Here is a 72,089-nt window from a genome sequence, read left to right as displayed (position 1 = left end):
AATATAGTAAAAGAAATAAATACCATCTTAAGTTACAGCCAATTTACCCTGTGCATTACCATCCTGCTAGACATGGTGAGTCAGCAGGAAGTGGTGGAGTCAGTATTTTATGGAAGACCTCTAAAGAACTGCTTGCATCAGAACACAGTGTTCAAAGAGTGTTTCAAGATTGTATTTTTGCCCCTGTGAGAGATAAGGGTGAATGCAAACGTTTTTTTCCATCATCAAATGGGCTGTAATAATGATACCAGACGCTTTCCCAGGCTCTTCTATTCACTGGAATTTGGTCTAAATTAAATGTTTCCAGTCATAGACATGCTCCAGTAGTACACTGAAGTGACAAACTCTGCATAAGAACTTGAGCCTAAGCATTTTCTCTCTACAGTGCCTGGCACATAATGCTATTCTGTCATGCCAGTTTCTGTCCTGGTTAATTGTGTTTTGATTTTCTAACATTCTCTCCACTGCTCCCTTGCCGGACACCACTCTGTTCTCCATCTCAAAAGCTGTGGATTTCTAGACAGTTCTTGTATACTGTTCCAGAACAGATACATCAAATAGTTAGTTACACATTGGGTATAGTAAAACCAGGTATTACAGAAATGTGAAATATTGCTATATTTTAGGATTACAGGTTTGGAAGTGGAGTGAAGAAATAAACCCATGTTTGAGTGGTATATCATAGATGAAATAAACCATGATTGAAGACAGTACAACAGAACTGAAACCACATAATCTGCATGTATGTGTATCTAAGCGCAGGATGTGTCAGGTTGCTTTTGTTCACTGCACAGAAGAGTCAACAGAACCTAAAGAAGTAAATTGAATGCAATATAATTTAGTTATAGTAAAAGGATTAATCTGGGCACACCCATCCTGATCATTAAATCCAATTTATCATAGCAGATACGGATCTATAAAAGTGAGTTTTCCAAATCAAATGTATGCACATAAGCAAAATTCCCACTGTGGGAGGACAGAATGTATTTTTCTAGGCATTGCAAAGTTCCCAGATCAATCCAATTGTCAAAGTAGGTCAATCAAGTTATAATTGACTGTAACCAGTACTCCCTTATCCTGCTAAACATTTCATCTGCATCCAAATCAGCCTTGAAGTAAATGAACCTTTTTTTCCTTTGTGTGAAAACACCTCCCAAAATTACAGGACATAATTTCCATTTGGATAGCTACAATGCAGGGGGGGAGGGGGTCAGGCAAGCCCAGTCAGGATAAGTTAAAAAAAAAAAAAAAAAAGAAAAAGGCTAACAACTCACATATAGCAAAGTCTGAGTGACAAGTCTGAGTGTCTGAGAAGTCTGAGTCAAATAATCACAGCAAGCATGACTGCAACTATGCTGGTTATGGAAGCATGCAATAGAAATGCCAGTAAGAGGTAGGTGTGTGTAACCAGGCAGCCTCATTCGCTTGACAGCAAAGGAACTCAGCATTGATGGAGTGAAGAGAAATGGACCTCCTTACATTTTAGCTCAGTGAAATATAGACCTGCTTTCTCTTTCCTTCACTGCCTGTCACTTTGCTATGTGATCACCCATAATATTAAAGAGCAGCGGAAGAGCTACATTCTCAAAGCCCACTACTAAATTTAGCTAGTGTTAACATGCCACATGCTCACAGAAAGAAAAAAGTTTATAGTGATGACAGGTGGAATTAACTACAGCAAAAAGTAAACAAACCCAGCAGCAGGCTCAGCTCTCCCTCTTGACTTCACCTCCAAAATAAGCTGCATCCACAAGGACAAAATGCCGAACCATCCACCAATCTCTGAATGTCTGTCTTCTGCTTTGCAACACGGGCAGAGAAGGAAAGAAGAGAAATAGCACAGCCACACTTAGGTGGCAATGGCAGCTGTCAGAGGGGCCAGTGCGACAGGAAAGAGCAGAGGCCTTGGCCCGTTTCCTGCAGGACGTAGCTGCACTGCTGTTGCAGAGGTAAAAAAGGCTTGCTCTGACCCACTCCAGCCTCATGGGAGGGAAAACCACAATCTCCCATAGAAGTGATCCTGCCGTTCCTACTGTTCAGGGTTTGCTCAGAGCCTTACCTGAGGTAATGTGTGCTTTCATGCCTCTGTGGTACACAACCTGCCAGTCTTTTCTCTGATGAAGAGAAGTCCTCCCCAAATCAGCTACCTTGCTCCAGCATGGGTGCCATGGTGAGGAACACTGTGTGGGCCCCAAGAGCCTTATGGTATAGCCGGGGGCCAGGGCCTTTTTCTAGCTTGCGTTTATCGCTTTGTTTGTGTCTGTTACTCCTGAAGAAATGACGAGTGCCGGATTGTCCAGCTCCCACCGGCTGCCTGCCTCGGGAAAGTGCCAGTACAAACGCATTGGTAAAGCGCTGAGTTGTTCTCATCAAGCCAGGTACAAAAATCCCTGATCAGGAGGTGCTGGGCGTCCGGGGATTACCAGCAGAGCCTGCAGGGGGCCTCTGTGAGGAGAGGCTGGGGCTGCCTTGCGTTGGACAGCGCCGGTTCCAGCTGCTTCCAGCCGGGTCTGCGACGGCTCCAGCGCACCCTGGTGGTGCCTCTGGGAAATACATCTGGCAAAGGGCAAAACGCTGCCAGACAGCAAGGGGCAAAAGTGTGAGAAGAAATATGAAGAAGAGCGCTGTAAGCGCTGAGGTCACAGAAGAAGATGGTGGAGGTGGTGCATGAAATTCTTTCTCTGGTCAAGTTTGTTTAATTTAAGCCCCACATAAGGAAACCATGTACAAGATATCCTTCACAAAATAAACCAATATTGTTTAGTATCTTTACATGTCTGAGTGCTAATGGGGCTGGCAGCTGTCATTACAACTGACTTCTTGAATCTGTAAGAACTTAGAGCTTTCTAGTGTAAAACCCTTCATAGCCATGATAGCATTGACATATAGGTAAGAAGGCAAGAAAGCATGTTTAACCAAAAGATTATGATTAGTAATTAAAACAATGCTGAAAATTATATTTAAAGGAAGCAGATTGATTGGATTGTTTTGCTTCTTAGCTTAACTTTGGATATGGAAGAGTGCCAAAGGAGAGTCATCAGTCTCTGCACTAATCTCATACACCTTTTTTACTTTCCTGGCCAAGGCCAACTCTGCACAATAGAACTTTGCCTTTAAAAACTAGAGGAGTTAATTTTCAATCTTGATAGCTGCTAAGACAAACATTCTAAAATAAGAGATGTTGCTCCTGGCTGAGCTACTGCTTTAACATATCTAATATCTGAATTACCCTATTCATCTCAATAGGGAGTTAACTCTGGGGACTAATGACGCCTTGTTAAGAGTCAGTCTCTAAATGCTTTTAGCGCATACTCATCCAGAAGATGCCCATTTTACTTTCCTCCCATTTATGCAAAAAAATTACTGCAACAGCACAGGCAAATTATCCTACCCTAGAGGGAAGAGAAGCCCAGGACAGCTGGTCAGTGTTCAAGGATCACCTTCTCCATGCCCAGGAGCAAAGCATGTCCACAAAGAGGAAAGCAGGAAAGAATGCTAGGAGACCTACCTGGATGAGCAAGGAGCTCCTGGACACACTGTCACACAAAAAGAAACTGTACAAGGAGTGGAAGAAAGTACAGCTGGAATGGGGGGCATGTAAGGAAGCTGCCCAAGCAGCAAGAGACCTGGTTAGAAAAGCTAAAGCTCAGTTAGAATTAAATCTAGACAGGGAGATCAAGGGGAACAGAAAAAAATTCTATATGTATATTAATGGTGAAAAGAAGACTAGGGAAGGTGTGGGCCCCTTCAGAAAGGAAACAGGTGAGCTGGTAACAAGTGACATGGCTGAGGTTCTCAATGACTTCTTTACCTCAGTCTTCACTGGCAAGGGCTCCAGCTGCACTCCCAGAATAATGGAAGATAATGGCAGAGACTGCAAGAAGGAATTGCCTATTGTGAGTGAAGATCAGGTTTGTGACCATCTGAAGAACCTGAAAGTGTTCAAGTCCATAGGACCTGACAGGATACATCCACAGGTGCCAAGGGAACTGGCAGATGAGGTTGCTAAACCACTCTCTATTATATTCCAAAAGTCATGGCAGTCTGAGGAGCATGTCCAGAGAAGGGCCATGAGGATGATTAGAGGGCTGGAACACCTCTCCTATGAGGACAGACTGAGAAAGTTGGGACTACTCAGTTGGAAGAAAAGAAGGCTCTGAGGAGACCTTATTGGGGCTTTCCAGTATCTTAAGGGGGCCTACAAGAAAGCTGGGGAGGGACTTTTTAGGGTGTCAGGTAATGATAGGACTAGGGGGAATGGAACAAAAATAGAAACGGGTAGATTCAGATTGGATGTTAGGAAGAAGTTGTTCACCGTGAGGGTGGTGAGACACTGGCACAGGTTGCCCGAGGAGGTGGCAGAAGCCTCATCCCTGGAGGTTTTTAAGGCCAGGCTGGATGTGGCTCTGAGCAACCTGATGTAGTGTGAGGTGTCCCTGCCCATGGCAGGAGGGCTGAAACTAGATGATCCTTGAGGTCCCTTCCAGTCCTGACAATTCTATGATTCTATGATACTAAATAGGAAAACAGCCAAATAAGCAAAGAATACAAACAACACTGCATCAACACTGCATTCATGTACCTTTTCTCTCTCTGCAATATGTCTTTCATTTGAAAAGCTAAGTACCTGTGATGCAGCATAGGAGGAAGCCAGGCTCCAATGTGTCCAGTTCATCCCCAGCATAATGGCAGGCGGTAGGTGTTTTTTCCTTTCTTTCACAAATCCACTTGACATTCAGGAGGATGGAATGAGAGTCTGAGCCAGTTTGTGTCTCTGTTTAGTGATGAGAACTCTACCTGGGGCCCTGGTCAAGGCAGCTCTAACAGGGGGCTCTCTGTCTTTCATGACAATGTAAGAAGTGGGAACCTTTTGCTCCAAACACCAAGGTATCTTTGCACAGCCATTCCAGACTCCATCCTTTGTCATCAGCAGGAATGGACTATGCTTCAAGCCCTGCCTGCAGGTCCCAATGAACAGCGTTGTTTTGTCATCTTGCAAAGAGAGAGTTTGACACATGGGTGACAGCCAGAAGCACACAGATCAGCAAGGGAAAATATTGCAGTGTCAGTGCTATAAATCCTGCTGTATATGAACTCCAGGAATGGATATATGTAAAAGTGATGAGATTTGCATTTGATAGATGAGAAGAAGGGAACAAACATTAGTCACTTACCTAATCAGCAACTGGATGTGACTGCTGTTCCAAAGATCTTTAGCTAAAAAGCCCTTTTTATTGGTGTAGGAAATGCATGTGTGTACATTAGAGAAAACAGATATCATGACAAAAAAATGGAAAAACTGGCACTTTTCTGCTGAAAGCTTCTGCAGTGTAAGTGAAAGTATCGTAGAATCACAGAATCACCCAGGTTGGAAGAGACCTCCAAGATCATCAAGTCCAACCAATCACCTAAACCTAACCTAATCAATTAGACCATGGCACTAAGTGCCTCATCCAGTCTTTTCTTAAACACCTTGAGGGATGTTGACTCCACTACCTCCCTGGGCAGCCCATTCCAATGAAAAATCACTCTTTGTGTGAAGAACTTTTTCTAAGATCAAGCCTGAACTTCCCCCTAGACAGCTTGAAACTGTGTCCTTTTGTTCTGTGGCTGGTTGCCTGAGAGAAAAGACCAACCCTCACCTGTCTACAACTTCCCTTCAGATAGTTGTATATGGCAATAAAATCTCCCCTGAGCCTCCTCTTCTCCAGGCTAAACAATCCCAGCTCCCTCAGCCTCTCCTCAGAGGGCTTGTGCTACAGACCCCTCAACAGCTTGGTTGCCCTTCTCTGGACACATTCCAGCAACTCAACATCTTTCTTGAATTGAGGGTCCCAGAACTGGATGTATATTTGTTTAACTAGCTGGGTAAGAAGGCAATATGCAATATCCCTGACATCATCATTAAAAATCTTAGCATTTCTTGAGTTTCAGATGGCATTTAGAGCATAAGGGGCAGACAGCAGCCAGTTCTTCTCCAGGCAGGATGCATGCAGGAGGAGACAGCCCTACAGAGACTAGGAAAGTCCAAGTGTTATCTTCCCCTATTCTCAAAAGCCTGCAGAGTTCATGTGGAACACCATCACCCAGTAATGACAGCTGCCACACCTTGGGGGGGCCAAGGCAGGTGGGCAGGGCTGCCTGGTGCAAGATTCCTGCTCCTGTAGACAAATACAGGAAAAAATGTTTCTATGACTGCCAGGGACAACTTAAAGAGGATTACAAAGGATAAACCCATTTTAACATTGTGTCTTGAAGACTCACACATACTGAGGAGGATTGGAGACATCTGGAAGTAGATTGGAATCTACCATTTAAGACTAGGAGACAAGTATTTGACCATGCATACCCCAATGCAATGACCATGCATATCCCAATCTTATCTGCATACTGTACACCTTATCTGCAAGTGACATCCAGTCTGGTTCAGCACCAAAACCATCATCATCACTGAAGAGGACCCCTAAATTCAACAATTCAGTGTAGAACGCTTTGCAGTCAGATGCACTTATGGGTTTCCTTCTAATACAATCAGTGGATATTATGCAGAAATTTACTGCATTTGCAGTGACTCTCAGTGGAAGAACAAGGTGATAAATTCAAGTGTTAGCATGTTCTCTTTAATTAGTTAGACAAATTGTTTGAAAAGCTTCAGGAAAATAAAGACTTTCCTGTTGCACTTCTGGATGCTATCTTCACCATTATTGTCCAGAGACTACTGTATCATTCTGTTAAAGCAACATCAAAAATTACTTTAAAAATCTGTAAGCTGAACTCAGAAGAAATCCTTTCTTCTGACCACTTCTTTTTCAGATACATCTATCAATGCCTGAAAAAAAATGGTCTTGCAATTCATCCCAAAAGCTAACAAACCTAATCTAAATGCTGCAGAGTTGGTTGCCCCACCAGGATAAAGATACGCAGGCATCCTTCATTAGAACAGCCAACCACTTGCCTTCTCTAACAGAGATATTAACATAAGCCAAAACTACCACCTATCATATCACATCCACTGTTGTATCAATAGCTCTTTCTAAAGCAACCAGAGCCATAACCCATAGGAATTACTTAAGAAAAAAAAAAAAAATATTAAAAAATCAAAGCCAAGCTCTTCAATGGTGCACCTGAAAAGCAACAGGAAGCATCAGAAATTTGAATCACAAGGCATGTGTGAAGCAGATTTCTTGCAAGACATGCTGCCTATTAAAAAGGTTATCACAGCTGTCCCAGCTGGATTATCCCAGTGGCTCTCAGATGTAAGCTCTGTCCCCAGTGGAGCATGGTGCAGCACTCATGACCTGGAACACTGTGGGAACCTCCACATCTCACGTGCAAAAAGTCTTAAAAGCAATACCAAGTGGAGGGAAAAGTGAATGTGCTGCCACCTCTCTCTGAGAACTGAATAAAACCACTCATATGCTGCATGTCTCTGTCAGAGTTTCTCTACTCAGGAGATCTCACTTCCATTTACTTTAGGTGCTATTAGCATCCCATTGACTGTCTTACTCAGCCAGCCTTCATCCAGGTGGAAATCTCCTTTAGACACTATTTAAATCCAGATTACCATCAAAGCCAGCTGCTTAGAGTTTCAGTTTATGCTGTTTATTTACTAGGTCTGCCAAAAAATATGAGGAGTTATATCTGAAATGCAGTGCTTTTGCTCACCTGTTAACAGTGTTCAGTCACTTTAAAATTTTTGTATGTGTAACATCGTTTACAAGTACTTATATAAAGATTAATACAGAGCTATACATAGAATACACTAAATTATTTCCTCTTATATTTTCTTCAGATATTATGTGCAATCAAGAAAATAATTTCAAGATAAATTGATATTTGGCAGGGGAAAAATGGTCTTGAATAATTAATTTAAAAGAAAGGATATTATTTAGAAAGAATTGCCTTCAGCCCTTCTAATTACAACCAAGCAAATACTTCATACCCCTGAAATATTTTGGTTCCATAGCAAGCCATGAGAAGGATAATTCTGCCAAGACAGTTATCTGCTGAAATCTGAGACATAATTATGGTCAGTGAAACTCTTAATCTTGAAAGACCTTAGATTTAATTCTTTACGCTATCAATCTCTCTCCCTGGATTTCCTCCATGTTACATTTGGCATGATTAACTCTAAGTGGAGAATAGGTCCACAGAATTACATGCCTTCTGAACTGGGACAAGGAAGGATTATTCAATGCCTCGTACACGAGAGACATATTCAGCTTTAGCCTTAACCTCTTGTGTGCTATGAGGCAATGTTAGAGACACAAATCCATTTCAGATGGTTTACCAAACACACAAAACAGGCAGTGGCCTGAGCAGACGCCTGAAAGCATTGCACAGTTCTACACATGTACTGCACATCGCTGCCATTAAGTCTGTACTGGATGTTGGAGCAGTTTCATCAGAAGGAGCAGGATAGGCTAAGCCAAAAAAGAGCAACTTTTCTAACCAAGTCATTGGGATCCAGCCACTGCAACAGCTGAAAGAATAGTGCAAAAGTGACTGAATGTAGCTTTGCTACCACCAATAACCCAGGCTGATATTCAAGGTAGGCCACGTTCTTAAGTAAACCAAATATAAATACAGCTTCAAAACATTACTTTTGGAGGATACTGCTGGCAGCAAGCACTGAAGACAAGAGCTGAGCTAAATTATCATGATTTGGTAACTCAAACACTGTAGCAGACTCATGGCTCCATGTGGCTGGGTACCAAAGGGAGAAAGAACTATCACATTGTTGTGAGTTACTATCTATAAACAATGAACACTATGAGAAGCAGATATGCAATAAATTATATTCCTAAACCTCATGGCTACAAACTAGAAGCCCGAAGTGGTATCTTTGATTTTGCAAAATGAGTCTAGAATGCAGGTTGATTTACATTCTCCATTCCAGATCACTCCATGAAGTGCAGACCCTACATCACTCAGAAAGTGAAACACAGCCCTTTTCAGATTTCAAACTATAAAGGTAAAAATCTGATGTTATCTCATCTGGCAAAACATTTCAGCTTTACCTGTCAGGCATGACAAAACAGGGTTTTGCAAGCCTACAGTCCTGCCTAATTAGAGTCTGATTTATAATCTAGTTCTATCACTAATGACCCTTGGAATCATCCCTGATTTTTGCATCATTTCAGAAAGTGATTTTATATTGTTTGCACAGAACCTACCAATATAAACTGCACATACAGCTAAGATGACAGGGTGTTCTCATGAGAGAGAGCTTAAGATGACAGAGAGCTTATGACAGAACATCTTGGAGCATACAAGTATATTCCAAACTGTTGCCATACGTTTGTTTTTTTTCCAAACAACAAGACAAGAAAGGAAGGGTTTCTTTCTAAGAATGATTCCCCTATAAGTGGGTAACATCCTGGCCAACCATATCTGCAAACCTGCTTTAAAACATGAACTAAATGTTAAGTTAAATTGATTGATTTGTCTCCATCTAGCTCTACTGTAATGCTAAAGCTAGAAAGGAAGTGTGTAGAGTCTCTGATAATTTTGGTGTACTCTCTCAGTATTTCTTCCCTCAGAATGAATATTACAAGAGATCTCTGTGACTGTATTCCAGTGAGCTAGGAAGTTCTGCATCCCAGCTTAAAATATTGCATGGGCAGGTGGGTCCACAATTTTGAAATTTTGTTCTAGTTGCAAAAACCTTACTGCTTTTGGGGGGAGGGGGGGGTTTGGATGGGAGTTGCAGTGTGTCTGAAATTTGCAAATGCTGAATTATCAAACGCTCTAGGTAAAAAGAGGCTCAGTATCAAGGGAATATAGCGGCTGCTACATGTGTCAGCCAGTATGAAAATACTAATTTTGGCAATTGTGCGGTAAAATAATCAATATTTAATATTACTACTAAAAAATATTGGCTAGTTACACTTTTTTGTCATTCTATGAATTCAGGCAATTCCCATATTTATTTTTGATAGGGCAAAAATAATAAAATAAATCCATTTCATTCCACATATCCATTTGAAAACCCAACATACTGCCACCTTCCTGAAAGTGTCCTGAAATCAAGGTCTTAGCTACAGCACAGGGTTAACTATTTTGCATCAGAATGACTTATTTATAGCAGGAAAGTTATGATTATTAATCTGCATAAATATGTAGAAAGCTATGTAATATATGCCTGCACTGCACTTGTGGGAGAAAAAAAAACCCCACTAAACCAAACAACTAGAAATTTCATATTCCAGTGTTATGAGTTATTAATTTTTGAGAGCAGCTATCTTCCTCTGTTAAACCCCAACCTTTTTCTCACCCCTCCCTTCAATTCCTCTAACACATGATGCCTTTCATATAAATCTTAATGGATTTATTGACAAAAATGGTTTGGACTATTGGTGAACTCCTGTTTGCAGTGGGAGACTATTATTTTGCTGGTGCTTCAGGGGCAACTCCATTGTTTGGTGTGAAAGGGGAGCAAATGCAGTGTTTATTAAAATGGATCACACAACCAAGAATCAGCCTCTGCCTCATTCACATGGATACTGATTTTTTCCATTTCTGCTACACTGAGCTTATCACAAGAGTGTGTGCCAGCAGCTGCATCTATGATATTCAGATTCCTTACCAGGGCTGATGAAATGTCTCAGTAATTCAGTGTTTGCTTTTTGCTTCCAAGTGACAAGAATAAAACGTCTGCACTCATCACTTCTAACAACTGAAATCTTGTGTTCACAAAGAAAAATTAATTTCTTCTCCTTTCTCACCCAAAATAAACCACATTAGGTGTTTTTCCTTTACAATAAATTTGAATTGACTTTAATATAAATTTCTTAATAACTTTTATTTACTTTTCCTACTAAAACACAAACTAAAACCCTAGCTGTTTGAAACTGTGTAAGCTTTTTCTTTTGGTTTCAACAAACAACTTCAAGCAGGGATATTTGATGAAGACTTAGCAATACACTAACATATTGTTAAGTACTGTACCTGTTTTAGCTTCTCTCTGCACAAATGCTAAGAAATCTGTCAGATTCTAATTTTGAAAAGGAAATACCAATATTTCCAAAGTAGTTTGGCTGAGGTTAGGTCATCAAATCAGCCAACTGATTGCTAAATGCTAACATATCCTGTAGTAAAATAACAGCAGCTCTTCTTCAAAATGGTAACCTGTCACAAGCAGGGTCTGCCAGAGATCAGTATTGGGCACAACACTGTTTAGTATCTTCAAAAGTGACCTGGATGATGAGATCAAATGTACCCTGATGAAGTTTGCTGATGACACCAACCTGAGTAGCGACATGGACACTTTAGAAGGGAGAGTCACCTTGATGATCCTTGTGGGTCCTCCCAACCTTATATTCTATGATTCTATGATCATCATTTACAAACCGCTTCAGATATGCTGTCAGTTGAGCCCTGTCAGGCCACAGCTGGATAATAGTTAATTTTCCCTGCTGAAAGCTTTGCCAGAAGACTTTTTTACAATGCTACAGGTGAATTCCAATGGCAGCCCAAGCACACAGCCAAGCAAGAAATCCTTAAAGTACAATGTTGTCCATCCTGCAAACCTAAGGTAAACACAGCTCAAAACTCTGGATGAAGGGACAAACATCTCCTGGAATTTGGTTTCCAGTTTGCCTAGTTGCTTAATATTAGTGCAAGCACAAAGGCAGCATCTCTTGACAGCAGAGATCTCTAGCAAAGGGTACAGTGTATCTGATAACTTGTCTGCCAACCATAGAGACAGGAACTTCAGGAGACCAGAGTTTGTATGCAAACACAGGAGAAGCTGATACCATGCTGCATCTCTTGAGTTTCAGGCTTATAAAGAAAAACACTCACCCACCCATCACCACAAAACTCCACAAAACCATAACAGGGTTTGAAACTGCTCATATGTATGACTCAGAATGCATTCTGGCAAACTGAAGCAGTGCCAAGGAGCAGATGACATACTCAAGCTCTGTCATTCTTCTATCTCTTGGCCAGACAGTCCCATTTCTTCTGTTGCACTAGGTCTTGTGTTCATAGGGACTGAATTTAGTAAGCTAGACTTTTATTTATCATTTCTGGGCAAGTCAGCTGAATAATTTTCAAAAACATTCCATTAACATCAGAATGAATGTAAGGCAGACAAGAGGAATAGGAAGAAAAAGGGGTTTTGGTCTTCCAGTTTTCATAAAAGCCAACAGATCATCTTAATCTCTGTCATTTACCTTCCCTCACGCTCAGATTATATAAACCCTGGCACACTTCAGTGTTTTTCCAGTACTTTCAGATGTTTTCCAAAATGCCTTTTTGCTGCTAGAAGGTTCTTCATCACTGAATGATGCTGGTGAAACAGAAGAAACGCAGGTATCAAGATAGATATGTATGATGATAAGCAAATTAGTTAAGGGCAAAAATTGCATCCAGATTCTTCAAAGGAAAAAGCTCTACATCATTGCTCCTGGTAGAAGTAGTGTTTCTACTTACTTCAAATCACAGCCTGTATAAAGGGATGTTATTTTCAAACACTTTCATTTATAAGTAGGTCCTGAGTTCAGGCTTGATGGATAATACTCTCTGTAAATAGCCACAGAAGATAAATCCTAAAAGCTCTATTTATGCTTTTGTTGAACACCTTAGAAGTGGATGCAAGCTACTAAAAAAAAAAATAATAAAAAATCCACCTTTGGCATTCCACACAATTCAGCTGCCCACACAGACAGAGAGAAATTCCATGGGAAGGAGGGGACAGAAAAAGTAAAGGAAGGTGGCTATAATATTCTAACAAGTTTAAGGTCTGTTAAAAAAAAATGAAGTCCTGTACTTGGTGCATGAGAACATGGTATCCAGTAGGTTTTTCAATAACATAGTGGTTGGCATGAACATCAGGAATGGCAGTAAGAGAAAAGCAAGTGCTGAAAGTATTTCTCCCCCAAGAAGGGCTTGCATCTTGCTCTTGATCAGGACTTTTCCAAGTTAAGCTGTACCATCCCAGCCAAGACAGCGCAAGAGGAGGTCACAGCTCCAGCAATAGTTTTTGATGATGTTTCGCACTTAAACAGAACAGAGCTATCTGCCCACTTAACAGCAGAGTTTGAAAAGTTTACTGTTGCATGACATATGGTAAGATACACAGGGATTAAACTACATACTGCTACTGAAAAGTTTGGGGCATGCCTATAAATTATAAAATGTGATTGTTCACCTATGAAACCTTGAATTTTGCATTTTCAAGTGCCAATTCTGATTTTATGCTTTGTCGTAAATCTAAGTCATTTGTTCAGCTACAAGGCATCGTGCAGATCTTGAAACATCTTTTTATGCAAGCATCCAGCACAGGGACTCCAGCTAGCCTGAAGGACTGGGGTTAAGTAACACTCATAATGAGGTTATGAAGGTTTTATAATACTTACAGCTACTCCTTCTTTGAATGCAATTATTAATGGAATTATAAAAAAAATAAAATTTAAGCTTTCAGCTCACCAGTTGCTGCAGTTGTGCAAATGACATCAGAGAGTCATCTATCATCCTTCACAGGTAGCATAAAATTTAGAAGGTAACATTAGTAAAATGTTTTAACAGCTTCAACCTATTTTACACTGCTATCCTATATAGGTATTGCCACTAAAAAGAATGCCATATCAGTCTTTCAGCTAAGTAAAATGTTTTAACAGCTTCAACCTACTTTACACTGCCATGCAACATAGGTATTGCCACTATATAGGTATTGCCATCAGTCTTTCAGCTAATATGAGGTCATACAGCTGAACCGAATATAAAAATGAAAGTCTTAATACCGGTCAGTTAAGTACTAGTCTGAGTTAGACTCAGAAGATTAACGTTTAATGGACTGTCTTGATCATGCAGATGTAACATGAGCCCAATTCAAGCTTGCTTTGCCACAGAATTTTTTTTGTAGGTTAGCTTTTTTAAGCCTGTCCTAGGGATTTGTTGTCCTGATATGAATTTCTGTTTGAAGAAACCATGTTCCTGGTCTCAGGTATAAGACTGTACTTACCCTACAAAAACCTAGGAATAATGTTACATGTTCTTGAACGATATTAATGGCACTATACATGCTTGTTCATAGAGCTGACAAAGAAAGAATGAAGATTGAGGCCTTTCTCCGAATCAGATGAGAGCAGCAAGATGAGAGCAGCATCTTCAGCTGCAATGGCAGCAAAGAAACTGGTCACTCAGTATGTTAATATAATTGCAATACAAATATTTGATGTATCTAAAATAGTGTAGAGTTAGCGAGTTGATTTAATATTTCCATGAAAGCTCTCAATGTGGTTGAGATATGATGATAGAATATCAGAAAACAAAACAAAAAAAAAAAACAAAAAAAAAAAAAAAAAAAAGAAGAAAACAGTGATAGAAAATGAGGAGATGGCAAAGAATGAAAGTTTCTTTGCCTCAGTGTTTATCATGTAGCTGTCCAGCACACAGGTCTCCTCAAAGGATTTTCTTCACTGGCCAAAACCACTGGTTGTTTAGAACACACCTGTGGAGCCACTGATACACAGCTGATGTACACAGAGTTGGTTATGAGCTTCAGTATTAATTAATTAAGATTTGCAAAGAGGGAACAGACCCCTAAGACTGACACACAACTATGTAAAAGTTAAAGATATATTCTGCCTTTTCATTTGTAGATCCTTTGTCATTGCATTTTCATCACATTTATTATCTGTGCTAGCTAGTTGTTATCAGTACATTCATGCTTCCAATTTACTCTCAGGACAAACCACTAATGAAACAAATGTCTGGGTGAGATAATACTATTAGGTGTCGTGTATGGGAAGGTAGGTAGCCAGAAGATCAATTACTGAGTTTAAAAATAGATAAAGAAAGAACAAAATATAGGAATAAGCTTTTGACAGTTTGGTGGAAAACTACTCTGTTACAGAACCTCTGTATATTCCAAAACCCTCAGTTATCTGGGAAATGCCACAAACATTCAAGTGTTAAGGTGCCAACGACAAACACAAACATAAGCCTTTCTTAAACAATAGTACACCATAGAAATCCTCCATAGAACATAGGAAATCAACAATGAAATTAGACACTTGGTGAAAATCCATGCCCACAGACTTGCATTATGCACAGAGAAACAGCAAGTGCAGACTCCATGTAAATAATGTCAAGTTTTCTCAGAATCTGTAGTATTTCTGGAAAAGTGGTGCAGCGTGACCTATGACAAAAGCAAACTAAGAGTGGCGAATACTTGCCAATTCTGAGAATTACACCAAATGGAGAAAGCAGAACTTTTTAAGGATGATTAAGCAGACTTTGTGCCAAACAAAGTATATTGCTGTATCATTGAGGGCTTCAAGACATTAAGCTGCTGTGTGTGCCCCTTGACACTGTATCAGGACAAGATATGCATAGGCTAGCTCTTAACACTGGCCTTTTTAGAAGTGTGCAAAGCCATGTTTTGTAGGAAAAGAGGACCTTGGAGGTGACAAGAGACACGGATCAGTCTACACCCAGCCTGAGTGATTTTGGCCATCTACTTTCCCCAGAGAACATGGCAAATTGGGAAATCCCAGAACCATTTGAAACTATCCTCCCAGTGAACTTATAGTTGTTCTTCAAGTGGAGTTAACAAAAGTTCATGTGAAAATATCCTGGGGGGAAGGGGGGGAAAGACATTTCAAGATTAGTAAGGCTGTTAAGCACCTCTAAAAGATTCATGAATATATTAATGAGAGATACTGAAATGGAATAGCACTGTGTTTATTACCATGAAACAGAGCATTACAGCAAAGGGTGATACTCACAAAAGATAACCATCTATCTTTTACAGGTGTGAAAGGCCTACCGTATAATTCACAGCATGGGCATTTTTTAGAGTTATGCTCAGTTTATGTACCTTTACAATGTCTTGACACATAAAAATTATATACAGCCACCTTCACTGTCATAAACAAGGCATTTATGGCACAACCAGGCAAACTTTCTTGGAAGCACTATTCTATTTCCACATATTCAATATAGCGAATGGTTATTTAATTCATACTATTTCTTTACAACCACTGCTGCTTAGACTGAGCCCTAGATAAACCAATATATTTGTGAATGAGGTAATTTTTTTGAGAGATCAAATATCAAGGAGATATTACAAAGGTATCCTATAGTTTAAGATGAAGAAAAGTCCTAGGTACCTGGTTTGTTCATCATCATCAGAGAAAAAGGTTGGTAAAGCTGTAGCAAGAGACAACAGTTAAAGCCTCTTCAGTGAGTGGGATTATGTCTTATTGATTCGTGCATTATTTCCCTATTTATATGTTCCTTCAGAAGGTATTATCAGCTAAAGAGGTATCGTCAAAGAGCTTCTATGCAGAAGCAGATTCCACATCACGTATTTGATGTGCCACAGAAATCCCCATTTCCTTATCGTTGCAGGTGCTGATCCTAACTGACAAAACAGACTCCCGTAAAAGATCAGCCTGCCTCTTCCCATGGCAAATTGGAATATCCTGCTGCTTAAGATCCCTCTAGCCCCACAATACACATCTACTCATTCCTCAGCTCTGCATTCACAGATTCACACAGCTATACACAACAACTGATGATAAGTTCTCTTTCTCACATGTAACAGAACTGTATGGGTTTAGAATAGAAGACCTTGTGCTTGCAGACAAATAGCTTCTTACTCGCACATTGTGGTATTGCAATTTTCTGTTTCCTTCCTTGGTTTGTGTAAGGTTCCCAGAATAAGGGCCTAGGCGTTGCCAAAGACTGCAGTGTTAGTGCAGCTATGGCAGACTTTGGTTAAAAAAATAAATAAATATAGAGTTTACCCTTTTGGAGAAAATTCTTTTCTCTATAATATCTTAATATAGAGATTCTGTAGAAACATTTAAGTCCAAAGGAGGGCAACTTCCTCAAGATCTACAGACAGACATGGACACTGCAGAACTTTAAAAAGGCAAGGCAGTTTAAAAGATTTAAAGCATTGTTTTCCTTTTCAGTGATTTCTAAACTATCATTAAAAAAATAATAATAAAAAATTGTTATAAAACCCTTTTGCCCTACCAATGTATGAAACTTTTTCCTTGGACAGATTCCAAATGCTCTTACAGTTGTGTGTCGCTGAGATTAACAATGATGTAAAATGAGTTGTGAATTTTATTACAAGACTGTACTGATGTATTGTCTAGGGGCAGCAGTTAAGTGAGTACTGGCAAGTACTTCTGTGTTCTAATCCCTGGTAACAAAAATTCAGAGCGCTTGAAACTAGTACTCTGGTAGAATATAAATTTTGATACCATGCACTTATTTGACCTGGAAATCAAAAGCCCAATACACAGTCCAAAGACCTTTTACACACAACTGGTCCCTCCAGTCATAGTACACTGAAGTTAGTTCTGTGCACTCAAGTTTTAGTTAGAAGAGAATCCTGCTGACATTAAAGTTCCTTTGCACAATTTGACATACTGCTTTGATTTTGAAAACTCATTTTGCTGTCATTTCATCTATTACCCCAAAACTTATCTGGGACTTAAATCTTTTGCTAAAGTCAACCAGCTGGAAAAAAGATTTCATATCTTAAGATCCACAGCCACACACAGGTCTGCCATACCAGATGGCTTAGAGAGGGCATATACATTTCTCATGCTTCTGCAATAACATTTCTCTTTCCAGACATCCACCTCCTCCTTTGCTAATATTACTAGGCAGGGAGCCAGGGAGGAGAAATAAGGACTGGTACACGCTTTAAATTCATGGTTTGCTCATTGCATGTTACTTAATAAATAAATGATGCATAAATACACTTCACACAAGAACTTTTGAAGATTCCCCATGATCTTCTGTAGTTACCAGTGTAATCTGTAAGAATGTAGCTGGTACTGGGCAAGAGCAAGGAGAGTGGGACATCACAATGATATTGCTCAAATCAGAGACATGCAGTGTTGCTACCTGCTGCATGACAGAAACACAGCTTCCATGGGGCAGCACAGAGTAACCAATATTTATTTTGTTTGCTTTGGATCATTAGCAGAGAAGTCAGCATATCCATGCACACCAGCTGTTGGGGGTTATCCAAAGGATGCTTCACTGGACACAGAACTGTAGAACTTTGAGATAAAAATGAGCCAGTCGAGGCCTTCTCAGAATAGAATTCTTACACAGCCCCTGCTTATGGCTTCTTTGGTCCAGTTTTAAAAGCCCCTGATAGCAACAAAGTACCTGGCATTCAGCTTACCTTTCCTTTTTCTTAATCTCATCTTGATTCTCCTAATTATATTACCATGTACAACACTAATTGGCATTCACACATGGCCAACTCAGCCACAGATGGTCAAATTTACTGTGTCACAAACCTAGCAGAATTTGGAATTTCTTAAATCTGCATTTGTGTTACTTAAGCATGGACTACAAATGAGAAAAAACTGCAGCATTTTCACAGGTCTTTTCCTTCTTCCAGTGGTTTGTCAGGATCTCGGTTTTCATTTGCCTGTTTCCACTTCTTCCGTCCATATCTGCAATGCAGAGAATTGCTAGCAAGCCATTTTACAGGACATGAGGCCAAGCGATGTAAACAGTGTTACATGGGCGAGCTATGTTAAAGTGCTGATAAATCAATCTCCTGATAACACCAGGGCACAGAAAATTTTTCTGAAAACTGTTACAAAATTATGTACATTATGAAAAGTGACAGGGTTTGTACAGATGGCCACTTACACTCAAATACCTTGCTACTATGTTACCAAGCCAACACCTTCCTTTCTCCCAGCACATCTCTAAGAGATACAGATTGAGGTAAGGTCTATTCCACCTACATCAGGGGACACAGAGCAATCTTTGAAAAAAATCTCTAAGCACTAACATGAAAATTGCTTTTGCCTGAGGCAAGCAGGTGGTTTGTAGGATCTCCCTAATCACTTCTTCAGCTCCCCATACTTACCTGTGAAAAGTGTCTCATCCATCAGTACAGCTGCATACAACAGGAGACCAGTGCTGTAATTCAAGGCATCTCAACCTAGACCAGCAAGGCCACGCTGGTTTTGTGCACGCTGCATCTATCTTAGCACCATGTAAATTCACAAAATCACTCATGATCTAATCCGGGTTACATAAGTTTCTGTGGACTCAGAATGAGGCTGAAGAATTACAAGACAGAAAGCCTGTGCAAGGAAAAGGTGAACAACTCAGTGCTACTGCCAAGAAAAAGGAGAAGGCCCCAAAGCATAGATTTCCATTACCTCAAATGTGTTTTTTGGTAACAAAAAAGTAACTTATTTTTTTTAAACTGAACCAAAATTAATGAAAACCATTATTAATGAATCAGGGGTTTGGCATTTACCCAATACAATCTGTAAGTGCACTGGAAAGGCTTTATCCATCCCAGTGCTGACTACTCATACTTAGGCTACTTGTACAAAGCCAAGCAGCTGCTGTGTCCTTACAGTCACTGAAAAGCTGTAAGGTAATCTAATGCCCTGGGGGGCAGGCAGGCAACTGGCATCTTCCAGAGGACTCCTGAGCTGCCCTACTCAGCAGCCACCTAAATTCATTTAGCATAGGGAGGACTAGAAGCCTATCGTCCTGTACCACAAAACTCTCCTGCAGCCCTGGCTGAGACATTACCGTGTAGCACAGGTTGCTTCAAAGGCATTTCATAAGCACATATTCATCCTGAGTATGCCATCAGTATGCTAAGATTTAGCATACTGTGTGATAAGATTTAGATGGCAGCACTTGAGGCACAGACACCACAGTGTGTCACTGTTCATGCCTCAGATGGACAATGCCCTGTGGGGACGGTGCTCTCCACACACCCTCACTCGGGGCGCAGAGGCTGCCCTGTGATGGACAGGGCCAGTTCTGGCTGGTTCCAGCCAGTTTTGCAGCCACCCCAGGAGAGGGCGCAGTTGAGCCAATGACGACTCTGGTGGTGCCTCTGTGGGAAAATAAGTGAGAAAGGGCAAAATGCTGCCCATCACCAAGGTGTGGAAAGTGTGAGAAGTGTGAAGTACAGCAATCTGCTTTGGGAGGGTGGGAGAGCAGTTTTGTTGCCTTTCCTGCTGACTGCACCCTCTGCAGCTAACTGAAATTAGAACTAAGATCGCACCAAAACAGGACACAAATGTGTCTTACAAATGTAACAGAGCAGCAGCCTCTATTTTACTATGTAAAACAGAGGAGGACTTAACTTCTTTCTCTCTGGCTCTGCCTGGTCCTGCTGCCTTCCACCAGAACCACCTCTGGCCATGAGGACGCTGACTATCCAGATGTCACCAGCTGGTGACATCCAAATCCCTCTCTTATATGTAAGGTCCCTGGTTTGCTACCCTTTTCCAATTTATCCATCTTTCTGAAAGTAATACATCCAACAAAGCAGACAATTGAGCATATTCCAAGATCACCAATTTAATAAGTACTCATGAATACCCAAGGAAAGAAAAATCAGTGTCCAAGCAAAGCAAGCGCTCAAACACACTGAGTCCTGTATTACACCACACATCACCACACATCACACACTACCAATAAGAAGTTTAAAATTCAGATTCAAAAGATTCTGCTTCAGTGTCTCTGAGTAGAGCTAAATAAATAATTCTGCTAACCAAACACTTTTAGCATAATCACTCTCCTCATTCTATTTGCACTGCTCTGAACTGCTTGGGAGTTGGTGAAATGGATTTGAACATACAGAAATCAAAAGATTTTTTTTCAGAAGGATTGAGAAGGCATGTAGTGTTTAAAGTAATGTAGCTAACACTCAGTAATACACCATTCATATCTTTGACATTATAATGGCTCCATATTTATTCTGCGAGCAATATTTTTAATTTATTTTTTTCATTAAAGATGCAACTGATATTATACATTATTAAAAGGGAGAAAATACTTATTTTTCCTTCATGCAAATGAGATTCCCAAATATTAAAGAAATTTGAAATTTCTTTACAGATTTCTGATTACTAGTGGTATTCATTGCCACTGAACTGAACACAAAAAGAAGAAACCAGTTTGCCTTATCGAATGTGCCCATAAATCTGCTACATTAAAATTAAATTCAGGCTGTAAAACACAAATCTATTTCTTCACAAAGAAAACCCTGGGAGGTTAAGAAACAGAATGAAACTTTTTAAAATCAAGAGGGGAAAAAAAGTGGTAATGAAATTAATAAAACCACAATAATTAGCATAAAGGCCTGTACTCTTCAACACATTAAATCTGGACAGAACTGCATGGGTTATGACGTAGCTACCATAGGTCACAAGGGAAAGTAGGATGTTTATTGGGATGATGCAAAGCCGTAGCAAACAGTTAAACCATGCAGTCACCCCAGGAAGAAAGGTGAAACTGGTGGTCCCAGTTTTGATTTTGTAGCAGAATCCCAAGATTTAAAGAACAAAAGTCATGCAAAGTTGATTTGGTCTCTTGAACTGCTCTAAGCTCACAGAATCTTGAAAGAGATGGACATGGGGAAAATGTATAAATGTGTGATTGCCGTGGAATTAGGTATTTTTAGCATTTCTGGAGTTGTCACACTTCCTTCAGAAACAGGTTCTTATTTAATATAGCGATTGCCAAACATACTGGGCTTGGATTTATCAGAGATGAGCTCACAACTCTGTTGGGGTGGGTTCTTGTGCTGTAAGTATTATAGTTAACACACTAAAATTGCCTTTTCATCAGAATCATCCACACTGTAGTGATTTTTTGCTCCTCCTCTTCCCTAGGATGTGTCTCTACACAAAAGCAATTGCAAGAGTAAAGTTTGGCTTGGCTATCTCTGAATTTGAGAGCTGCCTTGCACATGAACATTCAAGATAGCTAATATTTGCCTAATATATCTCGACAAAATGCTTTAGCAGACTCAAATTCAAACTTTTGTAAAGGTTTATTGGCGTTTGTGTCACTCTATTCCTATTTTTAAGTCCTGGCGCACTCGCTTGTTTTTCATGCACAATTCAGACACCAAAGTTGACTAATAATGGTTTCTGACTTCCAACACAGTGACACTTTCTTTTTTAGAAGATTTTAAAATGCAATCTATCATTTGTGTAGAACTGGCAACAGCATAGATATAAAGCGAAAAGAAAACGATCAGAGCACATAAACTTCATAATGTGGTTCTAGCAAGAACATTTAATTGATTTACAGTGCAGCTCAATATATAATCACTGTGCTATGAGTAAAGGTATAAGGTAGTCCATCACTTCTTAGTGGTCTTCCTCAAGAGCTTCAGTCACAAGCCTGTTAATTAGCTTGGGTCCTTCAGTGTCCACCATTCAGATTTAAATCACTTGTTTCCCATTATACACTTCAGGCCCATAAATTCACGCATCAATACTTCTATTGGCAAGGCTTCTGGAAGTCAACTTTAATTATTATAGTTGAGATCTTCCTAAGCCTTGCAAACAAAAATGATTAAAATACCACGAAGAGTAATTCAGAGATGGGTGTTAAACGCCGGAGTATGTTATGGTCAAATACCATAAAGTTTATTACCCTTAGTAGGAAAGAACATTTAAGATCAATATACTTTTTAAAATGCAAACCCCATGCTTTTCCAAGCAAACTGAGATATGAAATTAATAAATTTAAGAGCCTTTCAAGTTCTTTAAATGCTGCACTTTTCACCATATAAACCTTCTAGACTTTGCGATTCAGTTCACATGAAAACTAAGCCACACCACAGGGCTAAACCTGACAGCAACATTTGTTAATTGTGTCATATGCACAAAGTAAATGATATTTAATTATTTTTAATATTTATACATTCATTCGAATAGAATACCTCCATATAACATGAATTAATACATTACTTTATATCATGTTCTCCACATATCTGAGCACAGCTATAATACACACTGCAAAATAAGATCTACAGATTGTCAAAGTCAGCTTTAACAAATAGAAAAAAGGCAAGCAGGACAGAATTAAACAATAATATAACAGTCATCAGTCAATTCTGATTGTGATGTTACACTCCTGTGGAATATAATCAGCTGTTTCCTGGGTTTTTAAAAATACTATGATTTAAAGCTTCTTAACAATCTGGCAAAATAATTTTATAGCACTTTAAAATATTGCCTGCAGCTGAATTTGACAAGTAATGACGAAAAAACGTTCTTGATGCTATTTCAAATCATATGTTGTGCCATACAAACAACAAAATTGAGAATTTTGCTTTTAAACCTAGAGCTACATCATCATCTGTGACTTGCAACACGTAAAAGAATGAGAACAGCAATCTTGCAGGCTCACATCCAAGCTCTAAGATTCCTGTTTCTTTCACTTAACATACCCTTGTCCAGTGTTTACCTGTTACTTATTTTTTCAGTGCAAACACTAACACAATAGCAAACCCCCCTTTTTATCAGCCCTGATAAACTCAAAATCAACAACATGGAATCCTATAGCTCCAATACATACACAACAGCCTCTTTAGGGATTTGACCTTGCAAATTATCCATCAATCTAGGATTTAGGGGGGAAAAATGCTGTTAATAAGAATTTTGTTATTATATTACATAAGAGAAAGAAAATAACCAAACACTTCCAGTGGTTTATATTATGGTATAAACCTTCCAACAGTCAGAGTTAAAATTAAAACCAAAGCAAAGAGTCACTATTAAGTTACCTGACTTGGCTATCACTAGATTTCTTGCACTGTCCTGTGAAGCAGATGGTACTTGCTGCTCCTGGGGCAAGGACACTGCTTTGCCAATCACAGGATGTTAGGGGTTGGAACAGATCTTTGGAGATCATCAAATCCAACTCCCCTGCCAGAGCAGGACCATAGAATCTAGCACAGGTTGCACAGGAATGCATCCAGATGCATCAATCTGATTGTCTCCTATCCTAGACTGTTTAATATTAGGTCATAACATGCAGCTGCTAGATTAATTACATAATTTAATTTTATCACTTAAACGAAAACAGAATTTTGATTACTTAAACAAAAACTGGATTTCAATTGCAGTGAAAACAACAATTCATCCGGCCAGCACTGTGATAAAGAGAGTAAACAAAGCTTACAGATGAGAGGAAGGAAAATGCTTATTGCAAAAGCTCAGAATTATAGAGGAAGAATTGCATTAAAACACACATTGCTGGGTAGCATTTGGGAAACTCTAAGAAGAGGCAAATGGAAAGAAATAAAAACGCCACATCCTGCTATGAAGCTTAATGCAAAATTCCCATAGAGCAGATAGCTCTCTATTATGGTAGGGAAGGTTTGGGGCCAAAGGCTGAACTGTTAAACATACTTTGAAGATAACCTCAGATTTTGACATTCCAAAAGTAAATACTTCACAGTAGTAACTGCCATGAAAGGTTTGGTTACATTTTGCAAACTATGTATAATAAAGCTTTGTAAATTAATGTACAGAAGTACCTTAATTTACTCTCTCCCCTTAAACTCAATGGTAAGCTGTTGCAACAATCCTGACAGTTCCATTATAGCTACAGTGTTATCAAGCAAAACACCTAGCAGATGTAGTAAATAAAAAACACATTTCAGCAGCTGATGAACCTCCCTTACACTGTGTACTAGTGCCACTGCTTTGTCCATGTACGTATTTTGCTGGCTTCTTTCACATGTCATTGTAGTTCCTGTGCAACAAGAACTTTGAAAACCTCTGGAAATCTTAGCAAGCATAAATTTATTAACTGAGTTGTCCTGTCTGAATTGAGACTGAAGGGTAACTCCATCTTTTCACATACCACATCCTAGCAGTATGCAGTTGTCTATTTCAATAATTGCTTTGTTGAAGGACATTAAATAATAGTTGTATAGAATAAGCATCGATTTACAATATGCTGGTCAAAGACTCTAAATACAATATTAAGCTCCAGCAACACTCTCCCAGGGCAATAATTCTCAGTAAAGACTCATAGATTGATTTTGGGAGCTGTTTCTCTTTGCAGTTGAGAGCCAAGTCCACATACACTACCACCGTTCATAACGAAGAAGAACTAGGACAGCTGATGTTCTTTTTCATGTGACAGCATGGGCTCTGTTTTAGAGTTTTGAAGAAAAAGCCATATGCATAACAATTTTGACACTGCTGAAATCTATGGAACACTGACATTTCACTTGTCCTACTCAGAATCCTGAAGCCTGTAGTAGTTTGCAAATGGTTGCACATGTTGCCATCATCTCCTTCCTCCTTCAGCAAAACCATTTACTGTCTTTCACTCTAAAGGTTTATTAATTTAATCAAGGGCAAAGGATAGGTAGTATGTTCCACCAGTTAATAAAGTTTATAAAGCACATGGGGATCTACTTGGATGAGAATCATCATAGAAATGCAGGACTTAATCAGACCAAAACCAGCTGCTAATGCCAGAGAGATGTAAAACTCATTTACAAATTACAAGGGGTGGCTGAGCAAGCAGACAAAATTGAAAAGTTGTACTATGAGACAGAGGTACAAAGACTTTTAACCTAAGTTAAGGTTAGGTTTTTAAGGTTTTAAAAAGTAAGTAATGTGAACTGCACCTGAGATAAGTAGTTGAAAGGATACTCAGACACAATGGATGTGCTGATCCCAAGACTTTACAAATGAGGGAGTAGGAGGTTCCAGCAGAGGAAAAAGTGTTTAAAGAAAAATTAAACACTAAAGGTCTAACAATATTATAAGACAGGAATTACAACAGAAGTGACAAAATTAGAGAACTTTCAAAAAACACTGTAACAATGCTTGAAATAATAACCTGCAAACCATTCTGAACAGACAAATCATAGGTGTGGTTGTGTGTTCAGAATGTTCTGAACTACTAGTCACATGCAGACTTACAATAATGTATCCATACATATAACAGCACTCATCTGTCAATAAAGCACAAACACTCAAAAGGAGCATATGAATGACACTAACTTTATTGCATTGCAAGGTAACTCCACTGGTTTAGATAGGGTCACGTAACAAGTGTCATGTAACAAGTGTTATCATAGTGCCATCTAGTGCAAACGAGGCATTTGAATGAAAATGGCAGATGGTGGAATCTCAGCAACCCACAGCACCACCGTTGCCTGCCCAGGAAGGGGAAAGCCTCTCTACTGGAGCCATGGTAACTTGAGAGGACATCCCACTTCTTGCTAAGGAGTTAGGACATCTGGCTCATGCAGCAATTGAAAAATGATTTCCATTCTTGCTTTTGGGTGAATTGCCACTCAGTGCCATGCATTTAGCATTTTTAAATATCTGGATTATGCTCCACTTTTTTTCATCATAGTCACTTGCTCCTCTCTTTGTCACACAACTGAGAAGAGCTTTCTGCTGAAAAATATAAAATACTCTCCACATAAGAAAATGTAACTCTGATTTGCCTGAATGAGAAAAGGCTATGATCAGCTTAACAAGTAATTGTGACATACTTGCAACAACTTTCAGTTCATACAGACTGGTACTTGGGCTCTGGCTAACTGCGCACTTTTGGTAAAGACAGATTTGGGTCCAAAGTGAGAATGTCTGTTCACATCGTTGCCAACCAAGTTAAAAATACTCATTAAATACATAGTAGCTTCCATGTGAACCCTTGGGGAAAAGTCCAACTCTAAGGTGCAGTTCTCATACTACCTTCAGAGCAATTTTGTTCATTTAACTTCTTTCAGAAATATACAGTCTTGTACAAGTATTGTTGTCAATGCACAAAATTCCAAAAGGAAGGGCACCCAAAAATGCATGTATTGAGCAAGTACAGGAGGTGCAATTCTACAACAGCTTCTCATAGCAGGACTGTATAAGTAAACTTTACTTGCCTGCTATACCCACTGCTGCTCCCTTTTTGATGTCAGAGCTCTGTAGCCTGAGAGATACAGGCAATGAATCAAACTTGCTTTACATGAAATGAGAAAATTCCTCTTGAAATCACAAACCACAAATCAAGAGCAGTGTACTTGTCTCCTCTGCTGCCTACACACAAACACGTGCTCATACACATCCACTTCATTCTATGAGAAGTAAATGATACAATTACTATCTGCCTAACAACCACAGTGCATGAAGAAATATTTTCTTTATTGCTTTGCTTCTCTAAGTTTTTTCATGGTATGATGATTCATAACAATAATGTATGGGGTCAATATGGTTTCATTGGTTGGTCTCTGTGTCCAAAAGCCAACGTACTTGTTTGGATCTCTTTGATCCTGAACTGGACAGAGACTCATTTTAGCCTCTGCTCAAACTATACTTGAAACAATCATTCCTGGACGCTGGGAAGAAATCCAGCATTTTTTTTTCCCTAGCTCCATCCACTTAGACATTCTGTATAGAGGCCCCATATAAATCCCAAACTCTTTGTTTTGCCATTTATGGCTCCCTAGAGTCATATTACAATAGCTTTGATTAAAATACAAACCAAGTGAGTAATTGCAGGCTTTTTAATTTTACAGTGTCAGTTTGTCATTGTAATGGATATGCTGGAACATGAAAGTCTCTTAATGAATTAAAGGAAATGCATATTTAGAAGGACTTAAAACTGCCCATGACCAGCAACCCCATACACTCACACAAAAAAATATAAGAGAGGAAGAACAACTTTTCTTGTCAGTGACACAATCCCTCAATAAAGATGATGAACTGTATGTCCTCCTGACTGCAGCTCTCAAAGTGCCCTGTGGCTTCACAGAGCATCATTAAGTAGAACACATGTACTTATTTTTAACAGGCCTGTCTATCTATATGTATTCATAATGCTGGGGGGGAATAAAACAAAACAAAACAAAACAAACCACCAGTATTTTATAACACAATTGAACAGAAAACCAAAAGGAAAACAATCCTTCAATATTGTTTTCCCCCTCCAATTTGTAAGATCTCATCTTAAAAGAAGTAATACTTACATTTCAGGGATGTTTGTATCCAGGAAGCAGATGCTTGTTTTCCCCTCTGCATGTTCATCAGTGTGTGTTTCTCAAAAGACACACTGAGAAGCATATTGTAGTGAAATGCTGGAACACCATTTTGACTATGAAGATCTAATGAGTAGATCTAATCACACTTGGACTACCCCTCTAATAAGCAGGCTAAATGCAAGTATCATTAAGGAAATTGGTAATTTTTTCCTGATGCACACTCCAAACAAGTAGGAACTCTACTCTGACAAGTGTTGTAAATAGCTAAATACAAGGCTCAATATCTGTTTTATTTAAAGGACAGCACAGTAACATCATCATTAGGGATTTGCACATGTATTACAAAACTCATATGGACTGGTAGAAAGCATTTCATACAGAAGGGGCTTGCTCCTACTCCATCTCTGTTACCAGACTTTTAAAGCAACAACAAGGAAGAGCAGACTCCAACGTCACTGCTGCAGTCATGCCAGAGTATTTATGCCTCCTTGTCAATACTGCTAGCTATTCTTCTTCACATAAAGTGTAATAGATGAAACTGAATGGTAAAATAGAACACTTCTTTCTCCTTCCACTTTATGCATGAAAATTACATGAAAAAATGTGCATGTAGAGGGGTAAATGTAGAAATTAATACAGATTTTATCCCTTTTGGGCAAAGTATTTCTGAGCACTGGGAAAGGAACAGAATTTTTTTTTTTTCCTTTTAAAGAGCAAGAATAAAAAAGACCAGAAACCAGATACGGTTTCCCACATATTCCAGAGCTAACAAGGCAAAAGAAGAGCTTTCTTCATAGCCTACTGCTCCCCTTCCAGTGTCTCTTTGTGGTAAAATGACTAGTAAAGATTTCTGGGTTTGGTGGTCTCTACTTTCCATGGCAAAACAATTTCCCCAGCTGAATAAAGCAGTTGTTTACCGCAACTGTAACTCTTGCCTAGACTTCCTTGGCAATCTGCCAAGTTGCAGAGTCAGAATAACTCAATTTTTTGGGTGATTTTAGCTTCAATCCTCAGACGTGACAAGCACCTGCAATTCACAATGATTATAAAGTGGGAAGTATTCCATAACTCTTCTGTTAGAGCCCTGAGATCATCAGCTTACTCCACACAGAAGATTTTAATAGCTTTCCCCTAGCATTTATGCACCAGCCTTTTAAGAGCATTTTCCATTTGTGAGAGATGCAGCTCGAGCTGGACCTAGACAAAGAGAGGGCAGGGCTGAATGGCACTGGGTTTGGAAATGGAAAGCACACATTCGTCCTGTGCATCTTCTTTCCGTACGGCTCCTCCCACACCAACTGAACACACTCCAAGATGATGTCATTTTGCTGCTTTCTACCCACATCCCAAACCCTTTTTTGCATTTGTAGTCCTTTAATAGTGTCCACACAACTCCACTGTAGCCCCCAAATTTTACTGAAATTGTTCTTTATTCACATTGGTAACTACAAGAATATAACTCCAATTCAGCAAACACTTGTGCACCCACCTGATCTAAGTGTGCACGTGGTCCAGCTGGTTTCAGCATACAGATGCGTGCAGGGTAAGGACTAAGACTGAACACAAAGTACATTTACTGCTTGCTGCCATAATACCATACTTGGTACGGCTTTACTCATGGTGACTAAACTTAACTAGATTTTAGTTGACATAAACACCCACACCTCCTACAGCAATTACTCTGAGCAAAACTCTGCAATAAAGTGTCTGTTCACAACCACTAATTTTACAACTCCTGCAAAAATATCCTGATCTCACAATTGCTTTTATTTGGCAAACAATTTCTAATACATAAAGGAAGTAAGTATACTTTAACAAATTTATTTAAATTGTGGGGTTTTCCCCTAAAAATCAGCCCTGTTCCCAAAAGCAGTAAGTGTTTGATAAGCATAAATTGACTCTGCTTCCATTTTTTTAGCAGAGGGATGTATGTTAAGAAACAAAAATGCAAACCAATTGTTCCTCCTGCTTGCTATTCACTGCTCAAATACTGAAAGCCTCTTCATGAATAACATGAATTGATGTTCTTGTCAGTAGCAACAATATTTACAGAATGTGTTACATTAAAGAGGAAATTGAAAGTAAAGATGTGATTCCACTAAGAGAGACATTGAAATATGCAGACTAGCTCACCCTTGCAAAGTCTGCTCACCTTTTGTCAAGATGTTTTGCTTAGTATTCATAAACCTTTTGTATTTGATGTTGACTATTTAAATCAGTTATTATTTGTCAAACTGAGCCTCTGGAAACATTTGTGATATCAGAAAGAAATAAACAGCAAGTTGTTATAAAACATAACAAAAATCTAGGATTTTTCATGAACTGCAGAAAGTTTGCATCATTCAGCTAAGGATGTTCCTTTGTGGGAAACAGAGAAAAGAAGCTGAAAGTGAAATACAGAGTTAAGACAGCTAGTCTGATTCACTAAAGTTTTTCAGTGTACCTAAGGAATAACTACAGGCTCCATTAGAATAGTAGCTTAGTGCCAAATGCCATCATTAAAATTGACATAAAACTGATCATAGTACAGATTACAATGGTCCCATCAACACCACTGAGCACATAAGGAAACCTGATCTGAATAAATGTCTCTCCATGACTTTGAAGCTGGGGGAACTAGGGTGCTGAATTCTTTCCTGAAATTTGGCTAAAAGTTTGTTAGTTACTTGGAGATCAAAAAATATACCTGCAGACCAGACGTTTTACAGTCTCACAGTATCACCAAGGTTGGAAGAGACCTCAAGGATCATCAAGTCCAACCTGTCACCACAGACCCATGACTAGACCATGGCACCAAGTGCCACGTCCAATCTCCTCTTGAACACCTCCAGGGATGGTGACTCCACCACCCCCACAGCCATTGAAAGTACAACAAAAAGTCACAACTCATAAAATCCAATTTTCATTTAATCTTCTCCATACACAGAAGCACAATGCATCAAAACACACCAGAAAACCCCATCCCTAAACAGTGAGAATCTAGCTTTCCTTATACTAGTCAAATTATCTTTTTTTGAGATGCTCTTTGACCAAGGGAACAGGAGAGAGAATTCCAAAGCAAGACACTCAAGGGCAGTGTATTTTTTCAGCAATGCTCTCTCCTCTCTCAAGGAGGAACTAAACCCCTTCCTAAAGGAAGGAGGGAATCTGTCAGTTCAGGAGACTGCTGAAGAGCCTCACACAGACTCACCATACAGAAAAAGAAGCATGAAATAGGCTCTTTTTAACAAATATTTTGAAATCACAGACTTGCTGACACAGACCACAGAATTTGCACAGTAGATGTTAACCAAATACATCCCTGGGGAACCAAATGCCTCCATCCAAAATATCTAAGCCACGTAACAGAATGTAGTGAGTACACAAAATTAATTAGAAGAAGTAAACACAAACCAAAACTAACCAAACAAAAAATCCCAAAGCAAAGAACCACACCTCCTACAAAAACAAACAAACAAATCCAAACCAAACACCCAGAGAACAAAACAGAACATCTGGAGAATGAGGGAAGGTGTAGTTCTTATTTTACCTCCTTGTATTTCCTCCAAAACCTCCAAAACTATTTCAAAAGACCTCTGCAAATCTAAAAAAAAACCAACCAAAAAATAAACAACCAACCCAAAACAAACAAAAAACCCCAACACCAAAAGACAAACCAAACAAAAACCCCACGCCACCAAAACCCAAACCCAAACCATAAATCCTAATGATGCTGAATATATGCAGCAGGGGCCATGCACAAATGGAGAGATGATGCCTTTAACAGGTTTTTCTGTTACGGTTACGTTCAAAGCAAGCAATTATGCAAATAAAAAGAAGGAAAACTCTGCAGAGGAAAATATTTCTCTCTTACAAGAATGAAAATGAAAACAGTATTAATCATATGGCTCTGGAGATTTTGGTACTAAGCAGTACTAGTGACAAAAGATAAAAAACAATAATTCAAATGCATTTCAGCTGTCATACATCCATTACTACTCTTTTCTCTCAGATTTTACATGTCTCATTTCAATGAAGTGGGAAAATGGCTTATGAGGAAGGATGGAAGGCAAAGAAAGCAAATGAAATGGAATTGCAACAGGCAGGTAAAAACCACACCATGCTTCAAGCCAAGACAGCTTCTTGAATGGATTTATATTATTGCATAACTGAAGTACTGTGCCAGGATTTTGGATAGATTTGCTGAGGAGTGTATTTCCAAAGCAAAATGGAAAATGCATGGTTACCCAGAAAATATCCTAAGAAATTGTCCTAATTTGCCCATAATAATGTTACCACACTACAGACATTTTTTAAGTGAAAACACATTTTGGTTGGTTGGTTTTTCTTTGTTTGTTTTTAATATACCTCAAAACTTCATGCTTTTCAGCAGACAATTTCCAAAATTAAACCTGACATCAGCAGGCTTGTACATCTCATGGCAATACTTGGTAAAGTGGACTGATGCCTAAGATACCCTTTTGGTTGAGAAAAAGAACATTTTCTTCTAAAGAGTAAAATGATGCACAAGTCAACTGGTAGGATACTTGCAGTCAGTGCAGGAAACATGAGAGGAGCAGTAGAATAATCATCTGAAATGGAGTCAAACTACCCTTAACTAGAGGGAAAGTTAAAAGAGCATCCAGAGGTGGAGGTTCAAACCTGCTTTTGGATGGAGTCGTTGACAAATATACTCCAGTAAAAATGCTATTCTTTTCCTACCAGCTCTTCTGACAATCCTTTTATAGAATTCTACCTTTCCCCTCTTCATCTCCTCAGGCATGTTCTGTCCCAAAATCAAACCAGAAATCAGCCCCACCAGTACACCTAGAGATATGCACCAGTAGTATTCGTTCTGGACATCAAGTCTGTCCCTTGTTCACATCTCAAATTATACTCTCATTACTCTTTTGCTATCTCTTCCCTTTCATTGTATCCATACAGATACACGTGACTGTGCCTATAATCTCCTTCATACACTGCTCTTCAAGTCACACTGTACATTTGGACATCTTCTTTATCCTGCTGGCTTAAGCCCAACCCAGGAGGAGTGGGCTGGAAAAAACCTAGCCCCAGGTGGACAAAGAAACCTGACCCAGATGGGCAGAGAGACCTGGGCCCCTTCCCAGGAGGAGGGGTCCCTGGTTCAAAGTGTATTCCACTCCCACTTCTCCCCACAAGCCTATTTAAGAGGGGCTAATTTCCTACCTCACTCTCTTTCTGCTTTTGCTTTGCTGACATCCTACTGTTGTTGCTGTTAACCATATGGGGCCTGGTCCACACTATTCCAGACTCCTAAGGGAACTGCATCTAAAGAGAATCCATCTTACATACAGAGAATCCTTTGCCAGCTGCATCTGGGTTTGGAAATATATTATTTACTCCTTTTTCTTGTACCTTTGTAACCTTCCTTTTACTCAGATGGCTTTTCTATTTTCTTACCTTTTTTACTTCCAAATCAATTCAAGACTGTTCTTTCATAGTTTTACCTCTCTCTTCCCCTGCATAATTTGTTTTCCCTACCTGGAAAAGGGGTGAGGGGAGGCAACCTAAATCTGTTCCATTTGGGCTTTTGGGCTCTGGGAAAAGATTAAACCACAACATCTCTCTTTAATACACTGCTTGTTGGCCCTGACATGTATGACTTATCCAACAGAAATAGTACAATGGCCTTTCTCAAAACTTACCTGAAATCCACAGTAACCCAATCTGTAAGGTGAGGTATATTTGGAAAACAGCCTGAGTTAAAACTAGAGATTGTCCAATAACAGTTCTTGCAACAGAGAACACAACCACTAATTTAGGATTGTGTCTCTGTTTTATCAAACCCAGTATCTGCTTTACAAAAATATGATTCCCTTCCTACCAAGCTGCTGACTGCTATATTCTGTTTCTTTTCACTGAAACTTAGCACCATGCTGTGTTCTCATGTGGAGATGAAAATTGGAAAACAGGTCTACAGGTTTATTTTGTCATCTTGACAATCTGTTTTTAACTTGTGATATTTTAATCCATTTTCCATACTTTCAACATTATCAACTTCTGACAAACTTTTCTTCACCCATGAAGATAACATCCTCATAAATGACCTTATGCTATGTCTGAGGCTTGGACCATGAATTTATTTCCTTTCATCACTTTGTACTAAAATGGAAGAAAATTAACCCCCCCTGCTTTTTAATTCTCCTTAGGAATAACTGTTTCTTTTCCTGTTATCTATTCATTCTGAACTACAGGTACAGACCTATTATCACTTGCTGATGCCTTTAAGCATAACATTTCACTTCAAATGCATTCCTTAAATCAATGAAAATGAATTAAATTAGTACCTGCAGGCAGAATAAATTAAATAAAATCCACACTAATACAATTCTTACATATTTTTATCTGTGCAAAAACATCAATAGTCTGTCCCTGACACTCAAATAAAGTATTTTATTCCACTCAAATGAAATATCCCTATTTTCATTGTTTTTTCTTTGTAAAATTTAAGGTTTTAGAATTACAATATCCCAAGAGATAAGGTAATCATCTATTTTCCCCACAGTGAAAAGGAAGGCAGAGGATTCTCACTTATATTTTAAAGAATTGCACCACACAAAAAAAAAAAGTGAATCTTTTTTCTCCACCCACAGAATAAAACCAAATCAACTGTGGAAAAAGAGATCTGTGGTGTTTCACACATACATTTCTGCTATAAAAGTGGTGGTTTTAGGAACAAGAAGTTTGAACACATCCTGGTCTCTACTGAAAACATGAGTAAGGATTTGAAATTGTGATAGTAATCCATAAGAAGCAAGGCTGAGCAAACACATTTAAAATTAGATACTGAATATTCAGTAACAGGGCATCCCTCTCACTTCCTCCGTACTATCTATAGGCAAGAGGGGTTATGCATCTCCCAGGATTCTCTTTTCCTTTGAAAAATAAGGAAAGATAGAGCATACAGAACAAAACTAAGAAAACCTTTCAGACTTGCTTTCCTTTGCTTCTTTCTGCCTAAAGTGTACCTAACTATCTTATTCAGCCCAAGCACCTCATAATTTTTCATGCAGTAACAAAGTGCATTCCAGATGAGGCACAGAGGCAAAGCAATTTGCCAAAGCTGGTCACAAGCCCCCATGCCATAAGCAACCATCTCCTGGCTTTGCAACAGCTAAGATCTCAGTGCATTTTTCAAATGTTCAGTTTCACTCTAGAAGAGCTAATGTTGCCTATGAAAGAACTTACATCATAGTGTGGGGAATCTGCTGAGCAACTCAGTTGATGACAGCTCTCCAGAGTCCACTGATAACATGACTGCAGACAGCAAGAAACATCACTCTGGGGTAGTGAAAAAAAATCAGAAAAATCATCCTGCCCAAATTGGTATCACATGTTCACTGGCAAACCCCAAATCAAAGCTCACACCTTTAAGGCCTTGCTTTTGAATATAAAGATGACTGTGTTCGTAGCAAAATATTTCCTGAATTTCAGTGGTCATCACCTTTTCAAAGATCTGTGGAAGCACCTACTAATTCCAGATGATGTCACATGTAGAAAGTGAGTGAGCATGCTTTTTTCCCTAGGATTTGAACAGATTAAAAATTATTTCCTCTGATTTTTTAATTAGAATTGCCCACTCCCCAGCAGATGGAAGGACACTGCCTGCAGGAGCTTTTTTGTTGGCTAAAAATTTGGTTTATATAATCAGCATGGTAATTAGTGAGCTCTTTGCTATTAAAAGGAGCTCATTACTGCTATATTTTGCTGATTGATCCATACTCATAAGCAATTTAAAAATGTAGAAAGCATTTTGTGAACCACTTAAAATAAAACCTTCAATATGAATATTCAGAAAATGTAACTGACAGCTGTCTGTGACTAAACTCCAATCCCTAATTCTATAGCAGTTAGAGCAAATCTACATGGAACTGGGAAATGAAAATAATTACCTGAAGTCATGTATTGTTCTCCACTACTTCTCAGATTTCTTTGCCCATTAGATCAAGTAAATACCTCATATTCTGTGACACTTTCACTGGTGATCTTGCCATCAGACCAAGTAAGAACTTTGCAAAGCAAATCACCTTTACTGAAAATTAATGATGGATCTGAAGCCATTATAGAATGAGTTACTTTCAAATTTGTTCTCTCTGCCAAGTTTTCTCATGCTTCAGAAAGAACTGATAAATTATCCAACAATTTAATATTGAAATGCAATGAGAAGGGAGAAGAATGAAGGACAGATGACTAGAGGGTGGACACACATCAACTGTTCAAAGAATTTCCCTTATTCACGGAAATCTCAAGCAAAATTCTGCCTCCAATTAAATCAACAATGCCAGTAGTTCTGCAGTGACCTACTGTCTTGAACTCCATCTTCTAGTGCTCCCAAAAAGCAGTCTGCTCCTTTCTTCCTGACCAGGTCAGGTGCCAGTTAATTTCCTAGCTAGATGTGGCCCTGAGGTGGATTCCATTCTTTTAAGGCATAAAAAACCACAAATTGTTTCTTCCATCACCACAGCATTCTAGTGTGGTGTTTATAGCATGCACCAGAGCACCAAATCTTTTCACAAAATCAAAGGACATCACTACTATCTGAAATGGATGCTTCTGAAAAGGATCAAAAGTAACTACGGCTGGCCCAAATTGCCTGCTGTTAAAATAAAAAGCATACTTCAGTAAGAGCTGTGTCAGTCTCTAAAATCATGCAGCATGGTCACACAGTGCTTAAGATAGGAAGAGAATAGGCATTTCTGCTCTTTCATGAGAATCAAGGTAGGTCCCTGTCTTGGAGGGCATGAAGACAACCATATTACTGTTCATATACTTCTGGGCTTTTTATCCAGACACGTGATTTCCAGGACTTATTCAGGTAACTTTCATTCTACGTTCCCACAGACACACTCTCCTGCCAGCATTAACACTACCAATGTGCTGTTTCAGACCAATTCCTTTAAGATAATGAATGTCAATATTTAAAGGTCTATTTCCGTACTTGGTTCCTTCCCATTTTCATATTTTCAGGAGGAAAGGATTATGCTATTTCAGCCTTTGCTCTTGTTTTGGTTTTTGGGTTTTTTTGGGGGTTTTTTTTAGTGCATTAAGTAGTTTCAGTTCTTTTCCTTCCATAAAAATGAGTGCTTATAACATTCATTTGCTTTAAGAAATTTATTTTCACTTTCAAGCTGCGGAAACAACTCCTACTGCATATTATTTTTGTCCTTCTTGGAGATGGGTGATTTATTTTTAATTGCTTCTTTAGGTCAGGATACTGCTTACCAGTGTGCCTACATTTACTGTGTTCATTAATTTAAGCTTTTTTAAAAAAGTAATATGTCAAACAACTTTTTTCTCCTGGAAATGGAAGTCATGGAACAGAGAGAGATCAATTATTAATCAGCATTAACCCACAGTAAAAAAACCCAAGAAGCATCTTACAGACTTGAGTGCTCTTGAGTGAAGGAATTTGTACCAGATCATATTTTTCCAGCAGAAATATTCTGAGAAAATTAAAGCCAGAGCTACTACAGTCCTTTGTTTTTATTTCAAGGCAAAATCCCTCCACATTTAAAATTGGAAAATAAATAAATAAACACAAACAAACCAAACAAACCTGCAAAAACCAAGGACAAATGAGAAAGAGAACAAACTCTAAGCTTACACAAAGATGTACATGAAAACATAAAACACAGCCAGTTCTTTCATATATTAAACTCCAGTTAATCCAAATCCAGCCAGCCACCCCCCTCAAAGTAAATAAATTGATATATTAATGGAACTACAAGATCCTAAACTCAAGAGAATAAATTATATCATCTACAGATTTCAGTAGATGCAAGTAAATACACCCTTTGTTATGTCCTGCATTGTAGTGTAACGAAGATGAAAACATACATGCAAAAACCCAAGAAAAGCATCCACTGCTTCTCAATCCTACATATCTATTACACAAATCACAGAAGAGCTCATAAACATCCATAAACCAATTTATAGCCTCTTTTGCTAAGAAATGGCACACTGGAAAAAGCCTGTCCAGAACTGCCTTGAAAATGATCATGGATTCACTATGTTTTATGGAAAGCATAAAACTAGCTTTTAACTCTAATTAATAACACACCTTAGTCTTTTTACCCTGTATTTGGGAAAACAAATTTGGACGTAACATCATAACCATCGCGCTGCCACTGAACTTTCTCCCAGAGAACAAAGTAAGTATGCAGGTAAGAGTGCATCCATTGCCAGCAATAACAAATAACAGTATAACAAACAACAACTGGGAATTAAACTCTCCTAACAGCTTAATTCTTACTTTGCAGAATATTCAAAACCAGATACACTGATATTCATCAAACTCTGAGTGGAGCAAACGTGTGCACACCTCTGCACCCAGCTCCCAGCCCAGGGCAGCACCCAGCACAGCAGCTCATCCCCGAGAGCAGGCTCTGCGGCACATCAGGTGCCCCGGAAAGCATGCACAAACCATGCTGAAATTTTTCTGAGAAAGATCATCTTTGAAGTACAGTATCAAACCTAGAAATGCAGTGACTTGTAATCCTGGAATATGCTGCTGAGCACCAGTCCTTTCCCATCACTTCAATTTCCCCAAGATCTGCTTCAGTTTAGATCAGTCAGTCCTCATCTATCTACTGTTATTAGTTTTTAAACTGTAATAACTCAGGAAAAGTAGTGGGAGTTTGCTTGTTTGTTTGAAGCAAAGGCAAGGCTATAATGGAATCAGGGTGCCTGAATTTCCATGTAATCAGAATTAATTTCCTCTCTCCCTTGTCCAGTTCTCTTCCTGCCCTTCAGTCATTTTGATGCTATAGATGGTTTTCAACTGGACAAGTTGTACATTCTTATTTTTCCAATAAATATGATCAAGCAAGGATTAACATTTTTATTCCACTTTATCAGACTCTCTTACAATCTTTTTTTCTTTTTCACTGCCTGTTTTAACTGCTGTTTGGTTAGTAACAGGCAAGTTCCTTCCTTAGAAAATGTCACTCATGAACTTTCATCACTGTATGAACCAAGTGTCTGAATATGAACCACTCTGCGAAACCCATGGGCCTAGGCCTGTACTAATACTCCTGTGACCTGCTATGGGCTGTACTAGGAAAGAAGAAGGATACATGGTAAGAAACCTAGATGACAGGAACAGAGAGGAAATCATCAGTGTAAGAAAAAGCAAAGCTGAGAACATGTGAAATGCATTTTCCTGGAACCACTATTTTCAAGAATTGAAAGCAGAATTTGAGACCACAGACTGCAACGAGACAGTCAGCTGAAGACTCCTGCTGCTCTGGGAATGACACGCAGGTCACTCTTCAAAGATGGCAGGGAGAAGTATGTCAGTCTAGCTAATAAAAAGAGATTAAAGAAAAAGTCAGTAAATGAGAAGATTTCCATAAGTCTACACAAAGGAATCAATCAGAAGAAAACATCGCAAAAACTGGCTCTCTCCCAAGTACCACGTTTACTTTGGGCCAGAGGTTTTAGTTTTTTAATAACTCATTTATTCATCACTCCAGACTAAAGTGACTTACATTACCAAATGAGTCTAGTCAGCTGAACTGACTTTCTGTCAAAGAGTTTTTATCCCATAGACCTGACCTTGTGGACAGATGTCAGTCTGTACCAACAGGCTGAGCATCAGAGCTGTCCCCAGTGTGGCTGAAGAAGACAGCACTAATGTGCCCACCAGGAATTGTGACTTACTTTGGGAAGGTATTCCAGTATGGCAATGGGGTCAGTTTTCCTGGAAAGACAAACCCAAGAAAACCATTTCAATGAGGCTCATGTTACCTTTAAAGAATCATACAGCACCTCCCTGTCCCCATTTCAAAAAAAGGTCTATACTTCCAGGATTCCTAGAGTAAAATTCTGAAAATAGCATCTTAGAATTTCTGGTTTTTCCTGTAACCAGCATCCTCACACATATTTGTTGTGCCTGGCAAAACATTTGCTAAAGGGAGCCCAGTCAGAATAAAAGGCACTATTTTAAATTTAGATAAGGAATAAATTATTGCTAGTCCTGCTACATTATGTCCATGCTGTTCTTTTCATGCTATTCTTGATAATAAAGAAGGCATTACTAATTTTGAAGATTTTATATGGGGGGAATGAAGGTGCCCCACATAAGCTAATGATGGCAAAAGGACCTATCCATTTGGGATTAGTGGAACTGAGAGCATTAACTCTATGCTGCTTTCATTCTGAACTATAAGCTGCCTGCCAACATTTCACCTGCTCCTTTTGGCACCTCATACTCCTAATTTTCAAGACAGCTAGCAATGTATTTCTTTGGAAACACAACACAGCTTGTATCATCTGATTTTGAAGACACCATTGTACTTACCCTGCATAGAAAAAAGGAAAAACAGGCTCATGATAGATTACTAACATTTCTCTTATATTTTATTACCCATTTTAAATAGCATGGCAGCTTCCAAGTGTGTTAGCCTTGTTTTAAGGAAGCCAGCAACTTCTTGCAGGGGAAGGCCATGATAAAGAATTAGTGACATGCCTTAGTGAAGCATACTTTGGAAACTAGACCTTCAGTACACACGTGAAAATTTCAGACTACTCTAGAACATATTTGTCTACATCACAATGGCATAACAAAATTTCCCACTGAACAACTTAACTGCAGTAAATAAACCTGTTTCAAAAGAAAGAAAAACAAAAGATGTCATAGCAGCATACAAAGAGAAACAATGTGAATGGAAAGCTGGCACAAGACCTCCTTTTTTTTTAGCTAGTACAATCAGTATTTAATGTTAATAGTTCATCTTTTTGTATGACAAACACAGTTAGAACTGATAATAACAGAGACTCCAATAATATGGAACAAAACTATAGGCATTAATTTACATAAACACTGCAAACTTTATCCTTTTTCACATCCCTTCATAGACAGCCCCCCAGTGACAAAGGAGGTACTTTCTACTTGCATGGGCATGCAGTGGTAGAATAGAATAGAATAGAATATGTATTTGTAATATTTATATATAATTAATTAATTATAATTAATTTATAATCAATATATATAATCAGTATTTACTGTACCTAGTGAAAAAACTCAGGTGTCATAGTATCTCACTTAATAGACACATTGCATGGTTAGACTTGGACCACCCACCACATCATTAGATCTTCTCCCTTCTGCTGTCACTTTCTATAACAGATCTGTACTTTCTGGTAGAAATTTTTGTCATGAATCTCTAAATGACCTCTATAACCTTGTACTTTATACTACTAAACATTATCTTAACTTTAAAAGCTTTCTAATTCTTTCCATATTATATTCTGAGTTTTTCCCTGGTAGAGAATGCTTCATAGGTTTGCCTCAGGAGATTTCATTAGTATATGTCTGCTTCTTGCATCAAAGGTCACTAAAAATAAGACAACATTAAATATAACCAATGTTAAAAACTTAGAGGAATTCCACTGGGAACCATTAGCTTCAGTAGCATGATTATTCTCCTAACTATATATAAAGAAACAGGAAAAGGCTCTTATTTATCATTTCTACATGGAAGGACAGAAAATAAAGGCATCACATGAAAAACAAGCAGATAACTGGGGAAAAATTGCCTTTTGCATTATAGGCAGGTTTCCACAAGCTACTATTGAAGCAATGCTTGGTAACAGCGACAAGACCATTTAGATTATTAAGACTACAGTGTACAATTAGCTCAATTCAGGCACACACTATGTACATATTGTTCCCAGTTCCCTGAGGCACACAAAGATCAATACCATAGCTTGAGACCAGGGTCAGTTTTTTTTTCTTTCCTCAGCATAGTATTTTTAAACTAGATGCTCCTTGCAGTAACAGATCTGCAGCAATCCACTGGAAACCAAGGGAGATAGCTATGTTGTAAACCAGTTACAATTTCTTTTACAATCAAGTCCTACAATTCAACCTAAGCATTTTGATGAGAAAAGGCTACAGGCAAGCTTCCTATTATTGGGGGGGGGGAAGCTATGACATGGGGACACTTCTATTGCATTACCTCTTAATGGTATAGCTCTTTATTGCCAACAGCTCCAAGTATTATAAAAAGCTCTTACTTTGCCATTAACTGATTCATGCTAGTTTTAAGCTGGTTAGAAGCTAAGGTCCAGCAACCCTGCATTAAGGAAGAAATTACAGGAGACTAATGACAACCCAGACCTGTACTATATACTGAGAAAAAGTTATTTTCTTTGTCACTTTCTATGTTGTCCTTCCTATTCTGTCACTTCATCCAAGACAGGTTTCACAGTATGCAGACAGACAAATATAGATATGTACCAACAGGCGAGGGGTTTTGGGGCCTGCATGAAGCAGCATACTTAGCACTGGTGCTACTATTCCCTTTCTTATGCTTAAGGCTCTCTGAAATGTTACAAATGCTCTATTTTTCTAACATTTACGCTTAATTGTGCACAATGAGAGATTTGTCAGGAATGACAGAAGAATGAGTTGGTCCAAAGGGAGTTTGCCTGCTTCTTTGAAAAGCTTCTCAATTTTTAGTCAATGGTGGTCATGAAGTCACAAAGAGTTTGGGTTTGTTTCTATACATATGCAGGTATCAAAAAACCCCAAAGAATATGTAACAGAGAAGGCCACCTCTGCATCAAATGTACACCCTTCAAGAGGTAAAATCGTCAGAGATTTTTCAGGGAACATGAAGAGAGAAAGCAAGAGAAAGGGAAAAAAAGACTCTTCCTCAAACTGGTCTTTGTACTAGCTGTCCTTGATGATGCTCCAGGCAACTTCATTTAGCCTTTGGCTGATGCCTTACTGAGCAGCCTTTGATGTTGGCCCAGGCAACTACCATCTAACCTTTGGCTTCTGCTTGCTTGGACACCTTTTGTTGTCATTTTCCATTTGCATGATCAGATCTTATCAATTTCACATATATATGGCTCTTTTTGTCCATTGGGACAATTATGCACATCTTAGACATAATCTTAGGTGTGGTCTTTTTATTTAATCACATTGATGGTTTTGTTTTCTTTCCTCACTGTAACAGACACAGAACATCCCACTCTTCCTGCCCAGTGCAATACCTCATCTTCTGTTGTTTTGGGGTTTCTTTGGGCAGGGAGGAGAAATATGCTTTCTTTGTATTTATCTCACTTTATACTTGAAACACTGAGTATGTATGCCAGAGACAGATATTCCATGCCCTGCCTTATCAAGCAGGGATGCAAGAGATTTAGAATAAGATTGCTGCTAAAGCTGTGAGTTCTTGCCTATTACTCCTGTATTAACAGCAAAAGGAGCAAAAAGCTGCTATCAGATTTGTTCTTTGCTCATGATACTTCAACTTATTTCTTCCTTGACTGGGAAGAGGTCACCCTGGAGGCGTTCAAAAAAGGACTGGATGTGGCACTTGGAGCCACGGTTTAGTTAGTCATGAGGTGTTAGGTATTGAGTAATAGGTCGGACTTGATGATCTGAGGTCTTTTCCAAGCTGGCTGATTAGACTGTTTGGATGATATTCCACCAGAATGTCTAAACACTTCCAAGAAAACAGCTTTACCTCACTCATTAGTAAATGCACTAACCTGAAAGTCTGACCATTACAGTCAGAGAGTCACTTTAGTTGGAAGGGACCTTTTTTAATCATCTAATTCAAAGCCCCTGACTCAAGCAGGGTCAGCAAGAGCAGGCTTTCCAGGACTGTGTTCAACTGAGATTAGAGTATCTCCACCGACGGAGGCTACACAACCTCTCTGAGCAACGTGTACCTGCATACAGCTAGACCATGTTACATCATCTGCACTTTCCTATCTTCCAGACCTGAGACCACACAACGTGACTAGAAGCAGAGCGAAGGGGCCACATGGAATTTGTTTTCAGTCATTCTCTATAGCACAGCACGGAAATCTTCGTCTTCCAGCATGATGAAGCAGGGCATACCTGCTTTACTAACAGTGCTCCACAAAGGAAGTTTGGCGGTGTGGTCTTACTCGGGAAGAAACTAAATGATCATCTGTGCAAAACCAAAGAACAAATGCAAACACTGAAGTCTCAACTTTAGTAGCAATGACTTTTTAGAGCACAAAAGTAATGCAAGATAGCAAAGAACTTAATGAAAACTAACTCTCTGGTAAGATCAAACTGCCTGAGGGAACCAGTATTTTAGCAAAAAACCAGTCAAGTTCTGTAGTTACTATCTGAAGAAAACAGAAACATAAGAATAAAATATTACGTAAAGAAAGGCACTGAAGCACCACTGCACATGCCCAAAACCATTATAACAAAACATTGCAACTACTTGGTAGCACTGCAACCCTAACCTCTTACAGCTATTCTATTAATGCAAATGAACTTTTAACTTGTTTTAAAATGACAGGAACATTAAGCAGTATAAATTTTCATGAAGCTAACACTCCTGTGAATGCATAAAAACAATCAGAGAGGTCTGTTTAGATGGTTTACAGAATAGTATATTGGCATTTACTTTTCAGATTCAGCTGGAACTCACTTGCTCAATATTGATGCTCAGGAACGTAAATGTAAGAGCAGATCTCCAAGAAACACCTACACACTGGAAGATGCTTAGTAATTTTAAAACCAAAATTACTCGGGTTTGGAATCTGATAACAGAATGTGGTGCTTCTTTTGATGAAACATTTGCATGTTTCTGACCACACTGTGAAATCAGTCTCTTTTAAAAATTTACAACCATGTTTTCCCCAAAATTCATGGCTACCTTATTTAGTCAGAAGTCTTTGGAAACATCAATTATATTTTACCAAACATCTCTGGGAACAGCACTCAATCAGAAAAATTGTTTGAGATGAGGCCATGGCTGCTTCATCGCAAACAGCTGAGCTGGGCTGGCAAATTAAAAAGTAACATCACTGTCAAAACTCAGAATCATTAAAAAAAAAACCCAACAACAAAACAAACCACAACATGAAAAACACCCCAAAACCCACAGCAAATCCTTCTATGAATACTGGCTTAGATCCTCAGTCTCATGCTGAAGCATACAGAATGCTTCTGATGACCCTAGCAAAAGCTCCTCCTGCCCTGCTAGAACTTGTTTCATTCTATCAGGTCTTTAGCATAGCCATGGTGATTTTGGAATCTGTTAAAGAATAGAAAATAAGATTGGTTTTCTGTAGCTCTTTTAAGTTAAATAATGTTTGTAAACCTTGTGCTGTTAAAACACGTCTTCCAAGTTTTCTCTCCCCCTGCTTGAATGTTGTTGTTTTTCCACTATTATATTGATTTATAGCCTTGTTAGTTAGTTTCTACAAATTATCTTTCCTCTAGAATATTTTTATGGTATCTTATAATTACCACATCACAACTAAATACAGTTACCAGCAGTACAGTGTGCTAAGTTGAGTAAATCATTATCTACCCAGGCTTAGATGTCACAAACTTGCTGGGAAAGAAATAAATTATAGATCAATACTATTGGAACGGGAATGATCCATCCCACTTAATTAGAACTACCATATTTCAAACAACAGTTAAAAAGATTCTGTGAATTGCTTATTAAAAAGCCAAACCCCTAAGTAAGTCTTAATAAGCACAGCTCCTAAACTACTATTCCACAGAGACAGGTTCTTTTAATGCACAATCATAAAATCATTAAGTAGCAATATCATTAGCAACAGTGGAATTCCAAGACAATAGCTCCTTAAACAGGTAGTAGGAAACACTAAAGCCCTACAACCTCATACAAAAGGACTGAGACCTGGGGCTCTTTAGCCTGGGAAAGAAGGCTGAGAGGACTTCTTATCTATGCTTATAAATATCTGAAGGTCATAAAGATGGGGCTGGGCACTTTTCAGTGGTGCCCAGTGATTGGACAAAGGGCAATGGGCACAAACTAGAACACAGGAAGTTCCACCTCAACATTAGCAGACACTGCTCTACTGTGAGGGTGACAGAACACTGGAACAGGCTTCCCAGAGAGGTTGTGGAGTCTCCTCTCAAAATATGCCTAGACGGGCTCCTGTGCAAACTGATCTAGGCAAACATACTTTAGCAGTGGGGTTGGACTAGATGATCTCCAGAGGGCCCTTCCAACTCCACCATTCTTGATTCTGTGACTGGGATGACAAGTCACCCCAAAAAGTGTTCTGGGTGAAGAATATATTCTAAACTGAGTGGTTACTATAGAGAACTGGAACCTTGCCCAGAGGAAGGACTTCATTAGAGAGCTGGGCTGGCACTTCCACTGAGAGCCCAAGACACTTGTTTTGTTTAACAGTGCCACTGCCTGACCAGAAGCCTACTTGTACAAGACTGCAGCTCTGCAGGCAGCCAGCAGTTTCCCTGTTGCAAAGGCAAGGAAAGACTACTATGGCATTATGCCTTGTCTCTTAGAGGTGTTGCCCTTTCTCAGTGTGAATGACCTGTAGCTGCCAAGATTCATTTTATGAATTGAACTACCACCTCTAGAACAGCTCCTGGGAGTGGATTCGGTTTTAATTTGCTTGGAGAATGTCATTTGCTGCTTGTTGCATGGGGAAGGAGCTGACGGCAGCATTGTTTTGTTTCACATTAATTTTCAGCCAAGTCCAAAGGGTGAAATCACACATATTATCTAATTAAAGAAACCAAACACACCAGTTATTTGATGCTTCTGTCTTGCATACTGCTGGCAATTCATCTTAGAAGATGTACTTTTGAACACCAAAAACCAATTTTATTTCCATTTGAGAAGCTCCAGAGAGGAGTATCAGCAGCCATTCTAGGACTACCCTGAGAAGTCAAGCTAGATCTATTGCCATCAGGCTAGCTAGATGCATTCTTAAGAGAAGCAATATTTAAATCTTCCAAAATATTTTCATCAGTATCAATCTTTAACTTGCCTGTGTCAACACAGGGACAAGCAGTGTGCACAGCCACAATAATAATACAAAAATAAATTTTAAATAAATCCTTAAAAATAGAGCTTTCTGTTCAGCTCTTTGCTACTGAAAAATAGAACAGGAATCTCTGGAAAATGATCCATTCTATCTTCAGGAAAGCAAGTTTTTAAATTCTTAGTAAATAATCAAAATACTTTATGGATATCCAGTAAGGAGTGACACATCTTCCATGTCTAGGAAAGCGTAGGAGAGGAGAGGGTGTTTGGGTTCTTATCGAAAGGTGTAACAATACACAAGCTGCACCACTGACACAGCTGAATTAAACTGATCTGAGTAAAGACAAAAATGGGACTCCAGTATTTGCATCTTTGCCCATGTTTGTAATTGAAAACTGAAGAAATATATTTTTGGCAATGACTACATCTGCTGTGTTCCTTTAGCCCTCAGTCACTAATGATAAGAATGAGTCTCTGGGGAACTATTTGACTTCCCCAGCAGTCTCAGCTCCAAACAACACGCTGACAAGCAATGGAAAACACTGAAACGGTGGCAGCTGCAGTCTGCCCACAGAAATGTGGTTATGAACCTAACAAGTGCTTTGCATTTTTAAACTTCATGTAAAATCTCTCACTTAGTGATTTCCTATGACAAGCAGAAAAAAATGCACTTTTTTTCTCACATTGCAACTGATCTAGCAGGACTATGAAAAATTGGACAAGCTAAGAAAAGAAACAAGCAAAAATGGAGCAAAAATCACACACTGTACAAGGAATAGAAGAAATGGTAAAGGACATATGTTATCCCAGAAGCAGCACAATTTTCTTTCAAGGAATGTTTCTTAATAGTATTTATCACTTCCTAGTCATGTCAGAAGAGTAGCAGGGAAAGGAAGCCCTGCAAGTGTGTTGGGGTCACATTGCTTTAAATGAGTCTCTGTCCTGGAGAAAAGTTACAGGTAAACAAAAAAATTAACAAGCAAAACAATTTACATGAATAGATGTCCCTGGAGTACCAAACCAAACACTGACTCTGGAGGTAACAGCACAAACGAGCCAGCAACAAGTCCCTCGACCAGTCCCAGACCTGGCAGGAGGCAAGCACAGGTGGGATAAACCCCATCCCCACCCCATCCTCTAACTATACTAGAGAGGATGCCAGAGATGTGGACCCAGCAACTCATGAAGGAGCAGGTGGTGAAACTCATACCTGGAACACTTAAGTAAGCAATAATACTTTCAGACAGCAGCTTCTGAAAAGAAAGTAACTTTCACATATTTGGGCTAATGCAATCCAGAATTTGTTTCCTAACATTGCCTACAACTCAGAAAGATCAAGGCCCTTTTATGCCTGGCAATGCACAGAGTTGATGAAAGTACTCTTCACCCTTGAAGTTTAATCGCTGAAGTGTGAAAGGCAGCCACGCTTCTAGAGTGGAAAAAGGTACCTTGAAAAAAAATGTGTGGAAGAGGAATAGTTAAGAACAGAGCAAGGAGTTAAGCAGAATTACTAAGAGATAGACAGTACCACCTTGGCATGGGAGAACGCTGTGCTTGCCTCTGCTCACCTGCGTGGCTCACCCCATCACAGCCACAGAAGGCTTGTTGCTTATCACAGCCCAGGACACCCACTGCGTCACCTACATGCCGTATTCCCCACTCCACAAACTCCCCCAGACCCAGCCTGATATGATTTCAAGATTCCATTTCGCTGCACTGAGCCGGGGTGTTCCCGACCACTCCTCCAGAGCCCTGGGGTTGCTGCATCTGGCCCCTCCCGCCATGACAGCGGTTGCTTAAGGAGGCTCAAGGGCTGCTCCAGCCCAGGATCTCCTTCTTTCCGCTAAACAGCTGCAGCCACAGCCGGACCAGGATCTCCCCGCGCTCCCCAGGAACGGGAAACCAGCAACTGCCACGGCCGCAACGGCAGCTCCCGCATGCAAACACCGGTAGGAACAGCGCCGCACTCCCGTCGTGACGCCAGAGGTGCCGCCCAACGGCGCTGCCGTGACGCTCCACTGCGCGACCGCAGGCCGGCGTGACGTCAGCGCGCATGCGCAGTTCCTGCTGCCAGGAAGGTCGCAGCGGTGACCGGGCCAGCCGCTACTGTCGCCGCCATGCTGTCCGTGGCCGCCCGCTCCGGGCCCTTCGCGCCCTACCTGTCAGCCGCGGCACACGCCGTGCCCGGCCCGCTGAAGCCGCTGGCGCCAGCAGTGGTGCGTCGGGCTGAGGTGCCGCTGGACCTGAAGCGGCCTCTGCTGTGCCGGGAGTCGATGAGCGGCCGGTCGCCCCGGGGGGACCTCATCGCCAGCGCCAGCCTTAGCGGTGCGAGCTGGGGCCGGGACGCCGCGGGGCGGGCCTTGGGGGAGCGCCGGGGGAGACGATTGGGGTGGGGGCGGGCGACGGCCCCATCTCCTCGGCTCGGCAGGCTGAGGCGGGCCGGGGGCTGAGGCGCCAGGGCCTTGTTTCTAAGCGGGAAGCGCTCGGCCTGTTCCTTCGGGGAGAACCGGGGCTCCCAGCAACAGCCGGTGAGGTCAGCCTGGCAGGCAGTCATGAGTTCGTTGAGAGGTTTTGGTTGTTGCTTGGTTTTGAAAACCATACGTGATTCCAGGTTGTCGTATTACGGTAACACACATACGTTGCCTTTGGATGACGCTTGGGTGGATATTAATTTTGTAGTTGGGAAGATGAAGGAAAACTCCGTTTTGCTCACTCGAGTCGTCAAAGCAGAGGTGTGCAGTGTGAGCACGCAGTACGTTTTATTTAACCGTGAGCTCATTGTGGCAAAACCTTCGCCATTTCCTCTTGGAATCGCTATATTTCCCCTCAGTTCATGCAGTGTTCAGAAAAGCTTCAGCTTGGTAAAGTTACTCCCAGTTCGCTCCTGCAGAGCCAAAGGGCAGGTCTTCATGAAACAATGCGTTTCAGGGAGGACAGCTGCCCTGCGGCTGGGTATGGCTTAGCAGTTGCACTGGATAACTGTTAGATGGGATAGTCATGCACGTCATAGAGGGGGCAATGCTCTAGTGATAACAACTACATACTTCGCTTGACCCTCAACTTTTAAAGGATATGTTCAGATGAAAATTGTACCAATCTGTAACTAAAGTAGCTGATAGTTGTATTTTTAGTTCTAATTAACATCAATCATGCTTTTTACTGAGCGTGAGGAATTTTTAGAAGTTAATTGTATTGCTTATTATTAAGGATAGTTCTGAAATAGTGTGGCTTACTCATAGAACTTTGAATTTCAATTTAATTTCTCAGCAGTTAAAATCCTATGGATGACACCTCTGAGTTACTCATAAATAAAGGTGCTGGAGGTGTTTAAGACCAGGCTGGACAAGGCTCTGGCCAGCCTGATCTAGTGTGGGGTGTCCCTGCCCATGGCAGGGGGGTTGGAACTAGATGATCCTTGTGGTCCCTTCCAACCCTGAATGATACTATGATACTATGAAATAAGTGTCAATGTATTACACATTATACCATGTATAAATCCCTGAGAGTTATTTTAGGTACTTTGAGGTGGTTTTTTTATTAACTTTGTGCCAGCTGCTAGCAAATAATAAAGACTAAATAGCTTTTTTCAATAAAGGGTTGCACTTTGCAAGTAGTATGTTCTGTCTAGGGCCTGTTCTTTTCTATGGCTTATAAATTTTGTTTGAGCAGACCTTTCTTGCCAGAGAGATTAATAGAAGGCCTCTTGGTCAGCCATTGCATCTTAGTTTAGCAGACAGGTTTGACATGGGAATCCCATTTGAAAAGCTTGGGAATTCATTGGTTATTAGCTTTGTAGCTAAATATTTCTACAAAGGGAGCCTGGCAAATTTGGGACTGCAGCTTGAAAAGTTACTGACTGGAACAGTTAGCTTTGACAACAGACTAATGTAAAGGGAGATGCCTGGTACCACATTTTTATGCTTAAAAATCTTTGACCATACATGATTTTTAAAGATATAGAAGTCATGTAAGGCAAAAGAAAGCACAGAAGTGTTAGGCCACAAATGCGCAATCCTTACTAAATAAATGTCTTCATGCCAGTTCTTTTCAGGGAAACATTTGAATGGAAAATGTCTGTCTTTTCTTAGCTAGTCATGGTATCCTGCAGGACTTTTTCCTTGAAGTCTTCTGAAAACCAGTACAGTTCACTTCAAATCCAGAACTTCTCATATTTTTTCTGTACTCTTATCAGGCATTGTGTAACTTTCAAAGAACAGGCAAAATGATTTTGCAGATCTGTTCATTGACAAAAAACATCTTCTGGAAACCCTTTTCTTACAACTTGAGATGTGTAATTAGTGGAATCGTACCCAGACTTTGGAGTGACTTCTACCTGTTATTCCAAACATGCAATAAAAAAAAGTATAATTTAAAACACATCATACTTTTTAACCAGAAAGTGTTGTCATTTCCTGTTTTTTCTTGCAGCACCTACCAGTGTTCGTTTCATCCATAATGATGTCACAGTACCTGACTTCTCTGCCTACCGTCGTCAGGATGTGCTAGATCCCACCACATCTTCTCAAAGCAGCAGTGAAGCTAGAAAAGGGTTTTCCTACCTGGTGACTGCAACAACGTGTGTAGCTGCTGCATATACTGCTAAGAATGTTGTCACACAGTTTATTTCCAGCCTCAGTGCCTCCGCTGATGTGCTAGCGTTGTCAAAGATTGAGATCAAGTTGTCTGACATTCCAGAAGGCAAGAACATGGCTTTCAAGTGGAGAGGGAAGCCCCTTTTTGTGCGGCACAGAACCCAGGCAGAGATTAATCAGGAAGCTGAAGTTGATGTTTCTAAACTGAGGGATCCGCAGCATGACTTAGACAGAGTAAAGAAACCAGAATGGGTCATTCTAGTAGGTGTCTGTACTCACCTTGGCTGTGTACCCATTGCAAACTCTGGAGATTTTGGTGGTTATTACTGCCCTTGCCATGGGTCCCATTACGATGCCTCTGGCAGGATCAGGAAAGGTCCTGCCCCCTATAACCTTGAGGTTCCAGCTTACCAATTTATTGGTGATGATGTTGTGGTTGTTGGCTGAATGACATAGTGCTTGCTCACTCATGTTCCTGTGAATGTACACTGAGAAGTGTTAAGTGAGATGCACAAGTACTGTAAAAACAGATGATGCTAAAAACAAATTAGCTGTCTAGATTGTCAACCAGAAGTGTGTTCAAATGCTTCTCTGTGTTAAATTTTAATAAAACCGTGGAGTGAGCGCTTGTTCCTGACTTCTGAGAACGTGTGTTTATTTGTCTGCAGACTTAGGTCTAAAGAGGTACTGCAGCACACACCAAGTATCTTTAGGGAGCCCTCCTGAAAGGCTGCTGAATCAAGATAGACACTGAACTACACAGCCATTGTTTTTTTTCATACCACATAGTTTAGTTATCTGATTGATATTTTTGGGTTTTTTTGGGTGGTGGTTTTCACTCTATTATGGGAAGGAACATTTTTAAGAAAGATCTTGCTATAAACTTTTTTGGAGTAAGTTTCAGTATAAAACCCTATGAGATGTTACCCTTTTCCTTCCAGTGCATTTGTTTTCAAAGGAAGTGAAGGAAAAAGGGTTTTATTTATCTATCTAAATAGATGTATTTTTTTTATGTTGTTCAGAGGCAGCTTATAATTGCTTAGCTAGAATAACATGTAATACCAGGAGGTCTGAAGTACGTTGAGGTTTTGTGCAAGCTAGACAAGATACAGCTCATAGTTTTCACATTGAAGTCCCTATACTGGCATGATAAATTCTGACCTAGAAATTATTCTTTCCGTATAATGGCACCCACTTTTGACTGATAAAAAGATTGCATATTTAGCTCAATGTATTTTTCTTTTTACATCTGTAATATGCTTTGAATTAGATGTTTTCATGTTTTCACAAGCAGAAGCCACTGTTTACTCTTAATACCTCTGCTTCATACTACAGTACAAAGTAAAAATATCTGTCTACTGGCCACTGATGAGAAAGATGAATAACTGTTTCAAAAGATTTGTGTTGCTTCTAACTAAATAAAATATTGCTTTTACCTCCTAAGGCATTGTGTACCTGATAGCCAAACTCTTGCTTTATTTTGTAAGAAAACCCCTACCTCTACATATATATTTGTACATGCAAATGAGTGTATGCCACACTCATAGAATGTAATAATGTAACCTTTACTAGGGTATTTCTGTATCAGATTCTGGAAGGTTAGACATTCATCCAATCTTTTTTTTACCATAACCTTGTACCACTAAGCTTGTCCTGTCACTTTTCTTAACCTACTGGAAGAGTTCTCCACAGTCATTTAATTTAATTGAATGTGACAAAGATCTTCTCATCTTGGGCCAATCATTTTCCAGAAACATTAATTTTTGAAGATCGTTTTCTATTCTGACAGCCTGTCTTACTTGTGATTCATATCAATAGATATGGGCCATCCTTGTGTACAGTCTATAAATCATCAAACTTTCTCAGCCTGAATTTCTTGTCATCTCGGGGCTGCTCCATGGAGTTCACTGAAGGTTGCTATTGCCAGTGCTATTTATCTTCCAAATTTTTTCTCCTCTCTGCCTTTTCATTTTGTTTCATTTCTCAGGCAAGCATACTTCCACTTATGCCAGCAGATCACCTGTTATGCAATAAGTATCACATCCATCAGATCCATCAGTTTCTCCTTAGACAGGAGTGACACTCCACAGGTTCTGCACTGAGTGCACTTCCAAACTCTGGTCCCCTACTTCATTTGCACTCACAATCCCAGTAAAAAAAAACAACAAACATGATCAGCTGGGTATAGTAAAAGAAGTCTGGAAAATGAGGGATAAAATCATGGAGTCATGATCTAGCTTGTGGTTATAGATTAGACAGGCTTTATAGTCAGAGCCTATCAATCTAGAAATAATTCTTGTCTTGATTAATCCAGTATTTTTCTTCAAAGAGGTCTAAGGTCAGCATGGAATAAGTTGCTGTAATTGAGGCATGTAGCACATAGGGAGTACATCCTACAAGTACAACGGTAGTCTCTCTCATTTTGTGTGCTAAACTGAATAGTGCTATAAGGCTTTAGTCTTACGTGGCAAAATAAATTTACCATGAACAGTAAGGAATGACAACTTCCTGACTGCCAAAGCCCTATTGCATACAATGTGGTCAGAGTCACAGTTTGTACCTTTGGTGGAGAAGATCTCACAACCTGCAATGAAAAATCTCTTAAATCTGTGACTGCATTTCTTCCCATGATGTTCATGATATTTAAGTAATTTTCCCTTCCATTTACCTTCCACAATGCTCAGAGGCAGCAGAAGTTGCCTCATTCTGTGTCTTTCATTCATCAGTAGTCTATATCATCAGTATGTTTCTCCCAGGTGAGATATAATCTATTAAGGTTTTGGCAGTTTCTTGCATGCTATTTTTTTGCTGTCTTCACCCAAGTGATCTTTAAGAGAATAGTTTTAGATGTTTAGTATTTGGACAATACAAAACAGTTTCTCCATTTTCTTCTGTAAGTAGTTTTACCAGTATCAGTTCATTTTGTGAGAGAAAAAACAAATCCAAACATTGCACATATTTGGTTTCTAGCTTATGTTCTTTAGACTTAGTTGCAAAGTTGATGTTGTTTCCTGTGCAGCTTATGGAAACATCTACATTTATCTGTTATTTCTATTTTGAAATAAATTACAGCAATTAAATAATATTGAAGTCCTTGACCAGAATTATCTTTAGCAACTCATTTAACTAATGTTTATAAAAAACAATTTCATTTAAGGATTTTAAAGACTGCTATTACCATTATCTGCTAAGCTGCATCCCAGTTGCACTGTAGTGTGTATTACTGAATGACACACTGCTTTGAAGTCCTTAAAACACACAAGGAAGATATGTCCTGGAGATTATTTTGACAACTAATTGTAGGTTTTGATAAAACTCTTCCAACTCATTCTGTGAGAATATAAGCCCCAGCGTTTTCATTACTCTTGGCTTATATTTTATTTAGGCCAAGATTAGACTGGCACTTGGCTTCAGTCTCCATGTCCTTCAGCGTAATCACAGAAACCCCCTTCTATGCAGCCTGTTTTATTTGCGTACTAATCTTTGATATATCCAACTCATTGTACCAAATGATTATACCAGTATATAATATTTTTCATATGTATTGTTTTAAAGTCATAATTTCTTTCACCTGTGAAAGGTACATAAGGTTTACCTACCATTTAGACACAACTCTAGGTACTGTAGAGGAAGCTCTTGTCCCTCCTTCTACAACCATTTTAACCCCATCACAATGACGCTGCCTGATAAGGAATGGTAATACCCAGAATACAATTGCTTGCAGAATAAGATGAGTAACTTGAAAAACTGAGTAAGATGATGTAGTTCCTCACTAGCCAGGTCAATATACAGGTTATAGTGGTTCATATCCTCTGCAGAGTTTTCATAGACTTGCATCAACATCCCACTGGGTCAATACATTTGATCAGTGATTAATCTGAGTTTAAATTATTTTAAACTCAGGTTTCATGCAGTACAAATCAGACATAAAGTATAGCAAGAAGAGTAATTGACAGAAATCTTAAGGACATATGCTAGAAGTAGGCTACATCTTCTGCCACCATCCCCTTTCTCAGCTGGTAAATTGTGATTCGGTGAGTTTTCCCACAGGAAGGAGAGTATGTGGGAAGATGCTTGGGAAGCATTTTACAGCACTGCAATTGCACAGGAACCTAATTAATACTGCTCAAAACACTGCTCTTTTAAAGACATTTAAAGGAGTAGAGAAGAAAAAAAGGTAACAAAGTTTGACAAGTGGAACAGAAAATTCAGAGAGGAAGGCCCATATCTGACTTTTGAACACAGTGCTCCAGGGTCAGTCTGTGGTTCAAGAGAAGGCTACAGAAGATGTCTGCTGGAAACTAACTACAAACCCAGAGGAGGGACAGCTCTACTCTTGCATGTTTCTTGTGCTCTTTCCAAAACTGTTTGCTACTTGTGGATGCTTTAGATACAGTAGGCCAGCCATGACCCATACAGAATTTCTTATGCTCCAAGCACAGCAGGGAGCTCAGTGGCACTGGTAATTATCTTTTTCAGTGGCAATAATCTATCCTTCATTTTATGATAGCTGTGATGAAGCAACAGACCTACAGATTTATTTAAAGCTCTCTGAATAAATACCCTGTATATAGTGGGTGACAGTTTCCAGTAATATTATTGTTGTTGTTGTTATTATTACTGTAGAGATTTCAACATAAAAATGTTTTTAAAGCCCAGGTTTATACAGATTTATTTCACACTGCACTTCCTATACTCAAATAATCCACTGACTAGAAGAACACAATAATTCTAAGTTACACTGAATCCAGAGGTTTGAATAACAACTGTAATGGCTCCCTTAGAGCCAAGCCAATTCCAGAGCAAATATATAGCTCACATTTCATCTCCCAAATGAGACAGGAAAAAGGCCAGTAAGAACATTCTTCATAAGCAAAAGGTTTAAAACTTGAATATAGACTTTTAAAACTTGCATATATTTTACTTTAGTGGTACTTGGCTGGTCTGTAATGAAAGCTATGGTCAATAAATATCTCTGAGCAAGATAAGGATGATCTTTGATACACTCAACAGCTAGGAGGAATATCAGCTATTTGGGCTTGCATCAATTCACTGTTACTATGCTCTCTGGCTAGTGTTCCAGTCCCTGCTACCCCAAGTACCACAGATGATAGTATCCAAAATATCACCAACTTATCTGTTTTTCTGCAGATTTTAGCTTGTTTCCATCATGGTTTACTTTAATGTCTTCAAAGTACTTTTTAAACAGAGCCTGTTACAACTATAGCCTTTAATCAAAGTAGGTAGAAAATAATGCACTCGTTTCATAACAATTGTTGCTACTGTTACACACTGATGCACCACTGCATTACAGAACTACCTAACCTAGGTCAATATATTATAGAAGTTGCTTATGAAAGTGTTTGACTAAACTTTGGGCCATTCCTGCAGTGCAGCACCAACCTCCAGACTGAATGGGAGCACAACTTTATCTGATAAGATAAATTTAAAAGAAATGGTCTGGTACTTTGAAAAGAAAATATTTTCCCAAACCATTCATGATTTAATCAAGGCTATTTATCTTAGCATCATTATCTACTTATTTAAATCTTGTAAATACAGTTATTATTCTTCAAATATTTATGAAAAAGAAACAGATGAGCTATCTGGTTCCTGCAAATAATATATTAATTAAATTTTCTTCACCCAAAATAATTGCTTCTGAAGAGTAACACTGCATTACAAAACAATTCCTACTAAAACATGCTCTAATTATAATCCCAAAGCTCACATTAGTTTTGAATCTTGTGTTGCTTTTTTGATAGATTATAATAAAAGCAAATTACTGTATGTTTTAATAACATAGTTGTCAAATAAAGCCATAATGCCCAACTGATGATTAACCACAATGTATAATTCCTCATAAAAGCTAATTGACAATTGATTTTCTTAAATACTGAAAGAATTCATCGTGATTAACATCATTACAATGAAATCTAAACGAATTAGAAAATATTTATCTCTAACTGAGCATTTCTGCAAATATTAGACCTAATGAAGACAATAACAAAGTATGTTTGAAAAACAGCATCCTTTTCCCTAGTTCAAAGACAGAGCATGAATTGCAAGGATGTAACTGAGGGACTGCAGGGCTCTATATACCCAGCAGCAGCGCAGCACAATGCATTGCTCCCTTAGTACTCAAGCTTTGTCAATACGCTCAGCTCTGGAATCATCATCTCATTGTTTGCAAATCCTCAACTGGATTTGCTCTCATAAATATTTTTTTGTTTTAAGGGAACATTAAGGAACATTATGGAAAACAAGATGATGAAACCAACAGTAGCTATGCAGATGGCTTTTAAAAGGTAGTTGATGGGACAGCCTCACTCAGCTGCCCTTTAAGCGCAGCAGGTGGATTTGTGCCGGTGGGTTGCTGAGGAAAGATGTTGCTGCTTTACATCAGCCCTGTGCAGGAGGCTTGTGGCCTCAGGGGCTTGGAAAGAAGCATGGAGCTATGCTTGAAACAAGTGTGCCAGTACCCAGAACCAAGCAAGGTAACATGAAATGGAAGCTAATGAGCGGAACAGGCAAAGACGCTCACTGCCTGAAAATTGGATAATTGGAGCAATACATTTTTCCATGCCACATCAAATATAAAACAGGCAAGCCAGTGAGCATGATTATTATGTATCAGTTTGTCTAAGGAACTTTAAGTAGTAATTAAAATAAAAAGGCAATTCCCTGCCCTGAAAAATTTTTGGCATGCAGCTTTCCAGTGTTGTAGAAGGTTCTCATGGGAAAATGTAAAAAGTTGTCCCTGTGGGATATGTCAGAAGGTGTGAGTGACACAGAGTGGAATACAATAAAAAAGTGAAAGGCTATCGCTGTATGAGCACATGACATTTAAATTAGTTATGCACACTCAAGAGTGATCTGTACAGCCCAAAAACCTTGCAGCTTAAGGGCAGAAGGACATTAAACTGGCTTTTAAGCTGCTTTAGCTTCTTTTTAATGCTTTGATACTAGAGGAGCTGACAGGGTCATTTGAACAGCCAAAATATTCAGATCTTCCCTGGTATTTAAGTACAAATAGTAATCTAAGTCATATAAACTAGACCAGTGAGAGGAGTCTCAGTTCATCAGAACTATATAAAATTAAAGAGGAATATGTAGTCACAGCTAATATACTCTAGTTAATCCATCAGCATGTAGAATCACAGAAACATTCAGGTTGGAAAAGACCCTCAGGATCACCAAGTCCAATCATTAACCCTACTCTACAAGGTTCATCCCTAAAAGATAGCCCCAAGCACCACATCCAAACCACCTTTAAACACATCCAGGCTTGGGGACTCAACCACCTCCCTGGGCAGCACATTCCAATTCCTGACCACTCTTTTGCCTAATGTCTACTCTAAATCTACCCAGTGGCAGCTTAAGGCTATTCCCTCTTGTTCTGTCACGAATTACCCATGAGAAGAGACCAGCATCAACCTCTCCACAACCTCCTTTCAGGTAGCTGTAGACAGCCATGAAGTCTACCCTCAGCCGCCTCTGTTTCAAACTAACCGTCCCCAGCTCCTTCAGTCTCTCTGCATCAGATTTATTCTCCAGGCCCTTCACACTTGTGCTGCTGACTCTCAAAAGTGAGGATCTGATCTTTCTGCTGCTAAATGATCCTGCTATCTATAGCAGAGCTAAGGAAAGTGGCCACCACACCAGTTTTGCATCAACCTCTGTAGGCTCCAAAATTGTATAAATGCTTCTTTGAGTCTGGCCAGAGAATAGAGGCAGCTCCAGCTGCTTGCTTCCACCCTTGTGGTGCCCAGCCCTGGTGCCCCAACATAAGCTGGATCCAGTACTGATCCCAGGGGGTGTTCCCCAGGGATCACTGCTGGATCCAGTGTATTTTACTTGTACAAACAAGTAAACTACAGTTTAAAAGTAACATTTGTTTTCCTTGCATCCAGAAACATTATCAGTTTAACAGAAGAAAAAAGGCATTAAGATTTTTTTGTTCTTGTCATACCTAACACATTGTGAATCAGCCTGACCCTATAAAGGAGGTTGAAGAAATTGTCATTTGCATACACCCAGCTCATGGAGACTATATCATAGAATCACAAGAATCAATCAGGTTGGAAAAGACCTCAGATATCACCAAGTCCAATCTATCACCCAACACCACATGACTAATTAACCATGGCTTCAAGTGCCACGTCCAATCTCCTCTTGAACACCTCCAGGGATGGTGACTCCACCACTTCCCTGGGCAGCACATTCCAATGGCAAATCACTCTTTCTGTGAAGAACTTTCTCCTCACCTCAAGCCTAAACTTCCCCTGGCACAGCTTGAGACTGTGTCCTCTTGTTCCGGTGCTGCTTGCCTCAGAGAAGAGACCAACCCCCACTTGGCTACAACCTCCTTCCAGGTCTCCCCTGAGCCTCCTCTTCTCCAGGCTAAACAATCCCAGCTCCCTCAGCCTCTCCTCATAGGGCTTGTGTTCCAAACCCCTCACCAGCCTTTGTTGCCCTTCTCTGGACACGTTCAAGTGTCTCAATATCTTTCTTAAACTGAGGGGCCCAGAACTGGACACAGTACTCAAAGTGTGGCCTAACCAGTGCTGAGTCCAGGGGCAGAATGACTTCCCTGCTCCCGCTGGACACACTATTTCTGATGCAGGCCAGGATGCCATTGGCCTTCTTGGCCACCCTGGGCACACTGCTGGCTCATGTTCAACCAGCTGTCAGCCAGTACCCTCAGGTCCCTTTCTGCCTGGCTGCTCTCCAGCCACTCTGACCCCAGCCTGTAGCACTGCATGGGGTTGTTATGACCAAAGTGCAGCAGCCGGCACTTGGACTTGTTAAATGCCATCATGTTAGACTCTGCCTATCTGTCCAGCCTGTCAAGGTCCCTCTGGAGAGCCCTTCTACCCTCTAGCAGATCAATACCTGCTCCCAACTTGGTGTCATCTGCAAACTTACTAATGGTGGACTCAATCCCCTCATCCAGATCATCAATAAAGATATTAAATAGAATGGGGCCCAGCACTGATCCCCCAGGGATACCACTAGTGACAGGCTGCCAGCTGGATGTGACACCATTCACCACCACTCTCTGGGCTCAGCCCTCCAGCTAGTTCCTAACCCAGCACAGAGTGTTGCTGTCCAAGCCATGGGCTGACAGCTTGGCCAGGAGTTTGCTGTGGGGGACGGTGTCAAAGGCCTTGCTGAAGTCCAGATAGACTACATCCACAGCCTTCCCCATGTCCACCAGGCGGGTCACCTGATCATAGAAGGAGATCAGGTTGTTGAGGCAGGACCTGCCCTTCCTAAGTCCATGTTGGCTAGGTCTGATCCCTTGGCCATCCTGCAGGTGCACTGTGATTGCCCCCAAGATGATCTGCTCCATAATCTTCCCTGGCACTGAGGTCAGGCTGACAGGCCTGTAGTTTGCAGGTTCCTCCATCCAGCCCTTCTTGTGGATGGGCATCACATTGGCCAGTTTCCAGTCATCTGGGACCTCTCCCAGAGCTCCAGGTAATGTGCAGTGTGGGGAAGAGCAGGAAGGGGAGAGCTGGCAAGACCCTATTTCAGGAACTTTGGCATGTTGCTGAAATTTTCATTGAAACAAGTGCCTACTCATCAACATGGGAAATTACATATGAATGTGTCAGTAGTTACAAATTACTGAAGATATGGAGGCTCAGCTGGTGGGCAATCCAGTGCTTCTAAAATGCCAGATATAAAGCTGGGAGAGTAAGATCTCTGGAAATCTCACACTAAAAAGCTAGATTCCCCCAAGAAGTTGTCTTAAGCTGCAAATATTAAGGCATCCACCATCATGAACCTGAGAGCCTTGAATCCACACTTAGAGGCATAATTTGCTTCCCAGTGCAATGATTTAGGCTTTCTGGCTCCACATTAGCTCCAGGAGATTGCATGGTAGCACCAAACCAAGCCAAGGTGGTCAGAGCCTAGAAGCCATATTCTACATTATTATGTACAAAGACACCAGTCAATAAATTATGTATGTATATGATTTTTTAAAAAGCCTTAACAACTCCATTTAAAAACAAAACTAAACTAAAGCAAACAAACAAACAAGAACAAACAAAAAAACACCAACCAAAAAAGCCCACAACCACACCAAACCAGCTCCCAACTGAAAACTGGTATAATGACATAAAGAATGCAATTATTCAAGGACACCAATGACAGCACTTTTGAGACTATAGGCTAAAGTGTAACAAAGAGCACACCACTGCCTGTTCAAAAAGTAGTCTGATAGGAATGCTAAACTGATAGTAACACAAACAAGTAATAATCCATTTATTGTCCAATATTCTAAAACAAACAGTTAAAACAGCCAGATCATTTGAAAAAGAAAAAAGAGGTACAGAGCTTTGTATAATGCATTAACTATAAAAACTATAATCCTGTTTATTATTTTCCATAAAAACAGAATATGAGAGCTGTGCATAAGTAGATAATGACAGCCAGACTTTCAGACTCCCTCTCCCTGATCAGTTCTGAGGAACAGCCTTCAGTATGAAAAATACTAAATAATACACACTGGTTTCTTTTCTTTGCATGTACTTTACATATAACTATCCCTGGTTTAAGTCTATGGTTCATGACAAATGCTGGGAAATGTTTAAAAAAATAAAGCCTACTCAAACACAGGACACCATAGGAATTGCTTGTGGATATCACTCTGAGAAAATAGTAATGAAGGGAGCAATTTATGAAGTTTAGTTAAAAAGAAACCAAACACTGGGTAACTTCCATACATGTAGAATGATATTAACTACTTTGAATGAATTACTGGTGTTTTTCTTCCTTTGGCAAAAGGGGAAATGTCCACTAAATAGTTTGCCTGGGTAGCTTTTCTGCATCCCTTAACTGGAATCCACACACTGATCTTGCTAGAAGTACTGTGTAATTATCCATAGACAAAACAAGAATATCTTGGGTTTATGTTGTTGGATGCCAACTATATTTTGTGCATATGTGTGTGTCTGTTTACGCATACACACACACATGCAGTTAGAGAAGTCAACCATTTAACACAAGCACTGCTCCTGGTACTCTGTTATACTGAGGGCTGAATCTGTGTGCAAATAGGAATCCAAAGTTTGAGAACACAGTTGCATATTTTCACAAGAGGCTTGATGCTCTCCTGAAAAAAAAACCAAACGACAAACCCAGGCCTGCTATCACGAGTAACACACATGACAGTCCACACTCATGCTTCCACATTTAGATTTTGTTTTCATTGTTCCCTGTAGGGTTTTTCCTGGCTATAATTAGAGTTAATCACATTTCAAAGTACCAAGATAATTATCTCCATGTCAAATTAGCTATTTTCAAATGAAAGACAATTTCTGCTTAATTTTTCCCATCTTGAAAGCAAAGCAGTGATCCCCAGATCTTTTATGTCATTTCTTTATGAACAGCAAGTTATGATAAGCTACTTTCCGAACCACTGCTTGAATGCAATTTATTTTACATAGCTTTGCATAATAAAATGGCTTTCTAGATAACTTACTCAGAGGGCAGATACCAATTCTCAGAAGATTTTATTAAATAGCTCTTTTCATGTTAAAATAATGTGCCAAGTTAATTTTGGAATAAACAAACCAAGATATTCAATTGCTTTGTGATAAATATGTACTGCTTGTTTAGAATATTATCAGGCACTTTTATATTTTACAACTCCACCTATTTCTGTGTGGTTCAAGAAATTTAAATTGATATATTTACTGGTGCACACAGTAAGATGTATTTAATAAACTGGTAACTCCATGTGTGTATCAGAATTTTCTTTTTAATAATAATTATTTTGTATCATATGTTTTCATAAAACATGAATAAATTACAGAAGAGGTTTTCTCGGAAGAAGTTAATTCTAAACAAATTGACAGGGAAAAATTGAAGTATAATGATCAGCTCTGACAAACAGGAGCTAAGATTAACAAATGCAGCTGCACAAGAGCAAGTCGGCAGAACTCAGAACTGAATCCAGACTTTGGTTTTGTCCCTCAGATTTTGCATGACCACTTCCCTCTTTTTCACCGTTAAATAAATGTAAAGATGTGCTCCAAAATCACACCATGTAAAACCATAGAATCATAGAATCAGCCAGGCTGGAAAAGACCTGAGAGATCATCAAGTCCAACCTATTACTTAATACCTCACACCTCATGACTAACTAAATCATGGCTTCAAGTGCCATGTCCATCTTTTTTTGAACACCTTCAGGGATAGTGACTCCACCACCTCCCTGGCAGCCCATTCCAATGGCCAATTACTCCTTCTGTAGAGAACTTTCTCCTCACCTTGAGCCCAAACTTCCCTTGGCACAGTTTGAGACTGTGTCCTCTTGCTCTGGTAATGGTTGCCTGGGAGAAGAGACCACAGTATCACAGTATCGCAGTATCACTAAGGTTGGAAGAGACCTCAATCATCAAGTCCAACCTGTCACCACAGCCCTCATAACTAGACCATGGCACCAAGTGCCATGTCCAATCCCCTCATGAACACCTCCAGGGACAGCGACTGCACCACCTCCCACCAGTCTACAACCTCCTTTCAGGTAGTTGAATAGTTAGCTGGAAGCTAGGTCAACTGATTTTTCAGTCTGAGTTTCATTAAATGGTCATGGTTTAATGCGTGCAGTCAAATCAAAACATTACAGAATGCTTGCTCCCAGTTTGAAAAGCTTTTAAATCATGTGGCTATTCCACGAGTGATCCTGTAAGTGCTCCTTTCAAACTTTATCACTGGGTAAACAAAAGCTCTATTACTAAATATGCAGTTAGAAAGGTAAGTATGCACTGCTAAACAGTAATTAATGCAGCACCTTTAATAAGAGGAAGATTTTGATGTGCTGTACCAGTACAAAATAAGCCAGCAGCCTAGGAACAATTGTTTTCAAACACTCTTAAAAAGGGTAAGATCTGACTTGAGATTTTAGAGCTGCAAGGTACCTTTGCCAACCATCAGTAATTATTATTACTGCTTCAACAATATGGTTGGCTGCATAATTTACTTTATTTCCTGGTAATATTTCACATTATTTTTAAAGAATACAAAAATCCATTGTAATACTAATTTCACACTGATTTGTGCAAGCTTAATGTGGGATTTAGTGCTTTTTGATGCTCTCCTTCAATAGGCTTGGAAGAAAAAATCGATTTTTTGCTATCTTTTCCAGGAAATTATACTCAGATACAATATTTGGTTTTATTATTTCTTCAGTTACCAATTAATAAAAATCTTGCCAATTAGGGTAGTTTTTCAGAACATACCGGGGAACAAGCTGAACTGTTGTATGGATACTGACAGTACAATTGTAACTAGAAAATATAGTTCTTTATTTCACAGTTTTGCAGTTGAAATATTTCTATTGAAAACTCTATAGAAAAACAAGGTGATACCTGCATAGACTTAGGGAATTATTTTTCTATCTGGAAAACAGTATATGCTGATAAATAGGGCCTAGGAGAGCTTCCCTTCCTTGTGTGTTCATACTCATCCTGCAGATCTTCCTGCAGTCTATTTTGTCAGGGAGGCCACAAGGATACAATACACCCAGTCAGGAGTGCATGGAGAGATGGAGCCAGAATCTCATCACTCCCCTGAGATTTATGTCACCATTTTTCTCCTACACTGTACCAGCCTTTTAGTAGCTAAAGTAGGACTAAAACTATCCATTTTACTTCACTTTTCTGCATGACATTCACTGTGGTCTAAGGATGTTTACCTCAGTAATGCATGCAGAGATCACAAATATACTTAATGACCTACACACCAGTCTGCCCTGTTCTGGTGGGTTTGGATACATTAAAAAAGAGCAACGAGTTTTGTGACTAATTGTCCCAATAAAACAGAAGAAAGCAGTCAGAATAAGCTGCACTTGTGAAAGTTCAGTGAATTTTGCTAAAGGTCAGGAAGAACATAGAACAGAGACATACTTCTTAATAGGACACACAAAAAGGCACGGTTTTTAGCTTTTTCAGGGCAGATGTAGTTAGCATTATGATAGATAGCAATCCCCTATGAGAAAAAAAAATAATCAAAAAATGCTTCATTTTAAGCACAGACTTTTAAAATCCAAGAGTACTGGAGCTCACCAAACTCAAAGTCATTAAACTAACAACTCAGGATAATCTAAACCTTTCTGAAAGCAGAGTATTTGGCCAAGTGCCTCATTGACTCAGGCTGAAATAACGTGTATGGGAAGCTCCCAACTGCTACCACATTGGCTTTGTACTTATATATTTGTACTACTAAAAGAATCAAGTATTTGTCAAAATATTTTTCTTCCTAGTTGTAGAAAAGTATGCACATGTGTTCAAAATTTGGGGATTGTGTGAGAAGGGCAAACCAGCTTCTTCTCCATCCTCCACATCCTAAATCAGAGCGCACTCCAAGTGCAGTAGCTCTATGGGACTACAGCTCATTCAGGTAAGCCTTCAAGGGGTTAAGCTCCCAGTCCATTTTCAGTGGTTTAAAATTCTCCTCTTGATTATAAAAAATCATTAATTATCTGAATGAAGAGGAAGAAGGAAGAGTAGACTGTCAAAGCCATAGCAGAAAGTATACATGCTAATAACACGGTCTTGATCAGCATCCAACTGTGAACACCAGCATTTCTCAATGGGATGAAAATTTGATGATACGTTGCATGTGCAATTGAGCAACACAAATACCTTATTCTCAGCCTCAGGAAGGGCCAAGGCTGCACTTCTAAAAATACTTTTTTTTTTCTGAATGCACAATTTTGAGGGTCATTGCCCACAGACTGCTGAAAACGCGCTCTCTGGGAATCTAGACTTATTTGTTTGGCCATGAGTTTCTATTTCACAGTGCAAGATAAGGCCTATTTGCTGCTATTGCCCATCACAATGTAATCAGCTTCTGTTATTATCATCAGTTTATTCATTCTTCTGTAGCATACTGTGCTGTGTCCAAGTTCAATCAGAAGAGATTTATTGTAGGAATGACTTGTTTGTTGATTTAATCACTTTCCCTCCTCCCAGACAGCACATTCATGGAGGTATGTAGGTGGGCTACAACATTTTAATGGTTTCCTAACCCCAAATTGTTGTAGCTTCTGGAAGAGTCTCTAAAATGATGCCCAACTACAGTGTCTAATTCTCATTTTGTAGGATAGGATTAATACATAGCAGCTTCTGCCTCTTCACATTAACAGAAATTGTTTCAGTACAGGATAAACAAAGTAAGAAAATGAGAGTGCTGCTGCTTACAGTTGGGGAATGCTGCCAAAGGCAGCAGGCTAGAGCCAAAGAGAAACTCAATTCTCCTGCAAGCAGCCATCCTGTGGATGATAACTGTAAGATAGCCTGGCTGAGCACACTATGATTTTGACACAAGTAGAATTTTCTGTTTGAAGTTTTATAGCACTCTAGACCTTTTTTTCCTGTATTTAGAGCTACCCAGGTACTTTTTCCTATTACCAGAAGCACTTCAGGGGTTTGCTAATGCATTGGAAGCACCTTCCTGATAAGACAACATAAATAGGTACAGCAATAAATCAATAAGCATTATGCTACTCCATGATGTGGAAGGAGATCATTTAATTATGCTGATAAAAAATGGGAATACAATGCACATGATAATACTATTTGAAGGTGCATGTCTTTGTATAGAGAATCTAAGATATACTCTACCTTGGTAGGAAAGGAAAATAATTACAGGACATGCTACTCAGCAAAGGCAATCAGTACTGCTTGACAACTGTCACAATAGGCTTATTAAGGAGGGTTGTGTCAGAATACAATATGCCTTATGAGAAAGTGGAGGCATCATTAAAACATAACACACACACAGAGTGATACATTCACTACAGTGACAAGATAATGCTTCCCAGGAAAATACACTGCTTTAAACAGAACTTTAATTATTTAATTTCTTTGTTCAAGTGTGCAAAGCTCTAGCCAAGAAGCATCTCGTTCCATATCGCTTTAAATACCAGGTTTCTCCTGTTCAATTGATAGGTCCTACTTAATACTCTATTGCCACCAGGAAAATAAAAACTGATTGCATTAATAAAAAATTAATTGCCATAATTAACAGATGGTTTGGGTTTAAATTTCTGTAGTAAAATGAAAATTGTGTTTGAGAAGTTGGACCAACATGTCAATGGTCCTATTTTTTTGTTATTTATTTGGTACAGTTGTTCAATAAAATTGGCCTATTCTGCTAATTAAATACATTTTATACTTTTATTGCCATTGCATAAAGTCTAAAAGTTACAACAGGGAATACATTATTGAGCCATTACACACGTCCTAGATGACTGAAAGCACTTAGTTTTACCTCAAATATCACAGTTCTCTAGAGAAGGAGAATATGATGGTGATAATTAATACTAACTATCATTTAATATTGCGCTTTCACATTGACAGTCTTCCAGTGAGTCCCATCAGCTCTGTATCCAGCTCATTGTACTCTGAAACTCAACCTGTACTGATAGCTTGTTCCCCCCCCTAGAGCAATTCTATATGGAATGTCCAGTATCCTGTGCTGCCATAGCAACTTCTCTCCAGCAATGGAGACAGAAGCTAGATTCTTCGCAAGACCTGACACCAGAGTCAGCTCATTTCCAATGACAGGACAAGGGGCAATGGGTGGAAGTTGTGCCACAGGAAATTCCATGTAAACGTAATGAACATTTTTTTCATTGTGAGAGTGACAGAACACTGGAATAGGCTGCCCTGGGGGGGTGTGGAGTCTCCCTCTCTGGAGATATTCAAAATCTGCCTGGATGCATCCCTGTGTGATCTGGTATAGGTGATCCTGCTCTGGCAGGTAGGTTGGACTAGATGATCTTTAGAGGTCCTTCCAGCACCTAACACCCTGTGATTCTGTGAACTACCTGAAACAAGCCTGTAGTGAGGTTGGTGTTGGGCTCTTCTCCCAAGTAACTAGAGATAGGAAGAGAGGAAATGGGTTTAAGTTGTGCCAGGGGAAGTTTAGATTGGACATTTAGGAAAAAAAATGTTACTGAGAGAGTGGAGAGGCATTGGAACAGGCTACCCGGGGAGGTGGTGGAGTCACCTTTCTTGGAGGTGTTCAAGAAGCTTGTAGATCTCAGAATCACCAAGGTTGGAAGAGACTTCAAAGATCATCAAGTCCAACCTGTCACCACAGACCTCACGACTAAACCATGGCACTAAGTGCCATGTCCAATCCCCTCTTGAACACCTCCAGGGATGGTGACTCCACCACCTCCCTGGGCAGCACATTCCAATGACGAAAGACTCTCTCCGTGAAGAACTTTCTCCTCACCTCAAGCCTAAACTTCCCCTGGCACAGCTTGAGACTGTATCCTCTTGTTCTGGTGTTGGTTGTCTGGAAGAAGAGACCAACCCCCTCCTGGCTACAACCACTCTTCAGGGAGTTGTAGACAGCAATAAGGTCTCCCCTGCGCCTCCTCTTCTCCAGGCTAAACAATCCCAGCTCCCTCAGCCTCTCCTCATAGGGCTTGTGCTCGAGGCCTCTCACCAGCTTTGTTGCCCTTCTCTGGACACATTCAAGTGTCTCAATGTCCACAAGTGGCACTTCAGCATAAAGTTTAGAGGTCATGGTAGTTGGGTTATGGTTGGACTAGGTAATCTTAAAGGTCTTTTCCAACCTTAATGATTCATGATTCTAAGTTTCTATGTAAACAAGCTGTAGGACAGCACCAGATGCCTCTAGTAGCCCATCTCATCTCAGTACTGCAAGTCCTTTATTTTCAGTATCAAACACAGTGCCTCCAAGGCCTTTCCTTCTCTGTTGTTTCTTTCTACACCAACGTCTGGGCACCATCAACATTTCTCACTGGAAGTCTCTGTATTTGGGACGGTTAACCAAAACCTTCTATGGAATCTTGAGTGGATTTGGAGGTTTGTTTTTTAAATTGTTTTTTCTTCCCTAACAGACTCTGCATTTCCTTTGTCTGTAGCACATGTGAATTTTCTTCTGTTTCTCTTCAACTTCTCATTAATACTACCCATTTTTACAGCCTCCTAGACCTGACACTCAGTCTTCCAAATCAAAGACCCGCTTCCTATCATATTCCCTCCTCTTCCTTTCACCTGCCCACAAATAGCATAGATTTTTGGACGAGTGCAAGAATGCTGCATTTTCCTAGCCACATCACTAGCGTATGGGCTGACTGGGAGACATGATAGAAGTAAAAGGAAGGGAAATAATTTCAGTTAGATTGTTAGAACTTGGTTTTAGTTAAAAACAGAACCTCTGAAAATGTCTATATCAATTATAATTTAATCTCCTTTACGATCATTTAAAATTCCATCCAATTAAGGTAGGTTTTGCAATATACCTCAAAAAACTTCCTATGTGCAAAATTACCCTCTATTTATGTTCCCTGGTTCTAAATGCTGCTGTTCTATTGATTACTGTAATTCAGCTCTAATTGCAGTTTTACAAAGCAGAGTGAATAGATTACAGTTGAGCTAAGAGGAAGCCAAACATCAATTATTAATATAAAAGAGCTGGCCTTTACCATGTCTATATTATTTACATTAGAGAGTTTAGGAACCTGCTGAATAATATTTATTCTCACAAATTAACCACCTCAAAATACTTGTTTCTATTAAGAAAAGCAACCAGAATAATAAAACACACTTTCAGCAAATCTAAACAAGTCCTCGGTGTCTGTAATGATACGTGAAAACCCAATGCACTTTCTCAGGAGGCAGCCTTGGTATTTCAGAACACAGTCTATATATTCTTTACCAAGAATAAACACAGCTGGTTGATTTCCAGATTAACTTGAAGCAGAGAGCTTTTGGTTACTCTTTCAGTCATTGTTGTTATTACTAGGCTATATGATCCTCTATGAGGAATCAAAAAGCAGATTGTTTCAGTAAGGAGAAAAAGGTAGTGGCAAAGCTGGAATTTCCTTGGTGCCTTCCCCCTCCGCCTCTGCCCCCCCCCCCCCCCCCCCCCCCCCTTAATTTATTTATTTACAAGGGAATGACACTGAGTCCTGTTTCCCAGCCCCATTTTGGCCAGCACAGTGACCATACCCTGTCCCAGACACTGTGGTTCTTTCACTAGAACCACTTCTTGCCTGTGCATCTTCTGCCTCTTTGCTCAAGCACTCAGCGTTTCTATTAGCAGCAGTTAGTTATTGACACAGTTTACACTCTAACCTTATGGCCTATAGCTCTGGCTGATGATTTGGCTATATAGATTATGATGATGATGATGATGATTTGATATATACATTGCTAAGTGTAGTTACTTTTTTTCCCACTGCTCTCTTCTCAGGGCCAAACCAGCCAGACCACAGAGGTGCCGTGGTGAAATACAAACTCACAGACAGGAGTTTTGTGGAAAGGTGGCCCTTGCCACAGGGGGGCAAATAGCCTCAATCTGCAGGACAAGCACCTATTTCTTTGGAGATGCTTACATGCTTTGCTTCCCTTCCCACAGCCTAACAACCTTCAGACTCACTGTTAACAAAAACACCTTCCTTCTCTCACTCTAGCAGGTGGTTTCCCAGCCCGCTTATCATACATTCTGTGATACATTGTTCCAGTTTTGCAGCACTTTCTCATCCACTCTCTGAAGGTCAGTAAACAACTTAATATCTACCAACCTGGGGTTCCCACAGTGAAGCAAAGGAAAAATAAATTATGTTTCTGACATTTGTCTCTTCTCTTTGGATACTTCACCCACCCAAACAGTCATTCCTTTTCTACCACTGCTTTGGTCACCTGCAGGATGATTTGGCTTGGTGCAGAGCCTGCCTGTGCACAGGGGCTGGCATTGCACAGACCCACATGAAATTTCACCTATTTCACCTGAGGGGTGAATTTCAGAATTGCCCACAGCCAGATGGCATCAGCCACACTTCCCCTTCGGGATTTCATCACTATGTTGAAGACAACTCACATGCTGGATAGATTCAGTAGTTGTTCTGTTGGTAGAGGTGAATTTCCTCCAGTGGATAAATGCCATGCTTAAAAGCTGTTATTTCTCAAATAAAAGTATTCACCAAAGCTAATTCTGTAAGTTGCCACTGTATCATTATCAAGAACTCATTGTACAATAATTAATTAGTTAGCCATTTGCAGCTAGAGCTGGAGGCATTCATCATCTTTCCAAGAGCATGCATATCACCATCTGTAACATCCACTCAGTATTTTGGCTCTGAATGAGATGAAACATTTAACACATTGGCTGCTAAAACTTAGTAGATTTGTTACAGAACCATATAATGTGAATTTTCTTGTGCTGCTCCTTTGAGAGCACAACCTCAGCATTTGCCACTATGGTAGAGTCTATCATTAAAAAGCATAGAGGGAATTCAATGAAACCTGTGCACAAGAGTGTTAATCCAGGTCTTTATCTGATTAGAGGAAATCAGCCCTTTCTACCCATTAAGCATCTTCTATCTACTCTTACAATAGCTGTGGTTTTATTTCCTTTCAACTCTTCAAACATAATATTGGTGCAGTAGCAGTCTAGTAACCATATAAATAATAAAACCTTAGGGCTACATCATGCCTAAAAAACCCTCAAGATACTCTTCCTTCTGTGATTTACCCAGGAACTCATTACAAAAGCTCTGTGCAATCCTTGAATATGACAAGTCTCATCAAGGAGGAGTAAGTAATACTGATAGCACTGGCTTGATTAGATCCCTCTCCCCCCCCCAGCATTAACTTTGCCAGACCAGCCCAGTTGGAAACAAATGAAAGCTGTATTTACAGGCAAAACTGCAATGGAATGCAATGAATATGTACCAAATATACAGTATTTACAATATTTACAGATACTTGTAATTAATAAACAGCACAAGAATCCCCCTGGTCAAAGATCAGGGAAAGCTACCAGCTTCTCCTTCCCTGCCTCCCTCTGACCCCCCTGTACAAAAGAAGGGAGAAGAGAAAGGAGCAGAGAAGCTAATACCAAAACAATGCAGCCAAGGTCAAG

The 72,089-nt window shown here is 39.7% G+C and overlaps 1 protein-coding gene and 1 long non-coding RNA gene across 2 annotated transcripts; one reads left to right on the top strand and one right to left on the bottom strand.

Moving 5' to 3' along the window:
- Positions 1-36,834: 36,834 nt before the first annotated feature.
- Positions 36,835-48,527, bottom strand: LOC137447410 (uncharacterized). The gene is made up of 3 exons (XR_010988862.1): positions 48,141-48,527; positions 39,461-39,500; positions 36,835-39,102 (listed from the first exon to the last, which is right to left on the bottom strand). It is a non-coding gene; the product is annotated as an uncharacterized lncRNA (long non-coding RNA).
- A 108-nt stretch (positions 48,528-48,635) lies between these two features.
- Positions 48,636-51,801, top strand: UQCRFS1 (ubiquinol-cytochrome c reductase, Rieske iron-sulfur polypeptide 1). Its single transcript, XM_068150602.1, has 2 exons — positions 48,636-48,897; positions 51,001-51,801. The coding sequence occupies exons 1-2, from the start codon at positions 48,690-48,692 to the stop codon at positions 51,609-51,611; spliced, it is 819 nt and encodes a 272-aa protein (XP_068006703.1). The 5' UTR covers positions 48,636-48,689; the 3' UTR covers positions 51,612-51,801.
- Positions 51,802-72,089: the final 20,288 nt, after the last annotated feature.

The sequence above is a fragment of the Melanerpes formicivorus genome, unplaced genomic scaffold, assembly GCF_026170545.1.
Source record: "Melanerpes formicivorus ecotype bairdi unplaced genomic scaffold, bMelFor1.0.p_v2 SCAF_20, whole genome shotgun sequence".
In the NCBI taxonomy this organism is placed as follows: Eukaryota; Metazoa; Chordata; class Aves; order Piciformes; family Picidae; genus Melanerpes; species Melanerpes formicivorus.
This window is presented reverse-complemented; position numbering and strand designations above follow the sequence as displayed.

Bases quoted from the DNA above. Each gene is read 5' to 3' on its own strand.
- UQCRFS1 (XM_068150602.1), top strand. From the start codon at position 48,690: ATGCTGTCCGTGGCCGCCCGCTCCGGGCCCTTCGCGCCCTACCTGTCA. The intron at 48,898-51,000 runs GTGCGAGCTGGG...TTTTTCTTGCAG, and splicing joins CGCCAGCGCCAGCCTTAGCG to CACCTACCAGTGTTCGTTTC.